We start from the raw sequence: 70,965 nt of genomic DNA, 5'->3' as shown, positions 1-70,965 counted from the left end.
CACTGGTTCGTGCTGAACCGGTACTAAAGGGGGGGCCTTTAGTGCCCACACTTTAGTGCCGGTTACCGAACCGGCACTAAAGGGCCTTACGAACCGGTGCTATTGCCCGGTTCTGCACTAGTGCGTTCTCAGGGCAACGCCGGATGAACACTACGTACGACAACCGAAGATACCCCAAGTTTCCCAGGGGCGGCACCGCAAGTGGCTCTAGTTTGGACCAACACTTAGACAAGCATTGGCCTGGGGGGGGGCTAAAATAAAGATGACCCTCGGGATGTGCGACTCCCAAGGGAAAAGGTAATAGGCTGAGGCAAATGTAAAACCAATGTTGGGCCTTGCTAGAAGAGTTTTATTCAAAGCGAACTGTCAAGGGGTCCCATAAATCACCCAATCGCGTTAGGGACGCAAAATCCGGGAACATAATACCGATATGACGGAAACTAGGGCGGCAAGAGTGGAACAAAACACCAGGCATAAGGCCGAGCCTTCCACCCTTTACCAAGTATATAGATGCATTAATAATATAAGAGATATTGTGATATCCCAACATAAACATAATCCAACATGGAGCAATCTTCATCTTCACCTGCAACTAGCAATGCTATAAGAGGGTCTGAGCAAAAGCGGTGACATAGCCAAACAACGGTTTGCTAGGAAGGGTGACAAAGGTTAGAGGTTCATGGCAATTTGGGAGGCTTGATAAGCAAGTGGTAGGTAACGCGGCAAAGCGATAGAACGAAGCAACTAGCATAGCAATGATAGTAATGAGATCCAAGGTGACAGTCATCTTGCCTGAAGTCCCGCTAGGAAGAAGAACGAGTCCATGAAGAAGATGAAGCCACGAAGACGAACCACACGTAGACGAACGCATCCTCACGATCGCAACGAAACGGGAACTATCGAGAAGAAGCACACAACATGGTAAACACACCACACATGACAAGGCATGATGCTCAACCAAGTATGATGCATGACAAGGCTACAAGAAGCTACTCATGGCAAGAGAGGATGCATACAAGAGCAACACATCAAAGCAAGTTTAAATGAGGCCGGAAACAACATATGACAATTCCGGTAAGTCCCCATATGCAAATTTCGAAATTGGTCCTGATCTGAATAAACCTTATGTTCAAGTTATTAAACAGCAAGTTAAGATGTACCACGATGAACTACACGAAATTCTAGTCGAGTTACATATAAAGTTCATTAGATTCGGAGCTACAGCCTAGAAGATATGAGCAAAACAAGATAAGCATGGCATTAATGCAAAATGCATTCAAACATCAAACAAACACCTCAAAGCATGGATGCAACAAGGTAATATGAAGCTATATGCAAAACTAAGCAAGTTTCATATAGAGCACACTCAAAACGGAGCAACGGTTCAACACATACACACCATGCAAGTTTAATGGGCATGTTATCCAAAACAGCAACTAGGCATATTGCAAGAATGAAAACAGCATGCTACAGGACATCAACAAGAAAAGAAAAGGCAAGGGCATGATGTACTGGTAAAGCATGACAAAACATGAACACTGAGCTATCTCCAGAAACTACAAGAACATGCTCAAAAAGACATGGCAAGATTGCAAATAATAACAGGTTCACAGACTTGGCAGAATTCACAGGACATGGCAGAAATAACATCAGGTTGCAATGTTTAGAGCTATCAAACGGCTTGATACAGGAACTTATCATGGCAACCAAAGGCATATCATGAATCTACTAATTTCATACAACAAAAGTCCCTTACTGACCATGAGACAAAAAGGCACAGAAGATATGATGGCACCCATGTAAACATAGCAAGTTTTATTATCAGGTTCAGACTTTGCAGAAAAACAGAGCATGGCATAAACAGAATTATGAAGGCATCTTTGCGAGCTCGATTCACTCATAACAAGGCATTCCATGACAAGATAAGCATAGCATCAGCAAGAAGACATGTTCATGAAACTAACAATGGCAATAACAAGTTCATAGCATGCATGCATCACTAACAACAACCATGGCAAAATTGATTAACAAGTAAACAATCTGCCAGGAACATTTTATAGCAAAAGTAGGGCAAGATTAAGACATGCTAGATCACTCTATAAATTCAAACAGAGGCATGCATGGATAGAGAATAACCATATGTTCAAAACATCCTTACTAAACATACTCAAGAGAGGCATGGATCTCACTGTAGCAACATGAATACATGGCATGAAAATAATAGCAGAACAAAGACTTGGTAAAATCCTAAGTCACTGAAATCAGCAACATCACAGAGGCTACTTTGCAAGCTTGTAACAATCAACACATGGTATATCATGAAAAGTGGATTGCACCACAACAAAGATGGAATGTTTTATCTCATAACCCATGTAGACTTGATGCTAAAAAGAAAATCACAAAAAAAGTTGCAAAAATGACAAATGAGCATGTTCTGTTAACAGACAGCAGACAACATTATATAGCACTCTTACAACGATGATTAGGGCATCAAGATCACCTAAAAAACATGGAATACTGGAACAAAATGAAGACCACACTCTGGTGAACATTTCAACATCTCATGCACGAAAAACGAAGTAGTACACATAAAGATATAGCAGGTCAAACAGGGCACCAAAATAATGGATCTCGGGGACTTTGTAGATTTCTCACCCCGCGAAATTTGGACAGAGCAGTTCGGGACGGAGGGATCCGGGGACGACGGGGGCGTGTTTGGATGGAGGGACCGGTGGATCTCGTCCCGATCCACCGGACCTCGCCGGAGACGACGGAGATGGCCGGAGGGTGGCCGGAGACGGTCGGGCGGACAAGGAGAAGCACCACCGGGGTCGGGGCGGCGAGCACCGGCCAGCTCCGGGCCGAAGGACGGCGCGCGGTGGAGGGCGAGGCGCGGGCGTGTGGGCGGCGACCGAGCGGCGCGGTTGCCGGCGCAGTGGCGGGGAGTGGAGCGGCGCGCGCGCAGGTGGCTCACGGGGCGGCGCGCGCTGGCGTGGGGCAGCGGGGAGCGGAGCGGCCGGCGAGCGGGAGGCAAGGCGGCGGGCGGCGCGGTCCGGCGGGGAGGTCCTTAGACTCTCTGGTGCTAGTCACGCCCCAACTTGGGTGGCTTTGGGCACCCTGGCATGGACCTTATGGTGTACCCGCAATAAACTAGTCATCGAACGCGTGATTCCGTGTCATGCGACTGATGCTATCTATAAAATGTGTGGCTTCTTACAGCTCTGGAGACCTCTTAGCAAGCGGCGTGACCGATACGACATCGACAACATCATTGCGGGTCTTCGTTCCTCGGCGTCGACTTTTGCTCCACCACCGCCTCCTCCGCCACCACCTCCCGAGCCGGATTAGCTTTCTTTAGCTTTGTTTGGGTCTTGTCCTACTGTGCCCCCTGTTGGGGAACGTAGTAATTTCAACAGTTTTCCTACGCACACGCAAGATCATGGTGATGCATAGCAACAAGAGGGGAGAGTGTTGTCTACGTACCCTCGTAAAATGAAGCGGAAGCGTTGACGCAACATAGAGGAAGTAGTCGTACGTCTTCCCGATCCGACCGATCCAAGCACCGTTACTCCGGCACCTCCGAGTTCTTAGCACACGTACAGCTCGATGACGCTCCCCGGGCTCCAATCCAGCAAAGCTTCGGGGATGAGTTCTGTCAGCACAACGGCGTGGTGACGATGATGATGTTCTACCGACGCAGGGCTTCGCCTAAGCACTGCAACAATATGACCGAGGTGGAATATGGTGGAAGGGGGCACCGCACACGGCTAAGGAACGATCATGAAGATCAACTTGTGTCTATGGGGTGCCCCTTGCCTCAGTATATAAAGGATGGAGGAGGAGGAGGCCGGCCAAGGCTTGGTGCGGCCAGGATGTGGAGTCCTACTAGGACTCCAAGTCCTAGTAGGAGTCCACCAAGAGGGGAGGAAGGTAGAAAGAAGTGGAGGGGGAGGAAAGGTGGCCGGCCCCCTTTTCCCTAGTCCAATTCGGACCAGAGGGGAGGGGGGGCGCAGCAGCCCCTTGGCCCTTTTTTCTCTTCCCACTAAAGCCCATCAAGGCCCATTGCTTCTCCCGTAACTACCCGGTACTCCAAAAAATACCTGAATCACTCGGAACCTTTCCGATGTACGAATATAGTCGTCCAAAATATCGATCTTTACGTCTCGACCATTTCGAGACTCCTCGTCATGTCCCCGATCTCATCCGGGACTCCGAACTCCTTCGGTACATCAAAACTCATAAACTCATAAAATAACTGTCATCGAAACCTTAAGCGTGCGGACCCTACGGTTCGAGAACAATGTAGACATGACCGAGACACGTCTCCGGTCAATAACCAATAGCGGGACCTGGATGCCCATATTGGCTCCTACATATTCTACGAAGATCTTTATCGGTCAGACCGCATAACAACATACGTTGTTCCCTTTGTCATCGGTATGTTACTTGCCCGAGATTCGATCGTCGGTATCTCAATACCTAGTTCAATCTCGTTACCGGCAAGTCTCTTTACTCGTTCCGTAATACATCGTCTCGCAACTAACTCATTAGTTGCAATGCTTGCAAGGCTTATGTGATGCGCATTACCGAGAGGGCCCAGAGATACCTCTCCGACAATCGGAGTGACAAATCCTAATCTCAAAATATGCCAACCTGTAGAGCACCTTTATAATCACCCAGTTACGTTGTGACGTTTGGTAGCACACAAAGTGTTCCTCCGGTAAACGGGAGTTGCATAATCTCATAGTCATAGGAACATGTATAAGTCATGAAGAAAGCAATAGCAACATACTAAACGATCGGGTGCTAAGCTAATGGAATGGGTCATGTCAATCAGATCATTCATCTAATGATGTGATCCCGTTAATCAAATAACAACTCTTTGTCCATGGTTAGGAAACATAACCATCTTTGATTAACGAGCTAGTCAAGTAGAGGCATACTAGTGACACTTTGTTTGTCTATGTATTCACACATGTATTATGTTTCCGATTAATACAATTCTAGCATGAATAATAAACATTTATCATGATATAAGGAAATAAATAATAACTTTATTATTGCCTCTAGGGCATATTTCCTTCAGTCTCCCACTTGCACTAGAGTCAATAATCTAGATCACATCACCATGTGATTAACATCGATAGTTCACATCATCATGTGATTAACACCCATAGTTCACATCGCCATGTGACCAACACCCAAAGGGTTTACTAGATTCAGTAATCTAGTTCACATCGCTATGTGATTAACACCCAAAGAGTACTAAGGTGTGATCATGTTTTGCTTGTGAGAGAATCTTAGTCTACGGGTCTGCCACATTCAGATCCACATGTATTTTGCAAATTTCTATGTCAACAATGCTCTGCATGGAGCTACTCTAGCTAATTGCTCACACTTTCAATATGTATCTAGACCGAGACTTAGAGTCATCTAGATTAGTGTCAAAATTTGCATCGGCATAACCCTTTACGACGAACCTTTTTGTCACGTCCATAATCGAGAAACATATCCTTATTTCACTAAGGATAATTCTGACCGCTGTCCAGTGATCTACTCCTAGATCACTACTGTACTCCCTTGCCAAATCAGTGCAGGGTATACAATAGATCTGGTATACAGCATGACATACTTTATAGAACCTATGGCCAAGTCATAGGGAATGACTTTCATTCTCTTTCTATCTTCTGCCGTGGTCGGGATTTGAGTCTTACTCAATTTCACACCTTGTAACACAGCCAAGAACTCTTTCTTTGACTGTTCCATTTTTGAACTTACTTCAAAATATTGTCAAGGTATGTACTCATTGAAAAATTTATCAAGTGTCTTGATCTATCTCTATAGATCTTGATGCTTAATATGTAAGCAGCTTCACCAAGGTCTTTCTTTGAAAAACTCCTTTCAAACACTCCTTTATGCTTTACAGAATAATTCTACATTATTTCTGATCAACAATATGTCATACACATATACTTATCAGAAATTCTGTAGTGCTCCCACTCACTTTCTTGTAAATACAGGCTTCACCGCAAGTCTGTATAAAACTATATGCTTTGATCAACTCATCAAAGCGTATATTCCAACTCCGAGATGCTTGCACGAGTTCACAGATGGATCGCTGGAGCTTGCACATTTTGTTAGCATCTTTCGGATTGACAAAACCTTCTGGTTGCATCATATACAACTCTTCTTTAATAAATCCATTAAGGAATGCAGTTTTGTTTATCCATTTGCCAGATTTCATAAAATGCGGCAATTACTAACATGATTCGGACAGACTCAAGCATAGATACAAGTGAGAAGCTCTCATCGTAGTCAACACCTTGAACTTGTCGAAAACTTTTTGCGACAATTCTAGCTTTGTAGATAGTAACACTACTATCAGCGTCCGTCTTCCTCTTGAAGATCCATTTATTCTCAATTGGTTGCCGATCATCGGGCAAGTCAACCAAAGTCCAAACTTTGTTCTCATACATGGATCATATCTCAGATTTCATGGTCTCAAACCATTTCGCGGAATCTGGGCTCATCATCGCTTCCTCATAGTTCGTAGGTTCGTCATGGTCAAGTAACATGACCTCCAGAACAGGATTACGGTACCATTCTGGTGCGGATCTCACTCTGGTTTACCTACGAGATTCGGTAGTAACTTGATCTGAAGTTACATGATCATCATCATTAGCTTCCTCACTAATTGGTGTAGTAGTCACAAGAACAGATTTTTGTGATGAACTACTTTCCAATAAGGGAGAAGGTACAATTACCTTATCAAGTTTTCTACTTTCCTCCCACTCACTTCTTTCGAGAGAAACTCTTTCTCTGGAAAGGATCCATTCTCAGCAACGAATATCTTGCCTTCGGATCTGTGATAGAAGGTGTACCCAATATTTTCTTTAGGGTATCCTATGAAGACGCACTTTACCGATTTGGGTTTGAGCCTATCAGGATGAAACTTTTTCACATAAGCATCACAACCCCAAACTTTAAGAAACGACAACTTTGGTTTCTTGCCAAACCACGGTTCATAAGGCGTCGTCTCAACGGATTTTGATGGTGCCCTATTTAACGTGAATGCAGCTGTCTCTAATGCATAACCCCAAAACGATAGTGGTAGATCGGTAATATACATCATAGATTGCACTATATCCAATAGAGTACGGTTATGACGTTCGCACACACCATTATGTTGTGGTGTTTCAGGTGGCGTGAGTAGTGAAACTATTTCACATTGTTTTAACTGAAGACCAAACTCGTAACTCAAATATTTTACCTCTGCGATCATATCGTAGAAACTTTTATTTTCTTGTCACGATGATTTTCCACTTCACTCTGAAATTCTTTGAACTGTTCAAATGTTTCAGACTTATGTTTCATCAAGTAGATATCCCCATATCTGCTCAAATCATCTTGTGAAGGTCAGAAAATAATGATACCTGCTGTAAGCCTTAATATTCATCGGACCACATACATCAGTATGTATGATTTCCAACAAATTTGTTGCTTGCTTCATTGTTCCGGAGAACGGCGTTTTAGTCATCTTGCCCATAAGGCATGGTTCGCAAGCATCAAGTGATTCATAATCAAGTGATTCCAAAATCCCATCAACATGGAGTTTCTTCATGCGCTTTACACCAATATGACCTAAACGGCAGTGCCACTAATAAGTTGCACTATCATTATTAACTTCGCATCTTTTGGTTTCAATATTATGAATATGTGTATCACTAAGATCAAGATCCAATGAACTATTTTCATTGGATGCGTAACCATATAAGGTTTTATTCATATAAACAGAACAACAATTTATTCTTTTACTTAAATGAATAACCGTATTACAATAAACATGATCAAATCATATTCATGCTCAACGCAAACACCAAATAACACTTATTTAGGTTCAACACTAATCCCGAAAGTATAGGGAGTGTGCAATGATGATCATATCAATCTTGGAACTATTTCCAACACACATCATCACTTCACCCTTAACTAGTTTCTGTTCATTCTGCAACTCCTGTTTCGAGTTACTACTCTTAGCAACTGAACTAGCATCAAATACTGAGGGGTTGCTATAAACACTAGTAAAGTACACATCAATAACATGTATATCAAATATACTTATGTTCACTTTGCCATCCTTCTTATCCGCCAATCACTTGGGGTAGTTCCGCTTCCAGTGACCAGTCCCTTTGTAGTAGAAGCACTTAGTCTCAGGCTTAGGATCAGACTTGGGCTTCTTCATTTGAGCAGCAACTTGCTTGCCATTCTTCTTGAAGTTCCCATTCTTCCCTTTGCCTTTTTCTTGAAACTAGTGGTCTTGTCAACCATCAACGCTTGATGTTTTTCTTGATTTCTACCTTCGTTAATTTCAGCATCACGAAGAGCTTGGGAGTTGTTTCCGTTATCCCTTGCATATTATAGTTCATCACTAAGTTCTACTAACTTGGTGATGGTGACTAGAGAATTCTGTCAATCACTATCTTATCTGGAAGATTAACTCCCACTTGATTCAAGCGATTGTAGTACCCAGACAATCTGAGCACATGCTCACTAGTTGAGTGATTCTCCTCCATCTTTTAGCTATAGAACTTGTTGGAGACTTCATATCTCTCAACTCGGGTATTTGCTTGAAATATTAACTTCAACTCCTGGAACATCTCATATGGTCCATGACGTTCAAAACGTCTTTGAAGTCCCGATTCTAAGCCATTAAGCATGGTGCACTAAACTATCAAGTAGTCATCATATTGAGCTAGCCAAACGTTCATAACGTCTTCTGTATCTGCTCCTGCAACAGGTCTGTCACCTAGCGGTGCATCAAGGACATAATTCTTCTATGCAGCAATGAGGATAAACCTCAGATCATGGATCCAATCCGCATCATTGCTACTAACATCTTTCAACACAATTTTCTCTAGGAACATATCAAAATAAACACAGGGAAGCAACAACGCGAGCTATTGATCTACAACATAATTTGCAAAATACTACCAGGACTAAGTTCATGATAAATTTAAGTTCAATTTAATCATATTACTTAAGAACTCCCACTTAGATAGACATCCCTCTAATCCTCTAAGTGATCACGTGATCCAAATCAACTAAACCATGTCCGATCATCACGTGAGATGGAGTAGTTTCAATGGTGAACATCACTATGTTGATCATATCTACTATATGATTCACGCTCGACCTTTTAGTCTCCGTGTTCCGAGGCCATATCTGCATATGCTAGGCTCGTCAAGTTTAACCTGGGTATTCCGCGTGTGCAAAACTGGCTTGCACCCGTTGTAGATGGACGTAGAGCTTATCACACCCGATCATCACGTGGTGTCTGGGCACGACGAACTTTGGCAACGGTGCATACTCAGGGAGAACACTTCTTGATAATTTAGTGAGAGATCATCTTATAATGCTACCGTCAATCAAAGCAAGATAAGATGCATAAAAGATAAACATCACATGCAATCAATATAAGTGATATGATATGGCCATCATCATCTTGTGCCTGTGATCTCCATCTCCGAAGCATCGTCATGATCACCATCGTCACCGGCGCGACACCTTGATCTCCATCTTAGCATCGTTGTTGTCTCGCCAATCTTATGCTTCCACAACTATCGCTACCTCTTAGTGATAAAGTAAAGCATTAAAGCGCGATTGCATTGCATACAATAAAGCGACAACCATATGCCTCCTGCCAGTTGCCGATAACTCGGTTACAAAACATGATCATCTCATACAATAAAATTTAGCATCATGTCTTGACCATATCACATCACAACATGCCCTGCAAAAACAAGTTAGACGTCCTCTACTTTGTTGTTGCAAGTTTTACGTGGCTGCTACGGGCTTAAGCAAGAACCAATCTTACCTACGCATCAAAACCACAACGATAGTTTGTCAAGTTGGTGTTGTTTTAACCTTCGCAAGGACCGGGCGTAGCCACACTCAGTTCAACTAAAGTTGGAGAAACTGTCACCCGCAAGCCACCTATGTGCAAAGCACGTCGGGAGAACCGGTCTCTAAGCGTACGCGTAATGTCCGTCTGGGCCGCTTCGTCCAACAATACCGCCGAACCAAAGTATGACATGCTGTTAAGAAGTATGACTTATATTGCCCACAACTCACTTGTGTTCTACTCGTGCATATAACATCAACACATAAAACCTATGCTCGGATGCCACTGTTTGGGAAACGTAGTAATTTCAACAGTTTTCCTACGCACACGCAAGATCATGGTGATGCATAGCAACGAGAGGGGAGAGTGTTGTCTACGTACCCTCGTAGACCGAAGCAGAAGCGTTGACGCAGCATAGAGGAAGTAGTCGTACGTCTTCCCGATCCGACCGATACAAGCACCGTTACTCCGGCACCTCCGAGTTCTTAGCACACGTACAGCTCGATGACGCTCCCCGGGCTCCGATCCAGCAAAGCTTCGGGGATGAGTTCCGTCAGCACAACAGCGTGGTGACGATGATGATGTTCTACCGACGCAGGGCTTCGCCTAAGCACTGCAACGATATGACCGAGGTGGAATATGGTGGAAGGGGGCACCGCACACGGCTAAGGAACGATCACGAAGATCAACTTGTGTCTCAGTATATAAAGGATGGAGGAGGAGGAGGCCGGCCAAGGCTTGGTGCGGCCAGGATGTGGAGTCCTACTAGGACTCTAGGAGTCCACCAAGAGGGGAGGAAGGGAGAAGGAAGTGGAGGGGAAGGAAAGGTGGCCGGCCCCCTTTTCCCTAGTCCAATTCGGACCAGAGGGGAGGGGGGGTGCAGCAGCCCCTTGGCCCTTTTTCCTCTTCCCACTAAAGCCCATCAAGGCCCATTGCTTCTCCCGTAACTACCCGGTACTCCGAAAAATACCCGAATCACTCGGAACCTTTCCGATGTCCGAATATAGTCGTCCAATATATCGATCTTTACGTCTCGACCATTTCGAGACTCCTCGTCCTGTCCCCGATCTCATCCAGGGCTCCGAACTCCTTCGGTACATCAAAACTCATAAACTCATAATATAACTGTCATCGAAACCTTAAGCGTGCGGACCCTACGGTTCGAGAACAATGTAGACATGATCGAGACACGTCTCCGGTCAATAACCAATAGCGGGACCTGGATGCCCATATTGGCTCTTACATATTCTACGAAGATCTTTATCGGTCAGACCGCATAACAACATACGTTGTTCCCTTTGTCATCGGTATGTTACTTGCCCGAGATTCGATCGTCGGTATCTCAATACCTAGTTCAATCTCGTTACCGGCAAGTCTCTTTACTCGTTCCATAATACATCATCTCGCAACTAACTCATTAGTTGCAATGCTTGCAAGGCTTATGTGATGTGCATTACCGAGAGGGCCCAGAGATACCTCTCTGACAATCGGAGTGACAAATTCTAATCTCGAAATACCCCAACCCAACATGTACCTTCGGAGACACCTGTAGAGCACCTTTATAATCACCCAGTTACGTTGTGACGTTTGGTAGCACACAAAGTGTTCCTCCGGTAAACGGGAGTTGCATAATCTCATAGTCATAGGAACATGTATAAGTCATGAAAAAAGCAATAGCAACATACTAAACGATCGGGTGCTAAGCTAATGGAATGGGTCATGTCAATCAGATCATTCATCTAATGATGTGATCCCGTTAATCAAATAACAACTCTTTGTCCATCGTTAGGAAACATAACCATCGTTGATTAACGAGCTAGTCAAGTAGAGGCATACTAGTGACACTCTGTTTGTCTATGTATTCACACATGTATTATGTTTTCGGTTAATACAATTCTAGCATGAATAATAAAAATTTATCATGATATAAGGAAATAAATAATAACTTTATTATTGCCTCTAGGGCATATTTCCTTCACCCCAGCGTGACTTTATGACTTGATTGTACTCTGTACTGATGTGTTGGATGCTTTGTTCGTTGCTTTATAATATAAAGCGAGGGGAAACCCTTTTTCTCAATCTAGTATATGATATTCTCCTCTTATCGAGGATAAACCATGTTACACAACAAGTATCTAGGTCAAAAGGTGATGTCTCAGACATATTAGAAACCTGGAGACCCGCACTTTTAGGCAGGCCTAATGGCGGCATAGAAACATCTCTTTCTCTTTGGGTTTTCATGATAAAGGATGGTTCAGAGATTCAATTCTGGGAAGACATCTGGCTAGGCAATGCCAGTCTCCGACAACATATCCAGCCTATAAACATTGCTCGCGATAAGAACAATACTGTTGCGCAGGTGCACAGCTCATCCCGCTGAATATTTCATTCAAATGGGATTTGATTGGCATCCGCCTTATGTCATGGCATAATCTCTTATCCTGCATGGATTCGGTTAACCTGACACAAGGCCAGGATGTGTTTCGCTGGAACCTTACTACATTGGGGTATTTCACAATAGACTCTATGTACTGTGCGCTCACGTATATTGAGGTACCGGTAAGCAATAACAAAAAATTTGGAAGGCGAAGATTCCACTTAAAGTTAAAATATTCACGTGGTATGTTCGTATGGGAGTTGTGTTAATAAAAGACAACCTTACACGGCACGACTGGATTGGAAGGCGAAGATTTCACTTAAAGTTAAAATATTCTCCTCTGCAGGTTATTTTTTGTTGTACGCACCCATTTCATTCGTGGTCTATGCTACAACGACGGGAGTACCAACCGTTATTCAAAGCAGTGTGTAGGCGGTTGGAGATGGTGGCTATGGAGGTTTTTACCCAACATAGGTGGCAAGATATCTCCGGATTGGTCCACCCTCTGTATCGACATAGGCGTAGTGTCGGTCTATAGGACTTTACTGTTGCCGAATTGTCTTTTTTACTTTCTTTTTATCAAACTATTGGTGTTTGGCAGTGTTGCATTGTAGTTATGCAGAGGTCGGGTGGTACTCTTAATGCTCTGTGTCTGCTTGAAGCTACATTTTAAGTTAATAAAAGCACCCTTTATCGAAAAAATTAAAATTCATCTTTATTGATTCAGACATATAAACTTTGGATTCCGAATGTTAAGATGGAACTAGTGTTGTGGTTATGTCTGATTGTCTGAATTCTGCATACTGCAACTCTGCAGGAAGTTGTGAACAGGGGAGGAAGCATTTCTCTAGCAAAACAGTCATCGCAACACTCCTAGTATGTGTGGTTCTCACCACTTTTGCTTTCGTCAGCACCACGGCATACTACTTTCGCCGCAAGGACGCGCTCTCCCCGCGTTCCCGGATGCACTCTTTTGACAAGTACGCCAGCTGGAGCAGCAGATCGAACCTTGTCAGAGCCACCGATCTTCTCTCCTTACCCAGCCGAGAGCATCTCCAACAGCCGTCCAATGCGCCGCACATTAAAAACTATTTATCGCGCGTCCATCGCTTGATTTGGGGCAGCGGGCAACGCTGGCTCCAACAGAAGCACTAAAATGCAGCGCGCGCGCGTAGCTCCAGCAGCGCGCAAAAATGCAGCACGCGCAACTCGCCGGTGCATGCCATATGTTGCATTTTTCACACAAAATGAATTTCAAACATTCAAAATGCAATGAACATGGCATAAAAATTTCACACAAACAATTTAATAAATAAAAGTTCATGCCCACAAATTCAAATTCATGCCCACAAGTTCATCCAACCAAGTTCATGACACAAACGAAAGACACATCAAACCTTGTCCTCGTCTTCGTCCTCATCTTCCTCCCATTCATCCGACTCCTCCGAAGACGATTCTTCCCCCTCCTCATCATTGTCGCGCACGGTGTTGACAAGATCTTCAACGGCATCATCATGGGAAGGGGTGTGAGGCACACCGGAAGACATTCAGCCCATGGTGGCCGGAGGTGCACCCATGCCTCTCATGAGAGATGCAAAACTCATGCCTCCCATGCCGGCCATGGCGCTGGGAGGTGCTCCAAAGCCACCCATGCCTCCCATGGTCTCCATGGTAGCTCCAAAGCCACCCATGGCACCCATGCCTCCCATGATAGCTCCGAAGCCACCCATGCCTCCCATGGCGTCAAGGCCACCGCCACCCATGGCGCCAAGGCCACCGCCACCCATTGCGCGAATCATGGCTCTTTTTTGGATCAAGACTTCTTCACGGGCAAGATTGACCCACTCCTTTTGCGCCTCATTGAGGATAGATGTGTTCAAGAAGAACAAGTGCTTCTCCCAATCCAACAATCTAGTTCGCTCCTCATTGCTCACCTTCCTCTACTCCAAAGCCACCTTCCTCTTCTCGGCCGCCACCCTCCTCTCCTCGGCCGCGGCATCTTGGTTCCTTGCCATTTTCCTAACCTCGTTGGCTTCTTTTCTTGCCTTCACAATAGCTTCCATAACATTTTTGAGCTCATCATCTCCTTTCCTCTTCTTCTTTTCTTTTGCGTTTTTCTCGCACCCATCCGGTCGTTTTGGCTTCGAGTATGAAACCGAGTTGGGTGTAGGGCTTCTCTTGCCGGCATCACTTGATGCATCCTCCTCCTCATCACCATTCAACTCAATTTTTCGTTTGCGTTTGTTGCTCATATCCAAATCATCACACTTCTTCCATTTCTCAACACCCTTCAACACGTCAAGCAATGAGGCAAGGTAAATGGCCTTCCTTTCTTGATCTTCCCCTTCTTGGTCCTCTTCTCCTCTCCTTTGAACAAGTTTTGTGCAATGTTGTACTACATGAAAACAAAACAAGTTAGGACTCAAACACCAACAACAAGTATGATGAACATGGATGAAATGACACTTACTCTATCATCCTCATTAGTACCACTTGGGTTCAACTTGTCAACCGCCTTTTGTGCAGCCGCCCACTTTTAACAATCCTTATTGATTGTCGACCACCGGGACCGAAGAGATCGGTCGGAGCGGTCAATTCCACTCACATTGCGAACATCAAAGTGTTCCTTCATCCGAAGCCAATAAACATCTCTACTTTGATCACCTCCAACGGATGGATCCCTCGACACTTGCAACCAAGTATTGCATAGTAAGATGTCTTCGGCGTTGGTGTAATTGCTCGCTCTTCCTTTCGGTGCGTCAACAATGCCCTCACCATCCTCGTCCACTTCGAACTCATGGTCATCGAAGTGCATGTCATTGGTTTGAGACCAATGCGAATTGTTGGAGCCAACACCCATAGTTGACATGTATGCATCATCGTTGAGACTACAAAGTATATAGAACAATGCAAATTAGCTATCTATATGAATGCATTCAAAAAATTACAAGAAAAAAAAGTTGGGAAAATTTTCTACCTTTGGGGCATATCCTCGAACACATTGTGCGCGTTGACCGCCGGCCCAACAAGTGAGCTCGCCGGCGCTTCGGTAGCCGCCGCACCCGTCACACGCCCTGCAAGCTTCTACCTCGACGCCTTCGAGGTGCCAGAGCCGTCCGCCGCCTTGTTCTTCTTCGCGGATGTCTTACCCTTCTTTGGCCGCGCCGCATTTGGGAGCTTCGAGGGGGGGGGGGGCACGTCGCTTCATCACGGCGGGCGCCCGCACGACGCCACCCTCCGCCGAGGTCATCTGCGGCGGCATGAAGAGGCCGCGCGCGAGGCCGATGCTCGGAGGAGCTCCGGCGGAGGCGAGGCCAACGCTCCCCACGCTAGGGTTTGCGGCGGCGGCGGCGGAGGGGTCGTGGCTGTAGGATAGGGTGAGGGGGTGCCGGAGCGTGCGTCCATCGAGTCCAGTTCGCCGGCGCCGGCGCGCGTGGGGCGAAGGTGGCGCGGAGGAGAGAGAGCTCTGTTTTACTCTTTCAAGTCTGAACTCTGAACTTTCTCAAAAAAAGTCTGATCTCTAAAGAAGAGAACATCCATGATTCACGACCATTGATTGGCATCTGCATCTTCTTCTTCCATGAATGAATAGATCGAGCTGCTGTCACAGTTGAACCACTGCCATGTGGTGCCATTGCTAGGGTACTGCTCGGAGCGGCATGGTCGGCAGCAGGAGCGGCTGCTGGTGTTCGAGTGCATGACCAACAGCAACCTGCGGGAGTGCCTGGACGACCTCAACAGGAAGCCCATGGACCGGGCGACGCGCGTCGGCGTGGCGCTGCGCACGGCAAGGGGCCTCGAGTACCTCCACGAGGCGGCGGCGCCGCGCATCCTCCACCGCGACATCAAGTCCACCAACATCATGCTCGGCGACCGGTTCGAGGTCAGGGATCACTGACCTGGGCATGGCCAAGTGCCTGATGAATGACGGCGTAGCGAGTTGCTCCAGCTCACCGGCGCGGATGCTACCTTTGGGTACTTCGCGCCCGAGTATGCCATCGTTGGCAAGGCGTCGCTCCAGTCGGACGTGTTCAGCTTCGGCGTGGTGGTGCTGGAGCTCATCACCGGCCGGAAGCCCGTGCACAAGAGGGGCGGCGCGGACGAGAACCTGGTGATGTGGGCAACGTCGCGGCTGCGGGACAGCAGGCCGGTGGTGGCGGATCTGCCGGACCCAGCGCTGAAGGGCGCGTTCCCGTCCGAGGAGATGCAGATCATGTGTTAGAGTAATCTTGAGCTAATTAGTTTTGATTAGTGCTAATTAGGTGCAAGTTAGCTGGCTGCCGTGGAGTAGTACTAGTTGGCTTGTACGCCTGGTAGTACTAGTCCAGGTCCAGTACGTGTTAGGAGTCCGAGTAGGTCTAGGCAAGAGTCCTCATAGGTTTGTATGATGTGTCCGTTTAGGAATACTAAGAGTTGGGTCGGTCGGTTCTGTATATAAATACAGGTCCGGCTGCGTGAGATTGTAACCGTGAGAAAAGGAGAAAATAAAAAAGTGAAAAAAAAAGGCATGATACTGAAAGATAATAAGCGTTCCTACTCCCTCGAGGGGATCTGCGGTTCTGTTTATATTGATTGATGCGGCCGAAGCCAAGCTTGGAGTACAAGGAATATTACAAGGAGTTTGAGTAGGAGAAGGAAAGAAGTTTGAGATGCTACGGAAACATATTCTCTAACACCCTCCCTTAATCTTAACTACCCTAGATTAAGATTACTCTTGAACTCCTCAAATGGTCTTGATGGCAATGCCTTTGTAAAACCGTCTGCTACTTGATCCTTGGAGGGAATAAACCGTATCTCGAGTTTCTTGGCTGCAACCCTTTCTCGCACAAAGTGAAAATCAATTTCGATGTACTTTGTCCTTGCATGAAACACAGGATTTGCAGACAAATATGTTGCTCCCAAGTTATCACACCATAAACATGAGATACGATTCTTCTTGATTCCCAATTCCTCAAGAAGTGATTCAACCCAAATGATTTCTGCAGTTGCATTTGCCAAGGACTTATATTCAGCTTCTGTGCTTGACCGTGACACGGTGGCTTGCTTTCTGGCACTCCAAGAAATAAGGTTAGACCCAAAAAATACTGCAAAGCCTCCAGTTGATCTTCTGTCATCACTGCATCCTGCCCAGTCAGCATCAGAGAATGCACTCACAAGAGAGGAATTAGACCGTTTGAAATGAAGTCCTATTCCCATAGTATGCTTTACATATCTTACAATTCTCTTGACAGCTGACCAATGTGTAGAAGTAGGTGCATGCAGATATTGACAAACCTTGTTGACAGCAAATGAGATATCTGGACGTGTGAGAGTTAAATATTGTAATGCTCCCACAATACTCCTATACCTTGTACTTTCCTCCTCCTGAAGTGGCACACCTTCATATGCTGAAAGTTTTTCTGAGGAAGACAAAGGTGTAGGAACTGGCTTGCAATTCTTCATCCCCATGCGAGACAGAAGCTCAGTGATATATTTCTCCTGATTTAACACAATTCCATCTTGAGTTTTCTTGACCTCAATACCTAGGAAGAAATGCAAATCACCTAGGTCTTTCAAGGCAAACTCTGAGCTCAAATCATGCAGAAGTGCATTAGTAGCATTTTGTGAAGAACTTGCAACTATGATATCATCAACATATATAAGCACAAAAATGACTACTCCAGCCTTGTTATAAATAAACAATGATGTATCAGCTTTGGAGGCAATGAAACCAAGATATTTCAACTGTAAGCTCAATCTGGAGTACCATGCTCTGGGTGCTTGTTTTAAACCATAGAGTGTCTTGTCAAGCTTGCAAACATAATGTGGTGACTTTTTGTCCTCATAACCAGGTGGTTGTCTCATAAACACTTCCTCTTCTAGAATGCCATGCAAAAACGCATTCTGTACATATAGCTGTCGTAGACTCCAACCCTTGGATACAGCAATGGCTAGCACAAGTCTGATAGTTGCAGCTTTAACAACAGGACTGAAAGTGTCATCATAATCAATACCATAACGTTGTTTAAAACCCTTTGCAACGAGACGTGCTTTGTACCTGTCAATGGAGTCATCTGCCTTCTTTTTAATTCTGTAAACCCATTTGCAATCGATGATATTTTTATCTTTCTGATTTGGTACAAGATGCCATGTCTTGTTCCTCATAAGTGCAGAATATTCCTCATCCATTGCCTTCTTCCACTTAGGATCATCAAGTGCACTATTCAATGTTGTTGGTTCTCCTAAAATACACAACATTCCATATGGTATAGTCCCATCTTTTCTTATTTTAGGATTTCGTATACCTTTCTGTAATCGAGTCATAACTCGTGAAGAAACTACTGGCTGGACCACAGGAGCACTCGCCGTAGAAGATCCCGAGGAAGCTGCATGTGATGACACAGGCGAATCTGGCGCCACCTACGCAGAGGATCCTGTAGCCGTTGGTGTGGTCGCTTGTGTGTCCACCACACGGGTGCCAGCCGCCCGAGCCGGCACAGCGGATCGACCGCCCGACCGCGGTTGCAGGCGCGCGCTGGGCGAGGGAGATTCAGCCCCACGGCTGGTCCCGCCTGCTGCTGAGGTGGCGGCGTGGGAGTGGCGCGCGCTGGGCGAGGCGGATTCGGCCCCGCAGCCGACCCCGCAGCTGGTCCCGCCTGCTGCTGAATCAGCGCTGCGGTTGGTGGGAGCGCGATCCGAGGCTGATTTGGCCACGGGATCCGAGGTCTGCGCACGAACAGGAGTTGCGGGCGCCGCCGGATCAGCTTCATCATCTGTGCCAGGTTCGTCTCCTTCCTCAGCATGAAATATAAGATGATCTTGAGCTTGATTTTCGAAATTTTGATTATTTTGAGCGCCGTTTTCACCAGGGACCTGTACAGGCAACAGAGAAGAACCAATACCAGCAGGAATATCATCACTTTGGTTAGTACAACTGTCGCCCCCATGATCAAAAGACCGAAGATGTGGAGGAAGAAGAAGGATTTCCTTGCGGAGAAGTGCACCAGCATTGGGATGAAGGGAAGCAAAAGGGAACACTGACTCATCAAAAACTACATCTCTGGATATGTAGACCCTACCAGTAGGAACATCTAGACATTTAACTCCTTTGTGCATGGGACTATAGCCTAAGAAGACACACTTTTTGGAGCGAAAAGCGAGTTTGCGTGTGTTATAGGGTCTGAGGTTGGGCCAACATGCACAACCGAAAACACGAAGAGATGTGTAGTTGGGTGTGACACCAAGGAGTCGTGTAATAGGTGTTTCAAATTTGATGACTTTACTAGGAAGCAAATTAATAAGATAGGTAGCGGTTAAGAATGCTTCATCCCAGAATTTAAGTGGCATGGATGCATTTGCTAGCAATGCTAGCCCCATATCAACTATGTGACGGTGCTTTCTTTCAGCAGATCCGTTTTGTTGGTGAGCATGAAGGCAAGAGACATGATGTGAAATACCAAGTTTTTGGAAGAAAGAGTTCAATTTTTCATACTCACCACCCCAGTCACTTTGCATAGCAATGATCTTGGAGTTCAGTTTGCGTTCAACAAGGTTTTGAAAATTGATGAAGACTTGGAATACATCAGACCGTTTCTTTAACAAGTAAATCCAAGTAAATTTACTATAGTCATCAATAAAGCTTACATAGTAAGAAAATCTCCCAACTGAAGTAGGGGCTGGTCCCCATACATCTGAAAATATAAGTTGTAGAGGAGCAGTAGACACACTAGTAGAGATGGGATAGGGTAATTGATCACTTTTTGCTTGTTGACACGGATCACAAACTGACTCAACACTCTTCTCATAAGAGAGTTTATTTTTGCTAAGAACATATTTAACTATGACTGAAGATGGATGACCTAATCGACTATGCCACCTTGATGATGATGGCTTGGTGACAATATTTGCTTGTTTATTGGACCATGAAGATGATGATGATGATATGAGTGGATAGAGGCCTCCCACGCACCGTCCTCTAAGAATGATTCTCCTTGTGCTCAAATCCTTAACCAAGAAAAAGTGAGGATAGAATTCTATAAGAACATTATTATCAAGGGTGAATCGATGAACAGAAACAAGATTTTTGGAAGTTTGAGGAACATGCAAGACATCTTTAAGGTGCAAATTTTTCATGGGTTTTTGAACAATTGAACTACCAATGTGGGTGATATTCATACCAGAACCGCTTGCCGTGCGAATTTGGTCGCCTCCGTTGTACTTCTCCCGTACTGTCAACTTGTCAAGTTCACATGTGATTTGATTTGTTGCTGCACTGTCTGCGTACCAATTAGTGTCCACGCCATAGGAGACAGCATGCGCCTCCTTCTCTTCTTGATCATTCTCTTCATAGCGCCACCAGCAGACACGTGCACCTCCTGGATGATGTCTATAGCATATCTGGCACTCAGGATAGTCATGCTGTTGCTCGCGTACCTGCTGTTGCTGTTGCTGTCGAGGGCGTCCTCTGAATCCGCCGCCTCTATTTGCAGGAGAAGGCTGGCGGTCACCGCGGTCACCGCGGCCGCGCCCTCTTCCTCCTCGCCCACGGGATCTACCACGGGACTGGTCGCGGCCTCTGTAGACGGCGTTGGCAGATGAATGAAACCCGCCTGAAGACGAGTCTCCCAGCATCTCCATCCTCTGATCAAAGGCGAAGATCTGAGCGAAGAGGTCATCGGCGGTGATTGTGTTCTTGACAGCGCCGATCGCCGCCACCACGGAGTCGTAGTCGCGGTCGAGTCCTGCGAGTATGTAGTCCACCATCTCCGGATCAGAGACGGGACGACCAGCGGCAGCTAGTTCATCCCCAAGGCTTTTCCTCTTCGCCATATACGCCGAGCTCGACATTGTGCCCTTCTTGGTATTGGTGATCGCGATCCTTAGATTGGTGATCCGGGATTGTGATTGCGAGGCGAAGAGATTGTTCACCGTCGTCCAGAGCTCATAGGTGGAGTCCTTCCCGATGACTTGCGCAAGGATTTCTGGAGACATGGAGTTGAGAAGATATGACAGGACCTGCTGGTCTTTGGCGATCCAGGGCCCGTACAGAGGGTTCGGCTCGAGGGCCGTCGTCTTGTCCGCCTTCGTGATCTCCACAGTCTTGGGTGGAGCGGCGTCAGAGTTGTCCAGGAGCCCGGTTACCTGCGCACCTCGCAGGGCTGGGAGCACCTGGGTCTTCCAGAGGATGAAGTTTCCTCTTGCTAGCTTCTCAGATGGCGGCGATCCGAGGTTGAGACCGACGCCGGATGAAGAAGCCATGGAGACGATGATATGTGGTTCTAGGGTTTTGATTTGTGGCTAGATGTAGGAGAAGAGGTGGCTCTGATACCATGAAAGATAATAAGCGTTCCTACTCCCTCGAGGGGAGCCGCGGTTCTGTTTATATTGATTGATGCGGCCGAAGCCAAGCTTGGAGTACAAAGAATATTACAAGGAGTTTGAGTAGGAGAAGGAAAGGAGTTTGAGATGCTACGGAAACATATTCTCTAACAGATACATGCCTTTGGCCATCAAGTTTTTGTGCACGTGTTTGTCATAATTTGATGTGATCGATTCTGTGACCGAGTTCCAACATCATGGCCCACCTGGCAAGGGAGTGCCTGCAGTGGGACCCCGAGGCCAGGCCCACGATGACCGAGGTCGTCCAGATCCTCTCCACCATCGCGCCCCTCGCCGACAAGCGCCGTCGCCACTACCTGCCCGCTGCCGCCGGCGCTTTCGCCCCCGGCTTCCATGCCAAGAGGCCGCGGGAATGCTCGGTGTGGCAAGACGGTGACGACGGCCGTCGCTGCGATCACCTGCACGGAGGGAACGACAGCCATGCCAAGGGCGCCGTCGTGTTAGGAGAGGTCGCGGTTAACATTGGAACGCAAGTGACGATGATGACGACGATGGGCCGGAGCTGGCGGTCAGCAGAGCAGGAGGAGGCGGACCTCACGGAGCAGCGGTTGGAGACGTTCACGCACCCGACGACGGCTACGAGCCTCTACAGGTGAAGGCAATCGATCGTAGAAGAGATAGATGGAATAGTCAAGTAGCAGCAGAAACTCTATTGCGATCCTCCCGTGTGTATGGCATTGGCGCCATGGCGGGATCGATCTATCTTTGTACAGGGAAAAACGTAATCAAATCAATTTGAGAAGGAAAATGGGAATGAGACGCATTGCGACCAAATTTACCAAGGATTCGATGCTATTAATTGGTATAACATTGTACATTCGCCAAAAGAATGAAAGAGGTACAGGCGTACAGCATTGCAGATAACACAACTAATGTCACAACTTTTTCATAATTCTACATTGCATGCCATCAACAAAGGAAAGAAAACCACGCCTCCAGGACTTAACTGTAAAGAGCATCCCAAACCACAACCAGAGACCAGACACAATCCCGGCAATCACACAGTAGTACATCCAGTGGTCCTCCTCTCCACCATTTCTCTCATCTGGTGCAAGCGAAGTATTCGTACATGAAATGTTTAGAGGAAATCCACAGAGCCCAGAATTGTTGGAGTAAATTGATGGGTCAGTCAGGGTCCGAAGCTGATTCCTGGTGGGTATCTTGCCCGATAAAAGATTGTTCGAGACATTCAACGTGGTGAGCCACGGTACGCTCGAGATGCTCGACGGAATGGCTCCTGTAAGTCCATTAGATGATAGATCAAGGGACTCGAGAAAAGTCAAACTACCAATGTTTTCAGGAATGCTACATGATAGATGGTTTGTCGACAGATTTAGAAATTGGATGCCCTGAAGGTTGGCTAGCTCTTCAGGAATGCACCGAGACAACAAATTGCCCGACAAATCAATACCGGTTAATAACTGGATCGCTTTTCCAAATTTCTGCTCATGGCCCTTCCAGATTATGTCGATTCTATCATAGTATTTCCACTCGTTGGGCAGTTCCGTAGTCGATAGATTTTGTGGATGCTTCATGGAGGTCAAGCTGCCGAAGGCTAGCGGAATCGAGCCGGTCAAGCTATTGTTTGAAATGTCCAGCAGCTGAAGTTCTGAAAGGCGTGATAACTCTAGAGGAATTTCTCCAGTGAAATTGTTTGATTTGAGGCTAAGGATTCTCAACAATGGGATGTGAGTCCCGATCCATGGAGGGACAACACCAAAGAACTTGTTATTCCCCATGTCCAAGGTGTCCAGCGAGTTGCAACCCTCTAGAACAGGCGGGAAGGCACCAATGAAGCCATTTCCGGCAAGGTAAAGAGACCTAAGAGAGAAGTTGTGGCTTGCCACAGCTGCGGGAATTTTACTTGAGAAGGAGTTGTTGAATAGATCCATGAAAATCAGAGTCTCCAGGTTCCACCAGCAGTCCGGGAGCTTACCGTTGAGACGGTTGTTTGATAGGTCCATGAACATCAGAGCCTGAAAGTTGCACCAGCAGTCCGGGAGATCCCCAGTGAGCCGGTTGTTTGACAGGTCTAGTATCTGGATGGAGAGGTGCCTGCAGAGCTGGTGCGGGATGTTCCCGACGAGGTTGTTATTGTAGAGCCGGAGGTCGGTGAGGCTGCGCATGCCACTGAGCTGCGGCGGAATGGTGTTGTTAAACATATTGCTGCTGAGGTCGAGGATAGCGAGCGAGTCGCAGCGCTCTAGGAGTGGGAGGGCTCCGGAAAAGGCATTCCCGGCAAGATATAGTGATATGAGAGAGCAGTTGTGGCTTGCCTTAGCCGTCGGGATTTCACCTGAGAAGGAGTTGTTGGACAGTAACATGGACTCCAGAGCCTGGAGGTTCCACCAGCAGTCCGGGAGCTCCCCGGTGAGCCGATTGTCCGACAGGCGCATGTACCGCAAAGACTGGAGGTTGCACCAGTAGTTCGGGAGCTCCCAGGTGAGACGGTTGTGGAACATGTCCAGCGATCGGACGGAGAGAAGATTGCAAAGCTGGCGCGGGATCTCACCAACGAGGTTGTTCTCATAGAGATCGATGAAGGTGAGGTTGGGCATGTCACCAAACTGCGGCGGGATGGAGCCGTTGAACCTGTTGCCGCTGAGATCCGGACCCGGCGCTGAAGGGCACGTTCCCGCCCGAGGACATGCAGATCATGGCCCACCTGGCCAGGGAGTGCCTGCAGTGGGACCCCGCCGCGATCACCTGCACGGAAGGAACGGCAGCAACGCCAAGGGCGTTGTCGTGTCGGGCGAGGTCGCGGTTAATGTTGGCACGCCGGTGACGATGATGACGACGATGGGCCGGAGCTGGCGGTCGTCAGAGCAGGAGGAGGTGGACCTCATGGAGCCGCGGCTGGAGACGTTCACGCAGCCGACGACAGCGACGAGCCTCTACAGGTGAAGCAGATCGATCGTAGAAGAGATAGATAGAATAGTCAAGTAGCACGTGAAACTCTGCTGCGATCCTCCGCGTGCATGCATGGCATGGTGCCATGGCGGGATCGATCAATCTTTGTACAGGCAAAAACGTAATCAAATGAATTTGAGAAGAAAAATGGGAGTGAGACGCATTGCGACCAAATTTACCAAGGGATTTCGATGGTATTAACTGGTACTCCCTCCATAAACTAATATATTAGTTTACAGAGGGAGTATAACATTGTACATTCGCCAAAACATAATATGAAAGAGGTACAACATTACAGATAACACAGCTAATGTCACAACTTTTTCATAATTTTACATTGCATGCCATCAACAAAGGAAAGAAAACCACATCTCCAGAACTTAACTGTAAAGAGCATCCCAAACCACAACCAGAGACCAGACACAATCCCAGCAATCACACAATAGTACATCTAGTGGTCCTTCTCTTCACCATTTGTCTTATCCGGTGCAAGTGAAGTATTGTCACACGAAATGTTTAGAGGAAATCCACAGAGCCCAGAATTGTTGGAGTAAATCGATGGGTCTGTGAAGGTCTGAGTCTGACCCCCAATGGGTATCTTGCCTGACAAAAGATTGTTTGAGACATTCAACACGCCGAGCCCTGATAATTGTGTGATGCTTGGAGGAATGGTTCTTATAAGTTGATTAGATGATAGATCGAGGGACTCAAGAAGAGACATGCTACCAATGTCTTTGGGAATGCGGCATGACAGATGGTTTCTTGATAGGTTTAGGAACCGAAGGCCCTGAAGATTGGTTAACTCTTCAGGGATGCATTGTGATAGCAAATTGTCTGATAAATCAATACCGGCTAATAATCGGATTGCGTTTGAGAAAATATGCTGTTGGCCCTTCCAGATTATGCCGAGCCTATCATCACGTTTATTCCAATAGAGGTGTTCTATAGTTGAAAGGTTTTCTGGATGCCTCATGGACGTCAAGTTACCGAAGCCTATAGGAATCGAGCCAGTCAAGCTATTGTTGGACATGTCGAGCAGCTTAAGTTTTGAAAGCTGTGATAAACCTAGAGGAAATTTTCCAGTGAAGTTGTTTGATCTAAGGCTAAGGATTCTAAGCTTTGGAACTTGACTTCCGATCCATGGAGGGATAACACCAAAGAACATGTTGTTCCCCATTTCCAGAGTGGTCAGCGACTTGCAACCCTCTAGGACTGGCGGGAAAGCACCAACAAAGCCATTTCCGGCGAGATAAAGTGACCTAAGAGAGCAGTGGTGGGTTGCCACAGCCACGGGAATTTTACCTGAGAAGGAGTTGTTTGATAGATCCATGAACTGCAGATCCTTGAGGTTCCACCAGCAGTTCGGGAGCTTCCCCGTGAGCCGGTTGTTCGACAGGTCCATGAACGCCAGAGAGTGGAGGTTACACCAGCAGTCCGGGAGCTCCCCGGTGAGCAGATTGTTGGACAAATCTAGATTGCCAATGAGGAGGAGCCTGCAGAGCTGGTGTGGGACGTTACCAACGAGGCTGTTGCTTGAAAGGTCCATGACTCGCAGAGACTGGAGGTTGCACCAACAGTTCGGGAGCTCTCCACTGAGTTGGTTGTTGCTCAGGACCAGCAAACTGACGGAGACTAGACCGCAGAGCTGGTGTGGAATGGAGCCGCTTAATGTGTTGTTGCTGAGGTCGAGTGATTCGAGGGAGCTCAACCTCGAGATGCTTGCCGGGATGGTGCCGCTGAGGTTATTGTCGTTGAGGTCCAGAGTTATGAGCGCCGGGAAGGCCACGGTATCGAGCATACCGAGCCCGCCCGAGAGACCGAGTCCCTGGAGCCATAGACTCGTGATGTCTTGTTTCTCGCAGTACACCCGATCCCAATCACAAACCGGCGTGTCCCGGGTCCAGTTGGAGAGCGCAGCTGCCTCGATGAGGCTGGCCTTCCATGCCAGCAGTGCATCGGCCTCCGAATGCACCACGGTGCCAATAGTGGCCGCCGGGATGGTGGTGGTCGCCAGTAGGAATACAGCGGCAGCAGCGGCGAGGTGAGCGAGGGCGCCTGGTCTTGTCATGGTTGTCCCAGACGTAGGGAAAAAGTCCAGTCCGAAGAGGATCACACACTGGATCGCACGATATATAACAGACGTACTGGTGCCGACGTCGAGCACACACTTTCTAGCTTGGCTTTACACGAGTGTCCTTGCCCTCGTCGTCTGTAGCATACGTACGGCCGGCAGGTAGGCACCGAAGACTACAGGGCGACGAATGGCGCCACAAACAGCACTTACCAAGGAAGGTACACACACACATACCGATCATCCAAATGTCCATCACATGCCAGTTCTGAAGCTTAGTATGGAGTACGTTGTGCCGAAGTTATTTAACATACGCAGGCCGGCAGGTACAGCGATAGGCCGACGACTGGCGCCTCCGATCAAACGACGACAAGCAGGTCTTTTTTCACGTGGGGCGTGTGGGCAGCCTACGCTGATTATGGTCAAAAATCAGTCAGAAAAAAAGTTGTTAGTTCATTTCCACAGGCGTCAGAATCGGTAAAAGAGCGAAGGTGGTATTTGCTAGCGTTCGACACTATTTGAATCATTGTGCATGCCGAATTTCTGATGTTTGTCAAGTTTCTTTTATCCGGAGCTCGGCATTAGAAAACATCTGCCGAGTAATTTCCGAAGTTTGTCAAGTTTTCTTTATCCAGAAAACGTCTGTCGACTACACCGATAATTGAACTCGGCAGTGCTGCGTAACTTGGCAAACATCAGAGTTGCCAGTGAATCAAGAAACTCTACGAAGTTCAAGCTTCGCCGAGTTCCAGTGTAAAGATACTCCGCAATGTTGCGCCACGCCAACATCCAGGCGACGGTACCATGACTCGTCCTTCTTATACTCCAATAATGGATTGAAGTGCTTCAATCCCATAGAATTAGCACAGAGCGTTTGATGCCAATAAAAACAAAGAAAGTAAAAAAAAAGTTGGAGTGGATGCTAGATTCCCAATGAAATATACTACACACGTTACCAAAGGAAAATTTTCTATAGGATTCAGTCCTATGAATCAAACAACCGATGTAGAAAAAAATCATAAGGATTCTAACCCTTCAAAAATCCTACGTAACGAGGGGCCTCGTTGACGGCGCCGCGCGTCCTCCACCGGGACATCAAGTCTAACAACATCCTCCTCAATGACAGGGCATGGTCAAGTGCCTGATGAACGATGGTGTGGCGAGCTGCTCCAGCTTGCCGACGCGGATGCTAGGCACCTTCGGGTACTTGGCGCCCGAGTACGCCATCGTCGGCAAGGCGTCGCTCAAGTCAGACTTGTTCAGCTTCGGCGTGGTGGAGCTGGAGCTCATCACCAGCCGGCAGCCCATGCACAAGAGGGGTGGCGGCACGGATGAGAGCCTAGTTATGTGGGTGACGTCGCGGCTGCGGGACAGCAGGCTTGTGGTGGCTTAGCTACCGGACCCGACGCTCAAGGGCGGGTTCCCGCCCGAGGAGATGCACATCATGGTGTAAGAATATTGGAAAGCGTTAAACCCTTTGCTCGGACCGCACTTATATTTATATGGGCAATGCCGTGGCTTACAACAAGGAAACGATCGATAGATCGATTACAGGAAGGTCGGTAAAGAGAGAAGAAGAGATAGTGAAGAGATACAAGTTTAAACATGAGGAGTTCTCTCTCTATAGAACTCTATCTCTATACAATTATTCCAACACTCCCCCTCAATCTAACCCTACGAAACTCCAAGGTTGAGATTGAACTTGAATTCATCCAGCCTTCTCATAGTGAGAGGTTTTGTAAAGCCATCAGCCAGTTGATCATTAGTGGGTATAAACTTTATATCAAGCAGTTTGCGAGCTACTCTTTCTCTGACGAAATGAAAATCAACCTCAATATGTTTAGTGCGTGCATGAAAAACAGGATTAGCTAAAAGATAGGTTGCACCAATATTATCACACCATAATCTTGCAGCTTGTGGAGTCTTAATACCGAGCTCATAAAGCAAAGTTTGAATCCACATGACTTCAGCAGTGGCATTTGCTAGAGCCTTATATTCTGCTTCAGTACTTGACCTTGAAACTGTAGCATGTTTCCTTGCGCTCCATGATATGAGATTTGTTCCCAGAAAAACAGCAAATCCACCTATGGATCTCCTATCATCAAGACATCCTGCCCAATCTGCATTTAAGTATGCAGTCACAAGCATAGACGAAGACTTGACAATTCTAAGTCCAAGTCCTTCTGAGAACTTTAGATACCTCACAATTCTTTTAACGGCAGTCCAATGAGTAGTTGTAGGTGCATGTAAATATTGACACACTTTGTTTATGGAGTAAGAAATATCAGGACGTGTAAGAGTCAAATATTGTAATGCACCCACAACACTTCTGTAGTTTGTTGCATCCTCAGGTCTGAGTGCTTCTCCACTATCAACTGTGTAAGAGTCAAATATTGTAATGCACCCACAACACTTCTGTAGTTTGTTGCATCCTCAGGTCCGAGTGCTTCTCCACTATCAACAGTGAGTTTCTCTGAAGTAGAGATTGGTGTACTTACAGGTTTGCAGTTTTCCAACCCTACTCTCCTGAGTATGTCATGAGCATATTTCTCATGTGAAAGAAGTATACCATCTTTTATCTGTTTGACCTCTATGCCAAGAAAATAATGAAGATCTCCTAGATCCTTAAGAGCAAACTCCATCTTTAAATCCTTAAGCAAACAAGTGGTAGCATCTGAACTTGAACTAGCAACAATAATGTCATCAACATATACTAGAACATAGATAATGACATTTCCTTTTTGATAGAAAAAAAATGAGGTATCTGCCTTAGATGGTGTAAACCCAAGTTGTTGCAACTGAGTGCTCAATCTTGAGTACCAGGCTCTTGGGGCCTGTTTCAAAACATATAAAGCTTTATCTAACTTGCAAACAAAATGAGGTGAGATTTGTTCTCATAACCTGATGATTGCCGCATAAAAACCTCTTCTTCCAGAACACCGTGAAGAATCGCGTTCTGAACATCTAGCTGCCTTAAACTCCAACCCTTGGAAACCGCAATAGATAACACAACTCGGATAGTAGCTGCTTTAACAACAGGACTAAAAGTATCATCATAATCAATACCAAATCTCTGCTTGAAACCTTTTGCAACTAACCTTGCCTTATATCTGTCTATGCTTCCATCAGATTTTCTCTTAATTTTGTATACCCACTTGCAATCTATGACATTTATGCCCTTTGTTGGTGGTACTAGGCGCCAAGTTTTGTTTTTCATAAGTGCTTCATATTCAACATCCATGGCCTTTTTTCCATTCTTTACTAGCAAGTGCATCATGCAAATGAGTTGGTTCACCCATGCTAGTGAGAAAGGCACGTTTAATTTTATCATACCTTATAGTGCCATCGGTGTATTCCTTCTTCTTAACAATACCGGACTAGGATCTTGTGTGTCGAAGTGGAATACCTGGTGCATCAGAACCCTCAGCAGAATTCGCCACAGAAGATCCGGTCGGATCCGTTGTACCAGACCGATCTGGATCCGCTGCGTTAGATCGCTCCAGATCCCAGGAGACAGGGATCTCCGTCGTGATCGACGCTCCACTAGAACCACGTCGCGGGTCGCCCTCGCTGATTGCCTCCTCGGACGCGCGGGGCGAGACGTTGGCACTGGGCCCCGCGCCTGTCGCCTGGTCAGCCACCAGCCCATCCACCACGCGCGTGGCGCTTGGGGAGCCGCACTGGCCCGTGCTGGCTCGGCTAGAGGGGCCAACGATGCCTGGGCTGTCGGCGGCTGGCGCGTGCGACGTGGAGGGAATCGCCTGGGATCACGCGCCTGCCACCCTGACGCAAGGATTTTCCTCGGATCATGTTCTGCTGCTACCCAAATCTTCCTGGGATCCCATGACAACTTTGGCTGCATTCCTTTGCATGAAATCACGCCCTGAAGCTGCACTTTTATCATCAAAAATCATATTTTCTTTAGGATTAGTCACATGATCAGCACTGTTTAACTCACGCCCGTGATCTGGACTAGACATATACTCTGGAAAAAGTGCAATTTCTGCACGAAGTAGAGCTCCGGCATTTGGAAGAAGCTTTTCAGAAGGGAATATTGTTTCATCAAATATAACATCACGAGAAATATAGATTCGTCCAGTAGAAATTTCAAGACAATTGTAACCTTTGTGAAGGTTACTATAACCAAGAAACACACATTGAGTAGAACGAAACTCAAGTTTGTGATGATTATATGGACGAAGATTAGGGTAACAGGCACACCCGAAAATTCTCAAGGAATTGTAGTCTGGTTTTTGATGAAACAATTTTTCCAAGGGAGTAATATGTCCAATCACTTTACTAGGAAGACGGTTTATAAGATAAGTGGTAGCAATAAAGGCTTCATCCCAATATTTTAAGGGCATGGATGCATGAGCTAGAAGGGATAGACCTACTTCGACAATGTGGCGATGTTTACGCTCAGCGGAGTCATTCTGCTGATGAGCATGAGGGAAAGAGACACGATGACTAATACCAATATCACGAAAGAAAGAGTTGAGTTTCTCATACTCTCTTCCCCAGACACTTTGGACTGCAATAATCTTTTTTGTTAAACTGACGCTCAACAAGTTTCTGAAATTCTTGGAAGATGGAAAGAACTTCAGATTTAAACTTAAGCAAATATATCCAAGTGAACATGCTAAAGTCATCAATAAAACTAACATAATATTTCTTTCTTCCAAAAGAATCTCTTGCATGACCCCATACATCACTAAAAACAAGTTACAATGGAGCACGAGACACACTATTTGACCTAGGATAAGGGAGTTGTGACTCTTTGCACACAGACAAGCATCACAAACAAACTCAATATTTTGACTAGATGATAATGGAAGATTGCCTTTATTCACTACTTGCTTGACTATGACCGAAGAAGGATGTCCTAATCTTTGATGCCATCTTGCCAAGGAGGGATTGACGACGGAGTAGACTTGATGATGACGCTTTCGACTAAGTGCTCCGGATGTGATGGGATACAAGCCTCCAATGCATCTACCATGCCCCCCTGCCTCCTCGCCGCCGATGCCGTGCCCCTCACCGTCGCCGTCCGCCGCCCCTGCCGTCGCCCCGGACCGCGTCGTCGCCGTCGCCGCCCCGTGCCCCCCTGCCTCCTCGCCGCCGACGTCGTGCCCCTCCTCGTCGATCGCCGCCCCGGCTTGCGTAATTTCCTAATTTAGAATGTATAGTTAATTTAGTTGTATAGTTAGGATGTATAGTTAATTTAGATGTATAGTTAATTTAGTTGTACTTAATTTAGATGTATAGTTTAGATGCAAAAGTTAGAATTTTTTCTGTTCATACATTTTTTTGGTGATATTATTGTTGCATATGCAAAAGTTTGTGTGTTCATATATATGCAAATAATATGTCAATTTTTTCATAGAATTTTTATGATTTTTTTGTTGTAATTCTGTTCATAGAATTTTTATTTTGTTCATAGAATTTTTATTATTTTTTTCTGTTGTAATTTTGTTCATATTGTGTAGGAATCTGAACGTTATGTATGATCAAAGTCATTTATGTATATGTTCATATTTAGAAGAAAAAGAAGGAGAGAAAAAAAGAAAAATAAGAAGGGGAAGAAGGAGAAGAAGAAGAAGAGGAGAGAAATAACAGGAGAAATAAATAAGAAGATGAAAAAGAAGGAAAAAAAAGAAGAGAAGAAGAAGGAATAAAGGAGAAGAAGAAGAATTCTTCTTGTTCTCCTCTATTATTCCTTCTTCTTCTCCTTTTTTTTCCTTTTTTTTTCTTCTCCTTTTCCTTCTTCTCCTCTTTTTTTCTTCTTCTTCCTCTTCTTATTTTTTGTTATCGGGTATGTAGTTGTCGACATACCCCCCCTCCCCGATAATTAACTTTTAGTAATTAGTACTACTTAGAAAGTGTTTAATGGAATTAGTTAGAACTAGGTAAACTTGTTTATTTTTAGTAAGTACTACATTATTCTATTTATAGTAAGTGCTTAGTAGTTGAACTAGTTGATTTAATAAAACTGGTTTATTTTACTATAGAAGTAGTTTATTTTTAGCAAGAAAATTAATAGAACTAGTTTATTTTTTTAGTTAAAGCAATTATTCCCGCATCGACGTGGACGATGCCTATCCCGCATCCTCGTCGTCGAGTCGGCGGCGGACGACACCTGCTTGACCAGATGGGCCATGTCCGGGACTGGGCTCCGCCGGGGTGGTACTAGGAGGCGCTACCTTCCGGGGGGCGTAGCTTGGTGAGGAGCGAGCCCGTCGTTGACCCGATCCTTGTTTCGCGGCGGTCGCGTGGGCCAGTGACAGTGCCGAGGCTTCCGGACACCGCGGAGGTGGTACGTCACCGTGTCAGCGAGGAGGACGAGCACGTCCGTCGCTACATGGTTGCGTTGGAGGGCATGTTCGAGAATACCTGGCAGGTTCTTCAGGGATCTCTGGAGCTATGATCATGTGATGGTTCCTTCCCTTTGGGTGTCCACCGCCCGCGCCAACACCCGTCGGGCGCTACGGTTCTAGCTGTACTGGCGATATGTATGATATATAGTATTCGACGTGTATTAGTGTGATAATATTCGATGTACGGACACATGGAGATGATGTAGTTTTTCTTATAATTGAAGGCATCCTAATTTGAATACTACTTTATTTTGCGATTTGATTTTTCTTATTGAATGCTCAAATTGGAGAGCACTATGCAAGGCATATGCATATGATTAATTGAATAATAATGATCTAATTTAGTCTTTGAATTATGAACGTATAGGAAATGTCATCGTCGGACGACGAAAGTCTCCCGGGGGAGTGCGACTGGTGCCACGACGATCGAGGTGAGTGCGACAGGCCTCACCTGGACGATGGTCGGCGCTTCAGCATTAAGCTCGAGGAGACCTTCGAAGTTGAAACGGTACGCAACGACGACAAGTGTTTTTTTTCATAATTAAGCATGACTTCAACTATTTCAACATGTAATTTTCATCTTTTACAATTCGAGTATAGTTTATCCCATGCCATGCAAGACGCTAAGGATGGATTTTGAAGACCATGAAAATTTTGAAACGAAGAAAATTCACCTAAGGACCCATCATGATGTGGATTTTGAAGTAAAGTTGTATAATGCTGAGAGCGTAACTCATTTTGGTTGCAAAAATTGGGAAGCATTTTACAAATTGTATGGTTTTGATGAGGGTATGATTGTCACCATGGATCTTGGTGATCCTGAAATCGAGCAAGACAATATGGACATTTGGGTCCTTGTTGATACTCCTCCAGTTCTACCGCTATGTGAGTTTCTCAAACATAGTTAATTTTAACTAATTTATATTGTTCATTTCAAAATAGTTGACAGCTTATTTCCATTGACAGCTTATTTTGAAGTATCAAAGAATGTGCAGAAGATGGTAGATAGAACTTACTACGCCGATGGCTCTGAGTTAACTTACAAGGAGAAAACTCATCTGGTTGGATTTTGTAATGATCTTGAGAATTACAATATCTACAATCGAACTCCTCAACATTATGGTCAATACGTGCCACTAGTGCACGTGTTGAACTATGGTAACTACCATGGAGATACCCTGGTAAGTTTTTTTACTATTACGACATCCGTGCATCTTTTTGCATACTTCTAAAACTAGTACATCATTGCTAACTACGAAGTTATTACTATTTTTTTCAACAGAGAATCCCAGAGGATTGTGTGCCTCATTTGATGTATCAGAATGGCGGCAGCCTTCGTGTTTTGAACATATATCCAGGTCATCCTACGAATCTCAACTGTCCATACCGGATTTCTAAAAGAAGTGGAGACATGACAATCAAAGGATGGAAAAAATGTATGGACAGTCGTAAGGAGCTTCTTGGAAGCAAAAGGAAGCGAGGCGCAAGAATTGGAGACAGGATGATCTCCATTCTTCATAATGGAGAGTCAGGGTCTATATTGTTTTATGCTATTTTACCTTAAGTGTGTTTAGGTCCTACCTGATACTGATGATCATGTGCTAAGAATAATTATGTAGGGTTGGGTTCGATGACTATGAGGATGATGATCGTATGACTTATTATTAATAACGAGTAGAAGTTGTATGATGATGCTTGATTAATTAGTAGGACTTGTTATTATATATGATGATGTATGATGCGAGCATGCATGAGTTATTATATATATATCTGCGGGTGAAATGAACATAGCAGTAGCGTAGGTAAACCAAGGATGAAGATATAAGAAAGGACACTTCTCTCTATTAGCTAGCTAATAACAACCTAAAAATAACCCCCTAAACCCCTAAAATAGCCACTTTTTTTTAAAAAAAAAGAAAAATCTCAGCTCCAGCCAGATGCTGACGCGTGGAAGCCTATTGGTCCCGGTTTATGTCATCAACCGGGACCAAAGGCCCCCCTGCCTGGGCTGTCGGCACTGCCCTCGTGGAGGCCCATCAGTCCCGGTTCTGGATTGAACCGGGACTAAAGGGTCGGGACATTAGTACCGACAATTTAGTCCCGGTTCAGGAACCGGGACTAAAGGTCCTTACGAACCGGGACTATAGGCCCTTTTTCTACCAGTGTCATTATATTTCAAATTACCTTGTGTATCCGTAGTCGACAGATTTTGTGGATGTTTCATGGAGTTCAAGTTGGCAAAGCCTATAGGAATGGAGCCAGACAAGCTATTATTTGCCATGTCAAGCAATTGAAGTTGCAATAGCTGTGATAACTCCGGTGAAATTGTTTGATTTGAGCCTAAGAATTCTCAGCAATGGGAAGTGACTCCCGATCCATATAGGGATAGAACCATAGAACATGTTGTTCCCCATGTCCAAGGTGGACAACGAATTGCAGCCCTCTAGGACCGGTGGGAAGCCACTGACGAAGCCATTTCCGGCGAGGTAAAGCGAACTAAGAGGGCAGTTTTGATTTGCCACAACTGCAGGGATTTTACCTGAGAAGGAGTTGTTCGACAGATCCATGAACTGCAGGTCCTGCAGGTTCCACCAGCAGTCTGGGAGCTTCCCTATTGAGCATCATCTTGTGGTCCTATCTTTTTGTATGAAAAATTAAATAAAATCAATCATGGACGTACTTGTTGGTTAGGAGATGATCTGAATTCACATAAGAGGACACACGGTGCTGACTTTCTTGATTTTTTCCTCATGCAGGAGTACGTCGCTTGGATGTTTTAAATCACCATCGTCCTCGCTTCCTCGTCCACCATTGAAGCACGCCTACTTGTCCATGCAGTCCTATGAGCGACGACTGAGGCAGGCCGCCGGCACCCCACTGCTTAGTTCCGCTTCTGGCATGGGTGTTGGTAGAGCCAGGAGTGTCCGGGAGAGTAGAGGATCTCCGGCCATGCAGACGAAGACAAGAGGAATCACAAGGAAGTTACCAAGATGCATGCATGACGGCGGCAGCGACCGAGGCGTGAGAGATTGCATATCTACAGGGACGTGGAGCTTTAATTGATTGTTGGATCGTAAGATATTGCATATGTATGGTTTTGTCTAGATCGTGTATACTCCCTCCTTCCATCTATATAGCGCCTAATGCGTTTTTCAAGACCGCTTTTGACTATTGGCAAGCTTAATAGTACATGACATGCATAATGTGAAAATTATATCATTGAAATCTCCTTTCACATACGAATATTACGGTATGCTTTGTGTAAGTTGCATGTCATATATTATTGTTCAAATATTTGGTCAAAGTTAGCCTCGAAAAATGCATTAGGCCCTATATAGATGGAAGGAGGGAGTAGGTTTTTTTTAGGTTAAGGGGCCATCTTGGTTTACGAAAATCTGACGGTTATAGCTCGTTGATTGGAAAAAGGACCACCTAATTAATGGTTAGATGTTTCTAATTATTATGGATTTTTTTAGTATATTCTCTTTTTCTAGTGAGTTTGTCAAATACTTTTTATATGTAATAGAATAGATATCCGGATCCTTTTCGCAAAAACAAGAGTGTCTTGTGTAAATTGTGTGAAAAGCGTCGCACCCTCTTGAAGTGTGCACGTGTTATATATATAGATGGGGCTTATCCCATGGATATGCATACATGAGATTGTTACATCTACGTGAGGATCACATAATGGAAAGCAGAATACACAAAGTAAACGATATATAAACTGAACGAAATCCCCTCTGCCTCCCAACCTTCTTGATGTCTTCCTGGGATCCCTATGGATACGCACGTTAACACTTTTTACACACGTCGGTGTAACAAAGTTAAAAAAACATAACTAATATGACACATTCTTTGTAAAATTACATTGCATGCCATCAACAAACAAGAGAAAACCACATCTCCAGGTCTTGATTGTAAAGAGCACCCCAAACCACAACCAGAAACCAAACACAATCCCAGCAATCACAAAGTAGTACATCCAATGGTCCACTTCTTCATCATTTCTTTCATCCGGTGCAAGCGAAGTATTTGCACACGGAATTTCTAGAGGAAATCCACAGAGCCCTGAATTGTTGGAGTAAATCGATGGGTCGGTCAAGGTCTGCATCTGACTCCCAACAGGTATCTTGCCTGACAAAAGATTGTTCGAGATATTGAATGTGCTAAGCGCCGTTAAGCTTGAGATGCTCAGAGGAATGTTTCCTGTAAGTTCATTAGATGACACATCGAGGCACTCGAGAAAAATCAAACTACCAATGTCTTCTGGAATGTTGCATGATAGATGGTTTCTTGATAGGTTCAGAAACCGGAGGCCCTTAAGTTTGGTTAGCTCCTTAGGGATGCACTGGGATAAGAAATTGCGCGACAAATCTATACCAGTTAGTAAACGGAGGTTTCTTTGGAAAGTTAGCTCTTGCCCCTTCCAGTTTATGTTGATCCTATCCTGGTATTTCGTTCCGTCGAGCCGTCTCGGAGTCGACGTATTTTCTGGATCCCTCATCGAGGTCAAGTTTCCGAAGGCTACCGGAATTGCTCCAGTAAAGCTATTGTTTGCCATGTCGAGCAACTGGAGTTGTGGAAGCCGTGATAGCTCCAAAGGAATTTCTCCGGTGAAGTTATTTGATCGGAGGCTAAGGATTTGCAATGATGGAACTTGAATCACAATCCATGGAGGGAGAGCACCAAAGAACCTATTGCTCCCGATGTCTAGGGTGACTAGCAACTTGCAACCCCATAGGACCTGTGGGAAGACACCGCTGAAGCCATTTTTGGCAAGATACAGTGACTTGAGAGAGCAGTTGTGGCTTGATTTACCCGCATGGATTTCACCTAAGAAGGAGTTGCTGGACAGGTCCATGAACTCTAGAGCATTCCACCAGCAGTCCGGGAGCTTCCCAGTGAGCATGTTTTTGGATAGGTCCATGAACCGCAGAACTTGGAAGTTGCACCAGCAGGCTGGGAGATCGCCCATGAGCTGGTTACTTGATAGATCGAGTACCCTGACGGAGAGGAGCCCGCAGAGCTGTGACGGAATGGTGCCGACAAGGTTGTTATTGTAGAGTCGGAGGCCGGTGAGGCTATTGATGTCACCGAGCTGTGGCGGGATAGTGCTGTTTAAACTATTGCTACTGAGGTCGAGGATTGCTAATGAGTTGCAACCCTCTAGGTGTGGGAAGGTTCCACCAAAGGCATTTTTGGCAAGATTTAGGAAAGTGAGAGAACAATTGTGGCCTGCCATAATAGCTGGGATTTCACCTGAGAAGGAATTGTTGGACAGGTTCATGTACTCCAGAGCTTGCAAATTCCACCAGCAGTCCGAGAGCTTCCCAATGAGCAAGTTTTCGGACAGGTTCATGAACCATAGAGCATGAAGGCCGCACCAACATCCTGGGAGGCCCCCAGTGAGCCGGTTGTTTGACAGGTTGATGTACCGCAGAACCTGGAGCATGCACCAGAAGTCTGGGAGGTTCCCTGTGAGCTGGTTTTTTGACAGGTTGATGTACCGCAGAGCCTGGAGCATGCACCAGCAGTCTGGGAGGTTTCCAGTGAGCCGGTTTTTTGACAGGTTGATGTACCGCAGAGCTTGGAGCTTGCACCGGCAGCCTGGGAGGTTCCCAGTGAGCCGGTTTTTTGACAGGTTGATGTACTGCAGAGCCTGGGGCTTGCACCAGCAGTCCGGGAGGTTCCCGGTGACACGGTTGTTTGACAGGTCGATGTGCTGCAGAGCCTTGAGATTGCACCAGCAGTCCGGGAGGTTCCCGGCGAGCCGGTTGTTTGACAGGTCGATGTGCTGCAGAGCCTTGAGATTGCACCAGCAGTCCGGGAGGTTCCCGGCGAGCCGGTTGTTTGACAGGTCGATGTGCTGCAGAGCCTTGAGATTGCACCAGCAGTCCGGGAGGTTCCCGGCGAGACGGTTGTTTGACAGGTCGATGTGCTGCAGAGCCTTGAGATTGCACCAGCAGTCCGGGAGGTTCCCGGCGAGACGGTTGTTTGACAGGTCGATGTGCTGCAGAGCCTTGAGATTGCACCAGCAGTCCGAGAGGTTCCCGGTGAGCCGGTTGTTTGACAGGTCGAGTACGCTGACAAGAAGGAGCGTGCAGAGGTGGTGCGGGATGTCGCCGACGAGTCTGTTGTTGCGGAGGCTAAGAGACTGGAGGCCGGGCATGTCACCGAGCTGCGCTGGAATGGAGCTGTTGAAACAGTTGCTGCTGAGATTGAGTGATACGAGGGAGCGCAGCAGCGAGATGCTGGACGGAATGGCCCCGCGGAGGTTGTTCCCCCAGAGGTTCAGAACGGCGAGCGCCGGGAACGCCGTGGTGTCGAGCGTATCGAGTCCGCCCGAGAGATCGACTCCCTCGAGCCTTAGCTCGAAGACGCGTCCAATGGCGTCGCAGGACACGCCGACCCAGTTACAGACCGGCACGTCCCTGGTCCAGTTGGAGAGCGCGGCTGCCTCAACGAGGCTGGCCTTCCATGCCAAAAGGGCATCGCCCTCCGATGGCAACACGGCAGCCGTCGTCGCCGGGATGGCTGCTACCAGCAGGAAGAGCGCGGCGGTGCCGGCGAGCTGAGCGTTGGCGCCTCGTCTCCTCATGTCCCGGACGTACCAGGAGTGAGAATTTTTTGTGTTGTTGCTGGGATGAGAAGGGTTGAGTAGGAGAAGTTTCTAGTCGGCACGGCAGAAGAGAGCGCACGTATATACAGAGAGATGGACCGGCCGGCCGGCGCCAAAAATCATAAGCAAGTTGTTAAAATTTACACCAGTGTGTACTTGCCCTCGTCACCTGTATGCCTACGACAGGCAGCGCGACAGGGCGACGAATGGCGCATTATCAGACTTATTATTCAATGCAAAAAAAAAATATCAAACATCACCGATCAAGGACGACAAAGTCAGAAGATCCCCGGACGCCCGCCTGCCCTCCATACCCAAGATACCGGGCTCCCAGTCCTGTCACATGCATGGGCATTCGAGAAGCCTAGGCTGAGTACATTTGTGCTGATTTTTTAAACACAATAGCTACATGTCAATCGCCTGATTTTTTGAATTTGGGGCCAGTTGATTTTTGGTTGAACGGAGAAACTGCCAGAGGGGAGGAAGAACCTCGCTGGACAGGCTACCCCATGATCTATCTTAGGGTGGGGGTGGGGGAGGCAGCACGGCGGTTGTCGGGGGTGGCAGCAAGGGGATGGTGAATGTTTGCCGGCGAAAAAACCGGCGATGCCCGGGCCTAGGGGGATGGCCGGGGCGGCGGCGGCACGGCAGTGGGAGGAGGTTCCAGGGAGGGCGGGGCAGCGAGCCTACACGGTAGCGCCGCCGGTGGTTCGTAGGGCGGTTGGAAGAAGATGATCGGGAGGTTGAAGACGACTTTGCAGCCGTTAGATCAGAGATCGAGATGGAGAACAGTCGAGTGACCCAAATTGGGAATTCAACCGACTGGCACCCAGCCAGTCCCTTTTTTAAACCATTTACTGCATAAAAATACTTACGGGTGTAATTAAAAGGAAGTTTGTTGTTACTTCATTTCTACAAGCATCAAAGCAATCCCAGAGCAGCTTCATCCATATATAGTCCGCGAATTACACCCTCTCCCAAACCTCTTTTGGATGATCTCCCTATTACGGGGGCCTCAAAATTTGGATTGATAGTTCAACTTAAAAATAAAACTCTTGTTCCTGCGACGCACCCTGCGTGCGTCACGGGAACCCTAGAACCGCCACCGGCTAAGGGTTCCTCACCTCCCTCCTTTCACCGCCGTCGGGGGGGTGAGGGGGATGTCCACCGGGCGAAGCCCGTGCAGTGCTGGCAATGGCGGGACCTCCTCCCCCTCGCACACGGGTCTCAGGTGGCGCAGGGCTTCCCTGCAGGGTGCGAGCGTCCCTTGTGGCTGCGCGGGCTGCAACAACGGCGCCGGCGTGGTGCCTGACTAGTTATTCAGCGACACATACCTTATACACAGATCGGACATTCAGCAACACATACTTTATACATGCGCGCATGATTTATACCCAGTTTAGTTAGAGCTGATGGATTACTTGTTCTAGAGTAGTCTTATAGACTAATCAATGTCCATATGTAGCAATCATGTAGGGCGCCATCATATAGTCCCTCTACTTATACGGTTGTGCTATAAATGTCGCGAGTTTTATTTGAATGCATGCATGTGTGCATAGACGTCGTCGCGTACACCGATAACTCTTTGCTAGCTCGAAGCGGATACAACTAGAACTAGAACTAGTAGCCGGTTACGGGCACGGCGTCTTTTGCTTCGCCTTCGGCACCGGCTTTCGGTGGCGGTGGCACGGGCTTCGGAGGTGTGGGCGGTGGTGGCGTCGGCTTCGGACCCGGGTTTGGCCCGGGGTAGGGCTGGTTGTGGAAGCATTTGTTCCCGCATGCTTTGTAGCAATCCCCTCGTTTACCTATAAAATCAAAGGCAGCCGTGTTGGTTATATACTACGTATACATATACTATAAGAGTAGGATGCATGTTTCTTGTTTGCAGGGTGGTATATATATACGTACATGGTGGCAGGGTGAGGCAGGTCTCGGAGATGCACATCTTGTAGCACACCGGCGGCAGGTCCTTGTAGCAATCGACGATGCACTTCTTCTTGCACTCGAAGTATTTCTCGTAGTAACCCTCGCCGTCACTTTTGTTGCCACCTTTGTAATCGTCATAGCCGTCAGCAATGGGGGCGCCTGAACCATCGGTTTTGTGGATGGCAGCTAGAGTGCCGACGGTGGAGTGTACAACAACTGCAGTACCGTCAGTAGAGTTGACAGGGACGGAGGCGGCCGCTGCACCATTGTCGACGGCTGGGTGGGCGGCTGGCTGAGAACGGTTGACATCGGGGGCGGGGGTGACACCGTGGCCGTCGTCGCACGTGTGCATGCAGGAGGAGTAGCACGGCCAGCACTGGGCTTCCGTTGCGACCTGCGCGGGTTGGGGGTCCGCCGCCCCTGCCGGGGCGAAGAGCGTCGTCACGGCCAGGAGGACGGCGATCTTGACCGCCGCCATGGAGACTATGCTGCTACCCTGGTGAGGTGTGTGGGGGACAGGGGATGGAGATGGATGGGGTGTGGCTGGCTTTACAGGAGGTGGTATATATATATGGTTGTTCGCGGGATGGGACCTGAACGTGCATGCAGCACGCGTCCGGCTGCGGCAGCTATACGTGCCGGATCCGGCTTGCCTCCCATCTCTGCTCTCATTCGTGCTCTCACTTCATCATACGGTTGTTCTTTTTCTTTTTTTCTTTTTAATCTAATCTTCTCCCTTCTGATTTTAAGGGGGTGGGGCCGGGGCTTATTTTGTTCCAATCAAACCAAGCCACATAGACGGAAGTACGGATGGGCATACGACGGGGGAGCAGACAAGTCTCATACGTGCCTCTCCAACTCCATGCTTAATTTGCGCGTGGCCGTTTCACATGCGCCGTGCATGAATGCATTTGGGTACCTCCGTGCCTAATTTGCTCGCGCCAGCTTCGCATGCGTCGCGCATGAATGCATCTGGCTATTTAAGTGGCCGTAGCAAAGCTAGGCAATGTTATTTCCACCAGCTTTCCTTGTAGTAACAAGACTTGTATTATGCTCGTCTTTTTTTTTTGAGAGAGAGAGAGGAACTATGCTCGTCTTCTAAAAAGAAAGTGCATCCCATTGTACATATCTCCTTTTCTCTCCCTGTAGAAAGAAATTCTCTCATTGTCTCTTTTTGTTCCCTAGTCAAAGCTTGACCTTTCTTTAAGTCAAATCTTAATCTTGACGCGAAAAGCAGTTCGACTAGCAGAAATTAATCATTTTATTTAGAAAATGTTAATAATAGAAGGTATCGTTCTCCAAGATTTACAAGCATATAGTATGTGTACATGTTTTTAGTCTTCATTCTTTCTTAGGTGAAAAACAAGTATAATACATGTGTACCATGCACACTATCTGAGGGCAACTCCAATGAAGAGACCCATTTCGTCCAGATGTGTCATTTAGATCCACATGGGCAAAGACCCATTTCGTTCAGATGTGTCGTTTAGATCCACATGGGCAAAGACCCATTTTGTCCAGATATGTAGTTTAGATCCACGTGGGCAAAAGACACTGCCCAACGCGGCGATTCATTTCGCAAATATGTATGTATGTTGTATGCGGGGACACAAATCTGCCCTAAATTTGGGCCGGTCCACATGGACAGTTGACGCACGTGCCTTTCGTCCACCCCGGCCCCACGCGCCAGTGGCCCAACTACCACCGAGCCATTCCTTTTTAAATGCAAGCATGAGGGGGTAACCCTATCCGTGCGCGCCCATTCTTCTCCCTCCATCTCCCCCCCCCCCCCCCCCCTCCCTCCCCTTCCAAGCCGACAACCAACACTAGGAAAGCCGGGAAGCATGGCCACGAGGAGGCCGGCTCTTCCTTGAAGCAGCCCCGCCGGGAACGCGTTTACATGCCCGCCGACCAGTACACGCGGTACTAGGATCATGACATCCCCCTGCCATTGACCGACGTCCACCTGTCGAACGATTGGCATCTGAACCCGGAAGGGTCACAGTCCCAACATTCTGGCCTCCAAACGCGCACCGAAGGCGGAGATCCGCTGTTGTCGAGCTCAGCTCCCCGACGACCTATACCATGAACCGTTGTTTGCCCAGGACAGCCCATGTTGGGACACCTGGTTGTACGACAAGCACGACCAGTGATACTAGTCACGCTTCACCACCCGTGTGTGTGCTCTAGCACACGAGCCTCCACGAAGGCTCGTGGTGAAGGCGGAGAAGGAGGAAGAGGAGGAGGAGGCAGGTTGGGCGAGGCACCTAGCAAGCTAGGCTATTTCCAAGACACAATGTTCGGAGTTTTCTAAAACTTGACAGTTTACCTACTTGCATGGGTGCATCGATGCATCTCCCTTCATCAAACTAGATGGGGGTGAGAAGCGATGCTCATTCCGGAACACACTAGTTCATGTTTATGTTCAAAGTTGAGTAGGCACCGAACTATTTCACCTGCATGTTTCAGAGGTCTCCAACTGCAGGGAGAGATTCAAAGAGATAGATGGGCTGAGTGTTGGGAAACGTTGCATGGAAAACAAAAAAATATTCTACGCACATGCAAGATCTATCCATGGAGATGCATAGCTACAAGAGGGGGAGAGCATCTTCATACCCTTGAAGATCGCTAAGCGAAAGCGTTTATCAACGCGGTTGATGTCATACACCTTCACGGTCCGCCCCGGTCAAGTATCGAACGTACGACACCTCCGCGTTCGGCACACGTTCAGCTCGATGACGTCCTTGCCTTCTCGATCCAACAAGAGAAGCGAAGTAGTAGATGAGTTCTGGCAGCACGACGGCTTGGTGACGGTGGAGGTGAAGATCAATCTCTGCAGGGCTTCGCCAAGCACAACGAAAACTATGACGGAGGATAAAGTAAAGGAGACAGGGTTGCCGGCACACGGGTTGGTGAATCTTGATGTGTTCCGGGTGCTAGTCATGCCCCTCTATTTATATGTTGAGACCTGAGGTTGAAACTTGGAGAAAGAGCCTCCTCAAAGTCGATTTTGCCCGCAATGAAGAGTCCTTCTTGGACTTCCAGGACCAAACGCCACAGTCCTTGGCGTCTGGGCCAGACGCCATGGGCCTCGGTGTCTGGCCACGCCATGATCTCCGGCGTTTGGACCCTGACCTCTGCAAAACATCCTTTTGCACCGACCTAAAGCCCCATGGGCCTTACCCTTGGCCTAACCATATCATCCTATATATCAATATTTACCTCTGTACCATTCCGGAGCTCCTCATCATGTCCGTGATCTCATCTGGGACTCCAAACAACATTCAGTCACCAACATACATAACTCATATAAATACTATATCGTCAACGAACATTAAGCGTGCGAACCCTACGGGTGTGAGAATGATGTAGACATGACCGAGACGCTTCTCCGGTCAATAATCAATAGCGGGATCTGAATGCCCATATTGGTTCCTACATATTCCATGAAAATCTTTATCGGTCGAACCTTTATGACAACATACGTAGTTCCCTTTGTCCGTTGGTATGTTACTTGCATGAGATTCGGTCGTCGATATCTCCATACCTAGTTCAATCTCGTTACCGGCAAGTCTCTTTACTCGTTCCGTAATACATCATATCGTAACTAACTCCTTAGTCATTTTGCTTGCAAGCTTATTATGATGTGTATTACCGAGAGGGCCCAGAGATACCTCTCCGATACTCGGAGTGACAAATCCCAATCTCGATCCATGCCAACTCAACAGACACCTTCGGAGATACCTGTAGAGCATCTTTATAATCACCCAGTTACGTTGTGATGTTTGATAGCACACAAGGCATTCCTCCGGTATCCGGAACTTGCATGATCTCATGGTTGAAGGAACATGTATTTGACATTAAGAAAGCTGTATCAATAAACTGAACGATCATATGCTAAGCTAACGGGTGGGTCTTGTTCATCACATCATTCTCCTAATGATGTGATCCCGTTATCAAATGACAACTCATGTCTATAGTTAGGAAACCTTAACCATCTTTTGATCAACGAGCTAGTCTAGTAGAGGCTCTCTAGGGATACGGTATTTGTTTATATATCCACACATGTATTTAAGTTCCCAATCAATATAATTTATCATGAATAATAAATCTTTATCATTAATAGGGAAATATAATAATAACAACTTTATTATTGTCTCTAAGGCATATTTCCATCACATAGTACAATGCAAGGCCAAACCCAATATCGGAATCATTCCATCCCCTAGAAAATTCATTCCATGTGCGGTCTTGCCGTCTCATAGGGTTGCAGAGCAGAAGGATTTGCGAGCTACAGCGCAGTATAAATCAATCGCTAGTTTAGTGTTAATTTTCCGGCCAGCAGAGACCTAAGGCTAGTCATAGTGGGAGTAACTTAGCTAGTAACATAGCGCACTTCAAGAAATTGTTGCTTATGTGGTAAATAATTAATGTGTCAAATATAGACAAATCTATATGTAGCGCGTACCCACCACTTTGCTAGTATTGTCAGCGGGCCGGCCCACCTAACCATTTTAGCAATTCATTTTTCTGAGAAGCTCGTCCTGTTTTGGGGAAGCTTCCAAAAACATCTAGGACCGTTTAAGGGATGGTTTTCTCTAGTTTTTATAGGATGGGTTTTGTTCTTTTTTGTGTGTTCCTTTTTTCTTGTTTTACTTTCTTTCATTCCTGAAGGTTTTTCATCAAATTAGCTAACTTTTTTCAGATTCGTGAAGATTTTTCAAATTCGCAAACATTTTTTAAATCGGCAACTTTTTCCAAATTTGTGAACAATTTTCAAATTGATGATTTTTTTTCAATTTCATGAAAAAAATCAAATTCACGCACTTTTTCGAATTTATGAACTTTTCAAATTCACAAACTTTGCAAATTTGCAAACATTATCAAAATGCATGAAGTTGTTTCAAATTCATAGAATTTTTTAAATTCATGACCTTTTGAATATTCGTGAACCTTTTTCAAATTTGTAACTTTTAAAAGATTCATGAACTTCTTTTAGATCCGTGAAGTTTTTTCACATATACGAACTTTTTCAGGTACACATTTTAAAAATGGACTTTTTTTAAAATATGAACATTTTCTAATTTAAACCGGCAACAGGTTGTTATAGTGAATAACAGAGTAGAAGAAGAGGAAATCCAGAAATGAAAACAAGGGATTGACAGAAAAAATAGGCGAGCGAGCGCTGGGCCGTGAGGGGACTTGCAAATTGTTTGGGAAATGAGGCCCACAAGAAAGTGCAGTTTGAACGCCCCAAAGTACATGTTCCGGGATAGGGCAATTCGAACCCGCATCTTAGCTGCACCCACCAATGAATAGTAAATTTAAAATAATAATAAATAATTCTTATTTTAAAAATTTATTTCTGTTTTGAACTTATCTGTTCATCGGGTGCAACTGAGCCTGGGCAGATGTGAATTTCTGCGCAATGCTACACCTACGAAAAACATGCTACGGGATTTACATAAAGGCTTAATTGGAAGGTTTTGGTTGGATAAAATCAAGGAAAAGGGGCCCACCCCGTTGAATTCAGGGGAGCGGTGGAGAGATTAACGTGGAAGGTTACATAAGGGCCCGTAGGAACTTTCGTAAAGTTTAGCATTTTCGGTCTTCTCTTGGGAGTTGGGACTTGGGAGTACGTACGTAAGTATTAGAGCAAGTACAATAAGATGATGTAGGCAGTTAGAGAGCAAGCATCAGCTCATCAAATCTTCTGCTTCGGGTACAACTGAAGCTGTTTGTTTTCAAGTAATGTACGCAAGCAAGTTTTCCTCCGCAAGAGACAGGGTGCCGGGTGAGCTGGCAAAGAAAGTCAGCAGTTAATCAAAAATTTAGGTCAAATTAGCATTTCATTGGAGTATGCTTGATATAAAAATAATTTACATGGAAAACCCTTCTATTCAAACTTTAAAATATATTTTATATTATTAAAATAGTTTAAAATATATAAATAAAAAATGTGTACGAATTATTGTGTTATCCGCATTAGACAAAATGAAGTAAAAATAATTTGAAACTTTAGTACTCCCTCCATTTTTATATACTAGGCCGCTGTCAAAATAACAATTTGCAGATATACAAGACCACTATATTAATGGTGTTTGCCTCGTAGTACTAACAAAATAGGACATTAACTATCCCTTGCATGAATGCCGGAGTGGGAGCATTGGCTCGATGTGCATGAAAGAGAAGAGTACACATTAATTTACACAGCAAAGGAGTGAAGCTGGCTTGCAACATTGACTTAGAAGACATTAACTTTTACCTTGGTACCTGTAATATGAGTTTGTGGCCTTGTATACAAAAATGAAGGGAGTACGTAAGTATAAATACTAAGAAAAAGGACGGATTCATTTGCAGCAATAGATGTCTTTCACATACAACTAAGAAAAAGTAATTTCCTTTTTGACTGGCAGTTCCCAAAAATATATACTTCAATGTAAAAAAGCCTTGTGGTTAGTTTTTTATTTTATTTTATTTTAATTCTAGTTGCACCTATTAGAGAAACTAGAAGAAATATGGAAATGTTCAAACGGAAGATTAAACCCAGTTGCTAAATGAATCCCAATTTGTTGAACATTATTTATGAGACCCTGTTCTACTACTAGGTTCACAGTATAGGAAAAAAATGGAGGAACTGAAAAAAGAAAGGTAGCAATGGGATAGGAGTACATGTATGAAACAGACGATTGAAAAAAAAAAGGAACTCTGGAAAATTAGGGCGCTTAATTTGCAGGAAAAGAGATACCACAAGAATGGTAAAGATGTCCATTATCAGCTCAAAACTCCGTTTTTGCTGCAATTATTTGCTTGACTCGAGTGCACAAGAATTCCAAAAATGACGACTGGGTGGATTTTCTTTCATTAATTCCTGTACTTCTCCACTGGAGATAAGACAGAAGGGGAAAAAATAACATCTAGTTTTCAGTCTATCTATTCTCGTGAATCAAAGGGGTGAATACTAGTGTTGCAGGAAAAATTCATACTCCAAATCAATGAAGATCACATGTGATCCGTCCGTACCAGTTCATCAGTGATTCCTTCCTCCCAAATCTGCCCAATACCTGCACACATATATGGACCGACAAAGCTATGGTCTAGCTAGAAAGATAGGTCACTGTTCTGTTATGTGCTTTTGGGAGTAGTAGCTTTGCTCGTTCCGGCAGGAAAGCATCCAATGCCCGGCATTCTATGTTCTATATCTATCTATGTGCACCTTTGGGTTCAAAGAGAAGAAAGCTATGGTTGATAAGACAAAAGAAAAGACTGTCTTAATAAGGAAAAAAAGCTACGTACACACATGTACATATATGGACCGCGAGCAAGCTAGATAGATCACAGTTCTGTTCTGTGCGGTGGGTCATACAAATATTTCCTCAGCAAACAAACCGAGCTGCATCTTCTGGTCCTCTTAGAAATACGAAATGATCTCCACGTGCACAAGTATCTCTCACGCATACTCATCGATTGCAATCCATGCATGCATCCAGTGCAGTATCCTCCTCTTGATGAAATATATGAGAAGGCAGTTCAGAATGGGGATGCCAGTCTGATGTGTCTCCTTGATTTCGCCAAACCAACCTAAATCCTTTGATGTGTAGACGCTTGCCGTATTTGCAGCAGGGGCCACAATTTTGTCGGCATGGTGAACAGACACTGCCTCGACAGAAAGAACTTGCCACAAGTAACTTTGTCCATCTAGCAAGCAAAGGGAGAGGAAGCGAGTTCTAGCAAAGAAAAAGCAAGGAGAGAGGGAGAGAGATAGAGAGTTCTATTTTCTTCCAGTACAACGTGGATAGACTAGGGGTGGACACAAAGTTCTCAGCTCGTGAGCTTAATGAGTGCTCAATAGCCAATAGCTAGCTTCTAAATGAATTAAGCAAATCATTGGTTTTAGCTCGCTAAGCTTAACGAGTTTTCAAAGCAACACACCACATATTCTTATCTTAAGTTACACCATCTAATCAACCCAACCCAGCCCATAGGAGTTCAATGTATGGTTTGTTCCAAAATCTAACAATTAATTTTGTGGCCAAATTGTTGAAAAATTTGGATTCCTGCTAGATATTTGCGGTTGTGCCGTTAAGTGTTAACTAGCGCTCACGGGTGCTCACCAACTTAACAAGCTTCAGGCGACTGTGAGCAAGGTTTTCACTTGTTAAGCTTACCAAACATAGAGAGCACGAGCTTAATGTGCTGAGTAGGAGGGATTTTGCTTGTTGAGAAGGTAGTCTTATGTTGATCATCCCTGTCATCTAGTGTAGAGCTGAAAATAAAAAAACATGTTTTACATTAGTATATGACTAAGAGATGACATCTAGGATAAGGAACGGAAAATTTGTTTTAAGAGATCATCTCTTAGTTCCCTCGTTCCCTCCCTCCATCCATCCATCCATCCTATACGTGGCATCATCACTAAAACGAAAGAAGACCAATATATCATCCCATTGTATGTGCACTCCTAATGAAGACTCCACATGCTCCAGAGGGCCCAGCGGCATTCAGCCTTTACCTATTTCTCTCTCAATCTTTGCCTCCTTTGCTCCGTTGCCTATTTAAGAGAGGAGAAGGATGATGAGTTAAACCACAAACCAAAGAAACCTCCACTAAACCCACAAGGAAGGTGGAGCACAAGACGAGATTGGAGTAACCAGGTATAGATCAATCCGACCACTCCCTCGTTCCCTCTCCCTGCTATTGTGATGTTCACCATTCTGACATAAATTTTTTAAACTATTATGACAGTGATAGAGATTATGGCTTCACCATTTTGTGGCATCTCCACATGCGGACTCAATGCCGCCGCTCCTACCGGATTCTCCTCCAAGAGGACGCTTTCCCTGGTTTCGCCCACATTTGTTTCACTTGCCCAGGAAATCAGGCCTAGGAGAAGGTGCAATTTCAGAGTAAATGCCGCAAAGGAACTGTATTTCAACAAGGATGGGTTGGCTATGAGGAAGCTGCAGGTGAGTTGTACAATCTAATCACCCTCGGTTAAATAATAATACTATATATCGTCTATGTCGTTCTGTCTTTTTGGTTTTAGATGCAAATTTCTGATTGCATATTTCCTTATCAGAATGGAGTGAATAAGCTGGCAAACCTGGTTGGAGTTACTCTTGGTCCAAAAGGACGGAATGTTGTCCTTGAGAATAAGTACGGGCCACCTAGAATTGTTAATGATGGTGTTACGGTAGCGAAAGAGGTACGTGTCATTACGGTTTACTCATACCATGCAATCCTAATATAAGTTGAATCCGTGCTATGAACTTTTGTCGTTGTTGGCTATCGACCAGGTTGAGCTCGAAGACCCTGTAGAAAATATTGGAGCTAAATTGGTTAGGCAAGCTGCTGCTAAGACAAATGACTTGGCTGGTGATGGCACAACCACATCGGTCATCCTTGCTCAAGGGATGATCACCGAGGGTGTTAAGGTACACCAATACAAACGTCTTGTGTCTTGTCTTTTATAGCATAATTATTTTATATATTCGATTCGGTAAATAATGTTAGATTTGCTTACTTTCTCCAGATTGTAGGTGCTGGTGCTAATCCAGTACAGATTGCCCGTGGTATCGAGAAAACAGCCAAAGCACTAGTCTATGAGCTCCAGAAGATGTCCAAGGAGGTTTAGATTTGCTAATCTATTGTTCAGTTCCAGAAATACATTCATTCTGAATTCTATATCACATTTCCTCTATCAATCTATGATAAATACTCGGCCGATCTTGTAATGCAACAAGAAAATGCATCGGATTATAGTAACTTCTGCTCCCTATGCTAATTATTAACGGAGCAGATGACTCACCCCTAGGCCCTAACTACCATTCATGAGTATTAACCCATTGTTATCATTTTCAGGAGCCCTAATCCTCATTTGAATCTCATATATTAATTTTCAACGGGAGTACCCTCTATTTGAAATTCAAATTTGCCAATTTGCATTAAATACTGCAGGTTAAAGATAGCGAACTTGTCGATGTTGCTGCTGTAAGTGCTGGAAATGATTATGCAATTGGCAACATGATAGCTGACGCTGTGAGCAAGGTTGGGCGACATGGGGTAGTCACGCTCGAAGAAGGAAAGAGTTCTGAAAACAGCCTCTATGTGGTCGAAGGGATGCGATTCGACCGCGGCTATATTTCTCCCTACTTTGTGACCGACGGTGAAAGAATGACAGTGGAGTATAACAATTGCAAGGTCTGTCACACATTGTCTTGGCAGTTCGTCTACTTATTTCAGTTAGCACAATCTCCATGAGTTATGTAATCTTAAGCTGATATATTTATAATATTGCTCAGCTCCTTCTTGTGGACAAGAAAATTAACAGCGCCAAAGATCTTATCACTATTCTAGAGGACGCTATTACGAGTGGATATCCAGTTTTAATAATTGCAGAGGACATTGAGCAGGAAGCCCTTGCAGCCCTCGTGCTCAACAGGCTTAGAGGCTCACTACAGATTGCTGCTATAAGAGCCCCTGGTTTCGGGGAGCGCAGGAGTCAATACCTCGATGACATCGCCACTCTGACAGGAGGTGGGTTTGATGTTTGGTGTGATACGATGCATCCCGTTGTGATATTTGTTCAGTTATAACAGTCAATCTTCATGTAGGCACTGTCATCAGAGACGAATTTGGAGTACCCCTGCATAAAGCAGACAAAACTGTCCTAGGAACTGCTGCCAAGGTTGTAATTACTAAAGATTCAACAACAATAATTGGAGATGGTACTACACAAGAGGAAGTAATCAAAAGGGTGACACAAATCAAGAACCAGATTGAGGTCAGTATATTGTGAACTTATTGAATGCTCCATATTTCCAGCATATATAGTTCAATTAGCTTGTCCCGCGCAAGTGTGTGTCTCACTTAAGTGTGGATGAAAATACCCTGACTAAAATTTCGTTCCGAAACTTTTTTTTTCAGGCTACTGAACATGAATATGAAAAAGAAAAGCTAAAAGAGAGGATAGCCAAATTATATGGTGGTGTTGCTATCATTCAGGTACAGCCGATGTTCATGCTGAGATATCTATTGATATACTAGGCAACAATTCCAGAAATACACCCAGTAGTGCACTTTTTAGGTTGCATTAGAAGAAATAATAGCTATGACATAATACATCTTGGTTTGTAGGTAGGAGCACAGACTGAAACCGAGCTAAAGGAAAAGAAACTGAGGGTCGAAGATGCGCTGAATGCAACAAAGGTAATGTTTTCTCCTGGTTAAATTCCAATTGGTTTTTAGGATTTGTGTACCTTTGATATCATTCAGAGGGCCTTCTAGTGCATTCTAGAATTGTGTTGATTTTAGTTTTACAACAAAACCTATATGTACTCATTTCTTTGTTAATTGACTACCTTTCTTTGTGGGCAGGCGGCTGTTGAGGAAGGTATTGTCGTTGGTGGTGGTTGTACCCTCATAAGACTTGCATCAAAAGTTGATGCTATTAAACAAACCCTTGAGAATGATGAACAGAAGGTATGAAAAAGTTAATGGGATCCTCTTTCGCCAGGTTTCAGTAACAGAATTCTGTATTTAGTTCAAGGCGTTGTTTTCTTCCCTCGCACTGAACTAATCACCTCTTCGTATTTTCAAGGTTGGAGCTGAAATTGTGAGGAAGTCCTTAAGTTATCCACTTAAACTGATTGCAAAAAATGCTGGCATTAATGGCAGCGTAGTTATTGAGAAGGTTTGGAACTCAAATTTGTTTTCAAATATGAATTTGATATTCAAAAACTTGAGCATAACCAATTTGGAGCATTCAGGTCCTTGCCATTGACAACTCCAGCTATGGTTACAATGCCGCTACAGGAAAGTACGAGGATTTGATGGCTGCTGGTATTATTGATCCAACCAAGGTATGTGCTTGCAGAAGCAATGTTCTCTTTGACCACGTCATATAACCGATGCTCTCATATGAGGATGCTATGGTACACTTTTTTCAAGATAATGTACCTGAAAAATCCTAGAGTCCATTATGTTTTGTCGGGAAATGGCGATTGGGTGTTTATCCTAACTGACATATAATTGCATTTGTAACTATGCTGAAACAATAAGCATGGAACCCATAAACTTTGAAGGGGTGACCAGTTTGATGAGACCTTTCTAAGGGGGATTCTATGTACCTCCTTATTTGCATCCAACTATTTTCTTTATCCTCCTTTCTGTGCATAAGCATCAAGCTCAAACAAAAATTAACTGGATTTTGCATAAACAGGTGGTGAGGTGTTGCTTGGAGCATGCTGCATCGGTGGCGAAAACTTTCATCACCTCTGACGCTGTTGTCGTCGACATAAGGGCGCCTAAGTGTGCACCTGTTGTGAACCCGATGTGCGGTTCAGGTATACAGAGACAATCTGCTCATCATCGTCTGCTATTTCTTACTCAGGAATCAATATGGTCTTTCTAACTTGTTTTAATTTTTTGTACAGGTTATGGATTCTAATTTAGGACAAGTGCTATGCATTCCTGTGCCTCGGCAGCATGCTATATCAGAGGCAGAACTACTGTGTTATGTTTTGAGAAATAAATTTATTACTTGTTATGGCGAGTCAAAGCCGCAATCAATAGTTTATTTTATAGTCCTAAAAGTGAATGATGAGAGTTGCATGGAATATTGTAGCTACATAATATTCACAGTTGTTCCTTCCGAGCATTTGTTCCTTAACTGAGCGTAGGCTTGTGGTAATGATGATGTTCCATGTATGGATTAATTCGATACACTCTTCGCATGAAAGGTTTCGCAATACTCGCAGTTGTTCGTTTGTGCATTTGTTCCTTAACTGAGCGTAAGCTTGTGGTAATGATGATGTTTCATATCTGGATTCGGTAGACTCTTTGCATGGAAGGTTTCGCGCCACAGTGGTGCGACTTGATTGCTAGGTTCCTCATAAGCGGTAACATGGCGAATTGGTGATTAAAGTCAATGATGATATTGGCCGTTGCTTTCAGACTAGGAAGGGTCTGAGGCAGTGCGATCCAATGTCTCCCATCATTTTCAACCTTGTCGCTAACATGTTAGCTATCCTCATTGCACACAGGCTAATAGAGATGGGCAACTTAGTAGACTTACGCATCTCCTAGATGGTGGTATAACCATTCTTCAGTGTGTCGATGACACTTTTCTATTCATGGAACCCGACATGAAGAAAGCAGCGAATGTGAAACTCGTTTTATGCATTTTGAGCAACCTTTTGGTCTAAAAAAATATTTTTTTCATAAAAGTGAGATATTTTGCTTCGGTCAGGCTAAGGAGGTTGAGGACAAATATAAGGAGTTATCTGGGTGCAAGTCATGATTTTTCCCATTCCGTTACCTTGGTACCCCTGTTAATTTCTGGAAATTCTCGAATAAGAAGTGAAAAAAGGATAGAAGACATCAAAGCAGTGCTCACCAGCCTACCAATGTTTTGTCCTTTGAAATACCTAATGGGGTGAACAGATTCGACTATTACAGATTTCGTTTTCTCTGGCTACGTGATGAACATAAGAAGAAATATCGATTAACCAAGTGAGGCATTATTTGCAGACCAAAGACCATGGTGATCTCGAGTGGATCTGGAATCCAAAATAAATGTTTGTCAACAAATGGTTGTTCAACCTTATAAATGAAAATGTAGTCTGGCAGGAGTTGCTCAACAAATATCTGCATTCACAAAGTGTCTCAAGTGACAATAAAACCGACAAATTCACCATTCTCGAAGGGTCTATTAAAAGTCAAGGAACTTTCGCAAAAAAAAAAAAAAGTCAAGGAAGACTTTTTCTTAGTAAGGGCTCATACTTAGTTGCTGATGGACGAGCACTAGGTTAGCCAACAGTGCCCTTCTCTGTATAACATTGTGCAATGGAAACATGATACTTCTCATCAGACTCTTATCAGGTGATAAGGGAACTGATTGGTTACACATGGTCCAGTCGCTTGTTGATGTTAGTTTGTTTCAGGAGACGGATGCTTTCCAGCGGCAACTTCATACTTCCGGAATGTTTTTGTTGAAGTCCATGTATGCGGACATGGTAAATGACAATCATGTTTTCCATAGAAAATTCATTTCGAAGTTGAAAGTCCCGCTAAGGGTTAAGATATTCTTTTGGGCCTGTGTAGAGGAGTGGTCTTAACTAAGGATAATTTAGTGACACGTAATGGGAATGGTAGCACAAAATATTGTAAAAAAAGTTAATATGACATCTGATTTATGGCCAAAGAGCAAAAATGAAAACAAGGACGAAGAATGTTTTCAATACTCTTGACTAATATATCAATGCAGAATAAGTCTAAGTCTATTCTCAAGCCACAATATTCAGAGCTCTCTGAAACTTGACAGTTACCTGGGTGCACAGAGTGCCGATGCATCTTTCTTCAGCGAACTGCACAATGACGATGAGAAGCAATGCTCATTTCGGAAAACTGGTTCGTGTTTATGTTCAGAAGGATCATTTAGAAGATTGTACAATCTTAACGGCTACTGATGACACCGTTTTCAGTGGTCGCAGCGAACGACATCAGGTGACCCGTATGAGCATAACCACCATGACAAACATGCAGGTCATCAGAAAAATGAGCAACCACTGGAAGCAGGTTGTCTTGGAGGCCAGCGAGTAGACCTCAGAGGCTCGCGCCGTTGCGCTGCCGGTGCTCGCCAAGCTATGCTCCATGGCTCTCTCAGTGGAATCAAGGATCTGCATCAGTAGTACCCAGCAAGTGAGCTTTCTCAGTAAACATCCACAAAAAGGGAGCTGAGGGAACTTCATCAACAGAAGAAACAACTCACAAGGCAACAGAAAAACCTACCTTCTCTGTATCTTGTACGGATTGGTTCACTACAAGGCTACTTTTCTTCAGCTCACGTGCTAAGTCAACCATTTCGTCTATCAGACTGTCTTGCAGGTCCCTGTGCAGTTAGAAATCCAACACAGTAAGAGGATATCCACCAAGTATAAATGCTTAGGTCTTAAAACATCACAAGAACATGTAATGATCGAACATAGCATTGATTATACCTACACTTTTCATGACAGCAAGGTGAGTCAATGAACAAATCAGTAAACTGGTTACTCATGCAGATAAAAGATGATGAGGGCACTAAGCCAGATTCTCGGGTCCACAAGAAACTTTGCCAAAAAAGGGGGTGCATACCTATGCTTCTCAATGTTAGCCTGAGCTTCTGCATCCAATTTAATAGGCCCTCCAGTCTCTCTTTCTTTTCTATCATGACTGCTTGTACCAGCTTCCACCTGAGCCCTACTTATTTGCATCCATTAGTTCATTAGCTGTAACTGTAAGAAAAAGAAACAAATAAAAAAGGGGCAAGATTTTACTTACGTTGATCTCCTTCGCAATCCTGCTGACAAGGATATTGGACTCTCAGCCTTTTCTCTTTCACAAGAGCTTTCTTCTTTGATCTCATCAACTGGATTTTCATTTTCTTTCTGCATCCAAAAGATAGTAATGGAGGTGTATCTAGAAGCTAGACTGTATGAGTAATGCTGGCATGTACTGATCTGAGAAACCAGTTTAAACAGAGAGTGGGGACAGCATAAATATGAATCAAAGTGATAAAAAAATACCACTGAAGCAGCCAGTGTGGCAGCTAGTGCTTCAATCTTTTCTGAATACTCACTGAGCTTAGTTTTTGAAACCCTGAATCAAGAAAATACTCATGAATAAACATGGTCTCGTCATGGGGAAATATACATAAACAGCAAAAGCTAACTTTGCTATCCTCCGGAGATTAATATGACCAGACATTCTCATCATCAAAATGCAGAGCACTGAATGGAAGGTCATAAAGACATACTCTGAACCTCGTATAAGGTTTCTCTTGTCAAGTAAGAAATGTATCCTTACATATACGCTATCCAGATTTTTATGAATAGTTTGCTAATAAATCCAAAAGAAAAGGAGTGTCCATATTGACATGCCTTCATTGAGTGTGTGTGGGGGGAAGAGAGGCATGGATCAAAAGGGCACGTCAGCCAGTGTAAGCTCAGGAAAACTTCAAATATGCAAGGGGAAAACTATACTGGTATTGAAATTAAGGAGTTCCTATCATTTATAAAATTGTGGGTCCTCAACAAATGTTAGCTGGAACACAGATTGCAGGCTGTATCACAGTCAACATATTAATATTCCCAAAAGGCATACAAAACTATGTCCTCTGAGAACACAGAAACCCATAGAGTACCTTGATACTCCTTCAGTTGTAATTTCTGCTCCAAGCTGTTCCAATAGCTCCCTGGCTGTGGATACGTACTGCAATTAGAGGCTTTCAGTGCCAGCACATGCCGGACCAAGTGATAAAGATTAAAGAGAGAATATTCACCAGCGATCGTCCGTTAAAACTGAACAAAAACATAACGAAGCAAAGCAAATTCCATCACTGAATTTTCCTTACATTCATTCTAACAACAGCAAAAGGATTCACAGGTATTCTGTATCTTACTTCTCCAGCTAAGTTACAGAACATAGCGTGCTCAAACGTTGAACAGAAACGGAGCATGGCGCAAATCTAAAAAGGTTAGAGGAGCTACACTTACATGGGCAAGCTTGGCCTGATTCTGCTGCCGAGGAGCCTCCTGAAGCAGCCTTCTGAGGTTCACTTCCACCTTGCTGAACACCATGATCAGGACCACCAATACCTGCTGAATCATTTAAATGGGGCTCACCATACTACACCAAATGCAGAGGGGCCAAAACAGATTTCAGATTTAAGCAAATCTATTCTGGCTTCTAATAGTAATATCAAACAATCAGAGAAGTGCTACAGAATAGTCAGACACTCATACCAGCAATGGTGAGAGACTACATACAAGATTGTGGGGAAATTGAGTTCATTCACTATTAAGGATCTTTCGAAGAGGATATGAGCATACAAGGTGTGATCAATGGTCAGGTCAACTGTAGGAAGCAAGAAAAGAAAAGGTTAAACTACTAGTAGAACATTTGTATGAAACTTGATGCAAAGTTCTTCGGATACACATCCGCAACAAATTCACAATATCTTGCACATCTGAATCCAACCACTGATTTAACCAATAAATCTGATGAATATAGCAAGCTAGTTCAGTCAGTAAATCACCGAGCCTGACCTCTCACTGTAAAATGGAATCGGCGCCGCGGGTGGGATCTGTCGTATTCGGCGGCTCGGAGACGAGAAGATGCCCGCCAAAGCACCACCACGAGACTGCACCGAATCGGACGCGCCCGTGCTCCCCCTGCTCTCGTCCCGTCAGATTGAATTGGTGGCGGAAGGAGGAGCGGTTGGGGAACGATGCGGGTGGGGAGTGCGAGGCGGATGAGGCCAGATCCACGGCGGAGAGGCGCCGGCCAGCTAGCCCGGCGGACGCAGGCTCTACAGGGGGCAGGCCGGCACGGCGGCGCACCACCGACGAGCCTCGGCGGTGAAGAGTTTCTTTGGGAGATTGGATCATTTGCCATACTTTATTTAGGGAGCTGATGATTTGCCCTGCTTTAGTTAGAGTTAGATCATTTGCCCCATTTTTCTTCAATCTTTTGATCATTTGCCCCAGTTTCTGTTTTAATGAATTCTTAATTAGTTTAAGTCAGAAAATGGATGTGGAATGGCCTTTATGCCCCTAGGACAGTAGTCACCTTGGTCACCGGAATCGTCGTTCAGGCCATCACTGATCTGCCTCTTGCTCCAGCTCGAGATTACGCTGCGCCCGTCTCCACCTCCAGCTCCAGCTCGAGGTCAGCACCGCCGCTGCTCCCGTACACTCCAGCAGCAACTCTGTTGGAATTAACCACGCGTCCATGTTCGGCTTGGACGTGAAGCTAGCTGCTACGTACATCCTTTGTATCCCCTTGTAACCAAATATGGAGTATCAGATCAGACAAATAAGATAACTGGATCGGTGTTCTGTGTTTTCGCGTGAGTGTTCTGTCCGTTACTCCGCCGGCGGGTCGCATACGTACGTGAGCTACGTGAGTAGCCTCCAAGAAAATCCATCCACCTGCCTAGCTGCTTCAAAGCCAGCTTCTACATGACTTGCCCTGCCTATCAAATGCACCGGTTGAGTCAGCTTTGCATGTAGTGTTTGCCCTTTGTGGCTTTGCCGGAGAGTACACGGCGAGTCGCCGTGTCGGGAACAGCGCCCCTGGTTGCAGCTTGCACCCCGGCCCCCTCCTCTGCTTCCAGCGTACGAGGAGAAGAGAAAACATGACGAACAGTGGTCATAGTTCGACCAGGTAGAGGGGCATAAAGGTCATTCCGCATCAATTTTCTGAATTAAACAAATCAAGAATTCATTAAAACAGAAATTAGGGCAAATGATCACAAGATTAAAGAAAAATGGGGCAAATGATCTAACTCTAATTAAAGCAGGCAAATCATCAACTCCCAAAATAAAGTGTGGCAAATGATCCAATCTCCCGAGTTTCTTTTACTCCTAGGTTGTTTTCTTTTTCCAATAAAAAACTCTTATTATTTTCCGTATAGATAATTCATCAGAGGTAAAGTTGTTCTGTAACTCAATTTAGTCCCTCTACTTCAGAATACGATTCATATTGGAGGTTTTTTAAATCTTCGCTTTGACAAAATAACATGATGTATGGAGCGAAACAATAAGACAAAAGAAGCTAAACCATTCATCGTGCATAGACATGATTCCGATGATGATTACCGATTCGTCCTGCAAAAATTGATAGCATAACTCTAAAAAATGAAACGTCCAAGGAGAAGCAACTCATTCAATGAGGGAGCACAGCGCGTGCTGCTTCATCGTAAGGAGTGCTTAATAATGACTAGTTTTATAGATATATTATGTAGTGAAGCAATATAATTTAGATGATGTTCACCATTATTCTTCATCACAACTGAACTATATTGCAAAAGCTTTGACAAAGTTATGTTTAAAATGCAATTGATTCATCACAATTCAGTGTAGAAAGTTACCACTTTGGATTTTTATGTGGAGTTGGCAACAAGACTTTGGTTTGACGATTGTGACAATGATGAGTGGAGTTTGCTTTTGCTTAAGGACTTCATTGAGAAATTAGGATATGAGTGGAATAACACAATCATATTGTATGGGTGTCCTCCTAACAATGGAGTTGTTGATCAATTAGTGCAACTAAGCGATGATAATAATATAATCCAGATGAGTGAGATAATAGTTGGTCATAAAATTTTGGTTGTATATGTTGATCATGTTAACCAGTTTGAGGCACAGAAATAGGATGACATCTTTGTCATTGTTTTCCTCCGTACATTCTCATGAGTCCAAAAAAACTTGCTACATTGAGGAGACATGGGTGATGTGGTTGAGAGTGGATGTGTGATCTTCCTAACCAATTCCCTGTGAGCATCACTGATAGATACTCGACTAGATGGCGAGTCGTTCGTCGGCCCGATCTTTCACGGTACTAGCAGAAAAACAAAAACTTCCGTTCAAGCAAAGATGAAAGAACGTAAGCCCGAAAATCTTGCGTCGAGTAGATTGGATCGACTCCACACGCAGCAGCGACAAAATCCTCTAGGGATCAGCAAAAACAAACTCAGTATTTGGTGTCCCCCGACATGGGACGTTTTCTGGATTTTATTGAACTCACCAAAACAAAACTCTACCGTTTTACACGACGTGTCGTCCTGGTATATATAGTGCACGCAGGCACAACCCACTCGACTTTGACTTGAACAAAACAAATGAGATTTTCTTGCTATGAAACCGAACACAACTACTACTAGGACTTCTCCGTATATCACGCCAAGGAAACATCTAATCATGTTTATCCTTTACCTAACACCGATTGATTTCCTAAACTAACAACTCCACTAATTAATCGTCCGGCCAGCTGATCATCTGCATGTAAACACAACATCACGTGATTTGGACCAGAATATCACCAAAAATTATGTAGCTTGGCGTACGAAAATTAGGCTTAATTTCTTCAGGCTCTGGATCTTGTGATGGTATTTTAAGTGCAACTGTACCCACCATCAAAATATTAGAGTTGATTGCTTGATCAGATTTTGCTAATGCATTGACGGACGCATCAATCACTGTCTTTAGAAAGCATGAGTCCCATCAAATTACTCCACACTCACCACCACTTATGTATGTGAACTGAAAACCATCCAAAAGCTTCAGTTGTCGGCGATGTTGCCGATGTTGCCGATGCAGCCACATCTGGCTTGTAAAGCGGTGCAACAATAGTATATGTAGTCCACGTTGGGTTCTTCCGCTCGGCAATAGTTGCCGTAGAAGGACGACACCGCCGCCATCAGGACATCATCAACTGCTCCTCCTCTTGCTTCTTCTTCTTCCTGCCTTGTTGATTGCTAGCCAGCCCGGCGTAGATGCATGGGCTGTTGTCGGGCATACCAATAGCGATTGCAGTAGGCCATGAAGTTCGGCTTGCCATGGCAGAGGGCGACGCAGTTCGCCGATTGTGCAACCTCAAGCTGAGATCTGCACCGACCGGCGCAGGACATTAAGTCAACCTTGCCACGACAGTCCTCGGAGCAGTAACCTGCCTCTGTCGTAATGAGGAGAAGCCCGACGACAAGCATGCCAACGCACCACACAACGCAACGCTTTCTAGAACCCATACCCATAGCCACCATTGCTAGGTAGCTGAGTAGTACTACCTACTTGGCTCTACGAAGAAGTAAACAACACCGGCCAGTTTGGCGCCGGCTAGCTAGCGCGGCGGACGGTCGAGGTGCGGGACCTGCCTGGGCAGAGGCGACGCATGCTCTACAGCGGCAGGCGGGGACGGCGGCGTACCACCGATGAGCCTCAGAAGTGAAGAGGTTTTTTAGCTACTTTCTTTTTAATAAAAGACCCTTATTTTTCATAGACAAAAAATCATAGAGGCCACTAAAATTGCTTGGAACTCACTTTAGTTCCTCTACTTTAGAATACTTAAAATATGATCACTAAACTTGTGCTAGGGATTCACATACGGTCCCTCATACACTTTAATCCCTCTACTTCAGAATACCCAAAGTATGGTTCATATAGGAGGTTTTTTAGATCTTCGCCTTTGACAAAATAACATGATACATGGATCAAAACAATAAGACAGAAAAAGCTAAACCATTCATCATGCATAGACATGATTTGGTTGAAGATCACCAGGTCCTTCTTGCAAAAATTGAGAGCATAACTCTAAAAGACGAATCGTCCAGAGAGAAGCATCTCATTCAATGAGCGAGCACAGCAGAACTGTGCCTGCTGCATCGCTGTCATGTTGATTTCGGTAGTACTATTATTTATGTTCATTAAAGAGTGATTAATTATGACTACTTTTATTGATATGTTTTTCTAGTGAAACAATGTAATTTAGGTGATGTTCGGTACTATTCTGGATCATGACTGAAGTATATTGCAAAAGCTTTTAGCAGAACGATGTTTAAAATGCAGGTGATTCATCACACGTCAGTGCAGAAAGTCACCACTTTGGATTTTGATGTGGAGTTGGCAACAACATAAATTATTGAGGTGCTAAGGTGAATTGGTTTGAGGAATGTGACAATGATGTGTGGAGTTTGCTTTGACTTAAGGACTTCATTCAGAAATTAGGATCTAAGTGGAATAACACAATCATATTGTATTCGTGTCCTCCTAACAATAGAGTTGTTGATCAGTTAGAGCAACTAAGTGCTGATAATGATATAATCCAGATGAATGAGATGACAGTTAATCACAAAATTTGGTGGTATATGTTGATCATGTTAACTGTTGGAGGCACAACAATAGGATGCCATTCTTGTCACTGGTACTTCTCTGTCCATTCTCATGAGTCCAAAAAACTTTATACAGTGAGGAGACATGGTGTTATGACTGAGAGTACACATGTAATCTTGCTACAATGATTTTTTGTGAGCACCAGCCTCTCTGGAATGCATAAGTCAATCAAATTACCCCACACTCACCACCATTTCTCGATTCGGAGTGAAAAACCATCCAGAAGCTTTGATTGTCACGGTGTTGCCGGTGCAACTACTTCTGTTTGTAGAGCGATGCAACAACACAAGATTTCCCCTCCGTATGCGATAGGTCCTCGTGGTCTTGCTTGGAGTTTGGCACGAGTCACTGAAATCGGCAGAAATTGCATGGCTTACTGTCTCAGCCGATAGGTAACCATAGAAAGGTGATGTTTCTGCTGAAGGTTGTGTGCCGAAGTCTGGATTGCACTCTTTGTCAGTTGGAAGGCCAAGTCCACTTCTCTGTCGTCCGCAGTGCCCAAGTTTTTCATGGTCTCCCCAATACGTCGTCAAGCACGTCTTGCAGAGCTTGTGGCGTCATTTGTGAAGTGTTAATACACATGGTAAACAAGTATTATTATTTTATTTTTGTTTCTTTCGGATAAATCCAAACCAATGTCTAAAATTTAGGTGGCATGGCTCCAATTATATATTTTTTTCAAGTCATCTATTCTACTTGATATATACATATTTTATACTAAAAATTTATACTTGCCATAATACCGTGTTAATAGTATAATTTTTTCATTACTTAATTGGCATACTTAACCACATAAATATAAGTTTTATTATAATTTTTTATTTGTAATGTAATGTATATCATTGAAAAATACTCATACATTCGCTGAATTCAATTTGCACTTTGTACAAAATTACAAATTTATATTTGTCTACATTATATAGTTTATACATATTTATGTTTGATATCTCCAAAACAAATGGTTTAAGAAATATCGTAATAGTGGTTCTATTATATGATTAGGAAAGCATATATGTAGAGAATTCGAGAGTACAAATTTAACAACACGTAAGGATTTTCAGATATACTCGCTTTTTGAGCAGCCATGTACAAATTTAACCATATCTCCTCAATCACTAAGCTAAGCTCCCTAAGCAATTGAGGTTGTTGAATCGGTCCTTCATGCTTATTTTGACTTTGTCTTGGGCTGGGTTGTGTGGGGTCTGTCCCTCCTAGCACGCACTAAAGGCATCTCCAATGGCAACCCGCAAATTTCCTCCCGCATCAGTCTAAGGATGAGGGGACCAGTCCGCGGACACGGATGCGGGAGTACGCCATCCAACCTTAGCCGCGTATATTTTCACAACAATTCAAACCAACCGGACGAAATTCGTGCAAACACGGTCGGATTTCATATAAACATGACGGATTTGTTGAGGAACGCAGTAATTTTAAAAAGTTTCCTACGCACATGCTAGATCATGGTGATGCATAGCAACGAGAGGGAAGAGTGTTGTCCACGTACCCTCGTAGACCGTAAGCGGAATCGTTATGACAACACGGTTGATGTAGTCGTACGTCTTCACGATCGACCGATCCTAGCACCGAAGGTACGGCACCTCCGCGATCTGCACACGTTCGGCTCGGTGACGTCTCATGAACTCACGATCCAACAGAGTGTCGAGTGAGAGTTTCGTCAGCACGACGGCGTGATGAAGGTGATGATGATGCTACCAGAACAGGGCTTCGCCTAAGCACCGCTACGATATGACCGAGATGGATTATGATGGAGGGGGGCACCGCACACAACTAAGAGATCAATGATCAACTTGTGTGTACATGGGGTTCCCCCTTCCCCCGTATATAAAGGAGTGCAGGAGGGGGAGGGCCGGCCCTCCTATGGCGCGCCCCATGGGGAGATCCTACTCCCCGCCTTCCCTAGCTGGACTAGGAGTGGAAGGAAGGGGGAGAGAGGGGGAAGGAAACGGGGGGCCGGCCCCCACCCAATTCGGATTAGGCTTGAGGGGGCACGCCCCCTTCTAGGCCTCCCTCTCTTCTCTCCCACTATGGCCCAATAAGGCCCATATACCTTCCGGGGGGTTCCGATAACCTCCCGGTGCTCCGGTATATGCCCGAACTCACCCGGAACCATTCCGACGTTCAAATATAGTCATCCAATATATCGATCTTTATGTCTCGACCATTTCGAGACTCCTCGTCATGTCCATGATCAAATCTGGGACTCCGAACTATCTTTGGTTCATCAAAACACATAAACTCATAATACCGATCGTCACCAAACGTTAAGCGTGCGGGCCCTACGGGTTCGAGAACTATGTAGACATGACCGAGACACGTCTCCGGTCAATAACCAATAGCGGAACCTGGATGTTCATATTGGCTCCCACATATTCTATGAAGATCTTTATCGGTCAAACTGCATAACGATATACGTTTGTTCCCTTTGTCATCGGTATGTTACTTACCCGAGATTCGATCGTCGGTATCTTAATACCTAGTTCAATCTTGTTACTGGCAAGTCTCTTTACTCGTTCCGTAATGCTACATCCCGTAACTAACTCATTAACTACATTGCTTGCAAGGCTTATAGTGATGTACATTACCGAGAGGGCCCAGAGATACCTCTCCCACAATCGGAGTGACAAATCCTAATCTCGATCTATGCCAACTCAACAAACACCATCAAAGACACCTGTAGAGCACCTTTATAATCATCCAGTTACGTTGTGACGTTTGGTAGCACACAAAGTGTTCCTCCGGTATTCGGGAGTTGCATGATCTCATAGTCATAGGAACATGTATAAGTTATGGAGAAAGCAATAGCAACAAACTAAACGATCATCGTGCTAAGCTAACGGATGGGTCAAGTCAATCACATCATTCTCTAATGATGTGATCCCGTTAATCAAATGACAACTCATGTCTATGGTTAGAAAACATAACCATCATTGATTCAACGAGCTAGTCAAGTAGAGGCAAACTAGTGACACTCTGTTTGTCTATGTATTCACACATGTACTAAGTTTCCAGTTAATACAATTCTAGCATGAATAATAAACATTTATCATGATATAAGAAAATATTAAATAACAACTTTATTATTGCCTCTAGGGCATATTTCCTTCAGTCTTCCTCTTGCACTAGAGTCAATAATCTAGATTACATTGTAATGATTCTAACACCCATGGAGTCTTGGTGCTGGTCATGTTTCGCTCGTGAGAGAGGCTTAATCAACGGGTCTACAACATTCAGATCCGTATTATCTTGCAAATCTCTATGTCTCCCTCCTTGACTTGATTGTGGATGGAATTGAAGCGTCTCTTGATGTGTTTGGTTCTCTTGTGAAATCTGGATTCCTTTGCCAAGACAATTGCACCAGTATTGTCACAAAAGATTTTCATTGGACCCGATGCACTAGGTATGACACCTAGATCGGATATGAACTCCTTCATTTGCTGCTTCTAAACAGCTATATTATTCCGCTTCACATGTAGATCCCGCCACGACGGTCTGCTTGGAACTGCACCAACTGACAGCTCCACCATTTAATAAAAACACGTATCCAGTTTGTGACTTAGAGTCATCCGGATCAGTGTCAAAGCTTGCATCGACATAATCATTTACGATGAGCTCTTTGTCACCTCCATATACGAGAAACATATCCTTAGTCCTTTTCAGGTATTTTAGGATGTCCTTGACCGTTGTCCAGTAATCCACTCCTGGATTACTTTGGTACCTCCCTACTAAACTGATAGCAAGGTACACATCAGGTCTGGTACACAGCATTGCATACATGATAGAGCCTATAGCTGAAGCATAGGGAGCACCTTTCATTTTCTCTCTATCTTCTGCAGTGGCCGTGCATTGAGTCTGACTCAACTTCACACCTTGTAATACAAGCAAGAACCCTTTCTTTGCCTAATCCATTTTGAACTTCTTCAAAACTTTATCAAGGTATGTGCTTTGTGAAAGTCCAATTAAGCATCTTGATCTATCTCTATAGATCTTGATGCCCAATATATAAGCAGCTTCACCGAGGTCTTTCATTGAATTTTTTTTATTCAAGTATCCTTTTATGCTATTCAGAAATTCAGTATCATTTCCGATCAACAATATGTCCTCTATATATAATATCAGAAATGCTACAGAGCTCCCACTCACTTTCTTGTAAATACAGACTTCTCCAAAAGTATGTATAAAATCATATGCTTTAATCACAATATCAAAGCATATATTCCAACTCCGAGAGGCTTGCATCAGTCCATAAATGGATCGCTGGAGCTTGCACACTTTTTTAGCTCCTTTTGGATCGACAAAACCCTCTGGTTGCATCATATACAACTCTTCTTAAAGATATCCATTAAGGAATGCAGTTTTGACATCCATTTGCCAAATTTCATAATCATAATATGAGGCAATTGCTAACATGATTCGGACGGACTTAAGCATAACTACGGGTGAGAAGGTCTCATCGGAGTCAACTCCTTGAACTTGTCGAAAATCTTTCGCAACAAGTCGAGCTTTGTAGACAGTAACATTACCGTTAGCGTCAGTCTTCTTCTTGAAGATCCATTTATTCTCTATGGCCTGCCGATCATTGGGCAAGTCAACCAAAGTCCATACTTTGTTCTCATACATGGATCCCATCTCAGATTTCATGGCCTCAAGCCATTTTACGGAATCTGGGCTCATCATCGCTTCCTCATAGTTCGTAGGTTCGTCATGGTCAAGTAACATGACTTCCAGAACAGGGTTACCGTACCACTCTGGTGCGGATCTTATTCTGGTTGACCTACGAGGTTCGATAGTAACTTGATCAGAAGTTTCATGATCATCATCATTAGCTTCCTCACTTACTGGTGTAGGAATTACTGGAACTGATTTCACTGATGAACTACTTTCCAATAAGGGAGAAGGTATAATTACCTCGTCAAGTTCTACTTTCCTCCCATTCACTTCTTTCGAGAGAAACTCCTTCTCTAGAAACAATTCATTCTTAGCAACGAATATCTTGCCTTCGAATTTGTGATAGAAGGTGTACCCAATAGTCTCCTTTGGGTATACAGGGGGCGGCGCGCCACCGACGAGCCTCGGCGGTGAAGAGTTTCTTTTACTCCTAGGTTGTTTTCTTTTTCCAATAAAAAACTCTTATTTTCCGTACAGATAATTCATCAGAGTTGCAAGTTGTTCTGTAATTCACTTTAGTCCCTCTACTTTAGAAAATACCCAAAATACGATCACTAAACTTGCTCTAAGAGTTCACAATACGGTCCCTCGTACACTTTAGTCTCTCTACTTCAAAATACCTAAAATATGGTTCATATTGGAGGTTCTTCGGATCTTCGCTCTGACAAAATAACATGATGCATGGAGCAAAACAATAAGACAGAAGAAGCTGAACAATTCATCATGTATAGACATGATTCAGCTGAAGATTACCGATTTTGTCCTGCAAAAATTGATAGCATAACTATAAAAAAATAAATTATCCTAGGAGAAGCAGCTCATTCAACAAGCGAGCATAGCAAAACTTCGCCGCCTCATCGATTTGGGTGATGTTAACTAGGAGTACTGTTATTTACTAGCAAAACGGCATATACGTTGCAACGGCAAAAAAATATCATAATCTCCAATGTTCATGACCATATTTTGTTGCATCACCGAGATACATTATCAATCTCATTTTCGTGAAATCATGAATATTTTTTGAACAATATAAACATTTCTAAAACTCGTGAACATATTTGAAATCATGAACATTTTCCAAATTTGTGAACATTTTTACATATTTTCAAATATTTTTTAAAATCATGAACATATTTTGAATTCATGAACATTTTATACTATTTGTGAACATTTTTTAAAACATATTTCTTGCATAGGCGAACATTTCTAGAATAGACGGATTTTTTTGGGGGAAATTGTGAAACAATTTTTGAAATTCACGAAAAAAAATTATTTAACGAATATATTTGAAATGCAAGATCCTTTTTTTAATCAGCAAAAACTTTATGCATCAATAAACTATTTTGTAAGTCACGAACAATTTTTGAATTTTTAGGATATTTTTCAATTCAGGAACATTTTTTGAATTGACAATTTTTTTTCAATTTGATCTAATATCACTAAGAGTTATAGAACTTGCCCTGGATGTTCAGTTTGGTTCTAGAACTTTGAAAATACGGATTTGTGGTCGTCTAATTTGACTCAAGTGTATAAATACGGTCACAACACACGTATCTGGACGGATCGGTGTGTACGGCCCCAGCTATCAGTGAGTGCGCGATGTATTTTGCCCAAAACACCCTTGTATTATTTTTTACGAAAAAAGTCAAATGTTGCGATGATTTTTGCATGAAACAGTGTCACATTTTGTATTTGTGGAGTGCTCATAAATGAGCAAATTAACAAAGAAAAAGGGGGACGCTAGCTCTCCAACACCCGCGTCCAACAATCAACAAACGAGCCTCGCTATAGCCACTACACAAATCCAGTTCGACAGTCTAAAATGGATAACTACTAATAAGATGTCCGTGCGTTGCACGGAACATCAAGATGCATTTGTATAAGTAGTTTATCTTATGAGAGAAAAGGATGAACGAAGGAAGGCCGTATCTGCAAATGTGAAGATGAGTGCGGATAAATTGTCAGAGTTTTCTTCCTATCTGTTAGATATAGATCAGACGGCCTATATTGCAGGATGACAGACACACCATCTTCACGGACTCTGCTTTTTATAAGAGTAGAGATATCTATTGAACCAAGCCTATTGTGGAGCTTAAACGGCTGCACATACTCCAGCCTCTTTTTCATGCGCTATTTTCTTTAAGATAAACTGTAAAACGTAGGAAATAAGTTATGCTCAAATATTTGTGTGTTAAAAATATACATACAAACAATGATTAGTAAATAAAAATTTAAATATAAATCTGTATATTATATAAAAAATGTTTAATTAATACGGACATTTAAAATATTTATTAAATAAATATGTTTAATGTATACAAAGAAATAAAATGTGAAGTTAATATAGATTTTTTTACTCATGACACCATTGAATATCCATATCAACATTTTACTTTTTTAATTAATATGTTTAATGTATCCTAAAAATTTATGTAATTTCAATATTGGAAAAGATTAAATACCATATCAGCAGTTCAAATTTGAAGTTTTGGAATATTTTAATTATACAAACACTGGACACAAAATTGTGCATACAATTATTGAAATATTCGTGTAATTAAATTAATATGTTTGAATTGTATTTTTAATAATATTTGTATTATTTAAATTATGCAAACATTTTTTAAAATTCATAAATATTTTTAGTATATATAAATTTGATAATAATAATACATGAACAAATTAAAACTAGGTTATTTCATTGGTGTTTACAATATTTATAATACATGAATATTTTAAACATTATTTTTATTACTAAGATCATAATTGTAAATGGTAAGTCAATTATGATCAATATTTAAATGTTTTATTTACTTATCATCGTTTGTATGTATATTTTTGACACACAGATATATGAGCATAACCTACGTTTTACAATTGTCTTAAAGAAATAGCGAGTGCAAAATAGGCTGCAGCTGGTCCACACGCCGCTTGGTTCAATAGATTTTGTTACCATGTGTAGATCGTTTACCAGCTGCAAGCAATCCGAAGCAACTCTAATTGTGGCAAGACC

The 70,965-nt window shown here is 44.4% G+C and overlaps 5 protein-coding genes and 1 pseudogene across 12 annotated transcripts; 2 read left to right on the top strand and 4 right to left on the bottom strand.

Annotated features, from left to right (window-relative positions):
• Positions 1-15,858: 15,858 nt before the first annotated feature.
• LOC123129311 (receptor-like serine/threonine-protein kinase NCRK) lies at positions 15,859-16,500 on the top strand (annotated as a pseudogene).
• Positions 16,501-22,531: 6,031 nt separating this feature from the next.
• On the bottom strand, positions 22,532-26,634 carry LOC123129310 (receptor-like protein 46). Its single transcript, XM_044549527.1, has 3 exons — positions 25,730-26,634; positions 24,134-24,248; positions 22,532-24,064 (listed from the first exon to the last, which is right to left on the bottom strand). The coding sequence occupies exons 1-3, from the start codon at positions 26,632-26,634 to the stop codon at positions 22,532-22,534; spliced, it is 2,553 nt and encodes an 850-aa protein (XP_044405462.1).
• Positions 26,635-35,293: 8,659 nt separating this feature from the next.
• Positions 35,294-39,609, bottom strand: LOC123129309 (LRR receptor-like serine/threonine-protein kinase GSO1). Its single transcript, XM_044549526.1, has 3 exons — positions 38,710-39,609; positions 36,879-38,493; positions 35,294-35,622 (listed from the first exon to the last, which is right to left on the bottom strand). The coding sequence occupies exons 1-3, from the start codon at positions 39,607-39,609 to the stop codon at positions 35,294-35,296; spliced, it is 2,844 nt and encodes a 947-aa protein (XP_044405461.1).
• Positions 39,610-41,033: 1,424 nt separating this feature from the next.
• LOC123130011 (uncharacterized) lies at positions 41,034-42,105 on the bottom strand. The gene is made up of 2 exons (XM_044549967.1): positions 41,539-42,105; positions 41,034-41,435 (listed from the first exon to the last, which is right to left on the bottom strand). Exons 1-2 carry the CDS (start codon positions 42,032-42,034, stop codon positions 41,251-41,253), a joined length of 681 nt encoding a protein of 226 aa, XP_044405902.1. The 5' UTR covers positions 42,035-42,105; the 3' UTR covers positions 41,034-41,250.
• A 7,968-nt stretch (positions 42,106-50,073) lies between these two features.
• On the top strand, positions 50,074-54,307 carry LOC123130010 (ruBisCO large subunit-binding protein subunit beta, chloroplastic-like). The gene is made up of 15 exons (XM_044549966.1): positions 50,074-50,210; positions 50,302-50,522; positions 50,636-50,761; positions 50,853-50,990; positions 51,089-51,184; positions 51,514-51,756; positions 51,858-52,092; positions 52,170-52,339; positions 52,483-52,560; positions 52,693-52,764; positions 52,933-53,037; positions 53,156-53,248; positions 53,325-53,417; positions 53,777-53,900; positions 53,991-54,307. Exons 2-15 carry the CDS (start codon positions 50,313-50,315, stop codon positions 54,002-54,004), a joined length of 1,797 nt encoding a protein of 598 aa, XP_044405901.1. The 5' UTR covers positions 50,074-50,210; positions 50,302-50,312; the 3' UTR covers positions 54,005-54,307.
• Positions 54,308-55,936: 1,629 nt separating this feature from the next.
• Positions 55,937-59,028, bottom strand: LOC123130008 (uncharacterized). 8 transcript variants are annotated; one of them, XM_044549961.1, is made up of 9 exons: positions 58,644-58,874; positions 58,341-58,452; positions 58,092-58,224; positions 57,740-57,807; positions 57,123-57,195; positions 56,878-56,984; positions 56,692-56,799; positions 56,347-56,446; positions 55,937-56,234 (listed from the first exon to the last, which is right to left on the bottom strand). In XM_044549961.1, exons 3-9 carry the CDS (start codon positions 58,203-58,205, stop codon positions 56,058-56,060), a joined length of 747 nt encoding a protein of 248 aa, XP_044405896.1. In that variant the 5' UTR covers positions 58,206-58,224; positions 58,341-58,452; positions 58,644-58,874; the 3' UTR covers positions 55,937-56,057. The 8 variants fall into 8 exon arrangements, with proteins under 8 accessions (XP_044405896.1, XP_044405898.1, XP_044405892.1 ...); XM_044549963.1 differs by having other exon boundaries at positions 56,692-56,796; XM_044549957.1 differs by lacking the exon at positions 58,341-58,452 and having other exon boundaries at positions 57,740-57,794; positions 58,092-58,196; positions 58,644-59,028.
• Between the last annotated feature and the right edge of the window lie 11,937 nt (positions 59,029-70,965).

Source organism: Triticum aestivum, chromosome 6A, assembly GCF_018294505.1.
Source record: "Triticum aestivum cultivar Chinese Spring chromosome 6A, IWGSC CS RefSeq v2.1, whole genome shotgun sequence".
NCBI classification, from domain to species: Eukaryota; Viridiplantae; Streptophyta; class Magnoliopsida; order Poales; family Poaceae; genus Triticum; species Triticum aestivum.
The sequence above is the reverse complement of the archived record's forward strand: the minus strand, read 5'-3'. Positions and strand labels throughout refer to the sequence as shown.

Bases quoted from the DNA above. Each gene is read 5' to 3' on its own strand.
- LOC123129310 (XM_044549527.1), bottom strand. From the start codon at position 26,634: ATGACAAGACCAGGCGCCCTCGCTCACCTCGCCGCTGCTGCCGCTGTA. The intron at 24,249-25,729 runs GTTCTTTGGTGT...CAGCGGCAACAG, and splicing joins CTGGAAATGGGGAACAACAT to GTTCAACGGCTCCATCCCGC. The intron at 24,065-24,133 runs GTCCGATCGCTG...TGCAACCTCCAG, and splicing joins AGCTTTGCAATCTTCTCTCC to TCTTTGCGGTACATGCGCCT.
- LOC123129309 (XM_044549526.1), bottom strand. From the start codon at position 39,609: ATGAGGAGACGAGGCGCCAACGCTCAGCTCGCCGGCACCGCCGCGCTC. The intron at 38,494-38,709 runs GTCACCGGGAAC...TCAAAAAACCAG, and splicing joins TCGACCTGTCAAACAACCGT to CTCACAGGGAACCTCCCAGA. The intron at 35,623-36,878 runs GTAATTTTACAA...GATGCTCAATAG, and splicing joins GTTTGTTGATGGCATGCAAT to GGAAGCTCCCAGACTGCTGG.
- LOC123130011 (XM_044549967.1), bottom strand. From the start codon at position 42,034: ATGGCGGCGGTCAAGATCGCCGTCCTCCTGGCCGTGACGACGCTCTTC. The intron at 41,436-41,538 runs GTACGTATATAT...TTGATTTTATAG, and splicing joins CTGCCTCACCCTGCCACCAT to GTAAACGAGGGGATTGCTAC.
- LOC123130010 (XM_044549966.1), top strand. From the start codon at position 50,313: ATGGCTTCACCATTTTGTGGCATCTCCACATGCGGACTCAATGCCGCC. The intron at 51,185-51,513 runs GTTTAGATTTGC...TAAATACTGCAG, and splicing joins TCCAGAAGATGTCCAAGGAG to GTTAAAGATAGCGAACTTGT. The intron at 52,340-52,482 runs GTCAGTATATTG...TTTTTTTTTCAG, and splicing joins AAATCAAGAACCAGATTGAG to GCTACTGAACATGAATATGA.
- LOC123130008 (XM_044549957.1), bottom strand. From the start codon at position 58,992: ATGGCAAATGATCCAATCTCCCAAAGAAACTCTTCACCGCCGAGGCTC. The intron at 58,197-58,643 runs GTCAGGCTCGGT...TAAATGATTCAG, and splicing joins ATTCCATTTTACAGTGAGAG to CAGGTATTGGTGGTCCTGAT. The intron at 56,235-56,346 runs GTAGGTTTTTCT...CTACTGATGCAG, and splicing joins CCGTACAAGATACAGAGAAG to ATCCTTGATTCCACTGAGAG.